General features: G+C 43.5%; 2 protein-coding genes across 4 annotated transcripts; both read right to left on the reverse strand.

Moving 5' to 3' along the window:
• Nucleotides 1–315: 315 nt before the first annotated feature.
• On the reverse strand, nucleotides 316–38,426 carry slc4a4a (solute carrier family 4 member 4a). 3 transcript variants are annotated; one of them, XM_067228373.1, is made up of 27 exons: nucleotides 38,393–38,426; nucleotides 38,097–38,189; nucleotides 34,257–34,330; nucleotides 31,491–31,664; nucleotides 26,505–26,640; nucleotides 24,856–25,016; nucleotides 22,752–22,904; nucleotides 19,805–19,881; nucleotides 15,108–15,265; nucleotides 14,707–14,794; nucleotides 13,051–13,205; nucleotides 11,998–12,114; nucleotides 11,285–11,459; nucleotides 10,628–10,761; nucleotides 9,964–10,238; nucleotides 8,352–8,422; nucleotides 7,645–7,830; nucleotides 7,198–7,311; nucleotides 6,125–6,286; nucleotides 5,499–5,677; nucleotides 4,616–4,688; nucleotides 4,294–4,362; nucleotides 3,389–3,562; nucleotides 2,624–2,788; nucleotides 2,319–2,412; nucleotides 1,707–1,783; nucleotides 316–1,033 (listed from the first exon to the last, which is right to left on the reverse strand). In XM_067228373.1, the coding sequence occupies exons 2-26, from the start codon at nucleotides 38,111–38,113 to the stop codon at nucleotides 1,743–1,745; spliced, it is 3,222 nt and encodes a 1,073-aa protein (XP_067084474.1). In that variant the 5' UTR covers nucleotides 38,114–38,189; nucleotides 38,393–38,426; the 3' UTR covers nucleotides 316–1,033; nucleotides 1,707–1,742. The 3 variants fall into 3 exon arrangements, with proteins under 3 accessions (XP_067084474.1, XP_067084473.1, XP_067084475.1); XM_067228372.1 differs by having other exon boundaries at nucleotides 22,725–22,904; XM_067228374.1 differs by lacking the exon at nucleotides 2,319–2,412 and having other exon boundaries at nucleotides 22,725–22,904.
• Nucleotides 38,427–42,058: 3,632 nt separating this feature from the next.
• On the reverse strand, nucleotides 42,059–46,618 carry grsf1 (G-rich RNA sequence binding factor 1). The gene is made up of 9 exons (XM_067227800.1): nucleotides 46,255–46,618; nucleotides 45,457–45,604; nucleotides 45,161–45,316; nucleotides 44,571–44,705; nucleotides 44,309–44,447; nucleotides 43,981–44,114; nucleotides 43,567–43,646; nucleotides 43,066–43,201; nucleotides 42,059–42,910 (listed from the first exon to the last, which is right to left on the reverse strand). Exons 1-9 carry the CDS (start codon nucleotides 46,480–46,482, stop codon nucleotides 42,855–42,857), a joined length of 1,212 nt encoding a protein of 403 aa, XP_067083901.1. The 5' UTR covers nucleotides 46,483–46,618; the 3' UTR covers nucleotides 42,059–42,854.
• Between the last annotated feature and the right edge of the window lie 25,471 nt (nucleotides 46,619–72,089).

Here is a 72,089-nt window from a genome sequence, read left to right on the forward strand (position 1 = left end):
ATGTTGTACATGCTTAAAGACACAAAGCTGAACACGACAAGAGCAGGAAGTAAGAAAAATCAGGAAGTAAGGAAAGGGGAGAAAAATACAACAGTGGAATTATTTTCCCAGATTACATGTACTGTGTCAAGTTAGTTGAACACATAATAAAAGAGAATGTGTTGATGTGAACACATTTTAAACAAACATGAGAAAATTAACCATGAGTTACAATCACTGCAATGAAAAATACAAAATAATCAAAGACCAAATATTGTTTAAACATGAATTAAATTACAATAATTTGTTACTTCTATTTTTAATCAAGTACAGTAATATATATTTCCCCTAAATGAACACAATGGAGAGATCAACAAATATTAAAATGTCATGCTGCATCCAAAATCAACTCATGGCATTTGTTTTATATAATGCCTTGAACTTAAAACAAGAGGTAGAGCTACAAAGAAAAGTGAAATAAAAATATTCTCTCCTGCTACAATTTGAAATTGATTACAGTCATTCCTTTTACATTGTACTTTTTACATATAAAAAGTCAAAGAGCAATACAAAACAGATCAGGAGGGGACTCCCTGTGTGGTCATAAAAAGCTGCAGCATATCTATCAATCAAGATGGTATAAGGATTGCATAGAACAGTAGTAAGGAAATCACCTCTCAGACACATTAATGCTCAAGTATGCAAGACACACCCCACCAATAGACAACAAAAAAGTCTATAGAAAATTAAGTTATTTGATCTCTTTGATGGGTTCATTCCGTTTACGCCTGCATCCCATTCGTTGAACTTTAAACTTGACGGTTTGGTTAGGTTTTGTGTAAAAGTGAGATACGTAATTAAGAGGAAAGAGAACTTAAGTGTGAGTATTCTAGGTCTTCTCAGCATGTGTGAGAGGACGAGCAAGGCTAGTGGGAGGCAGTGTGATGTCTAAAGGGACGTCTCTGACCCGTGGCTCTTCCAGTAGTATCCGTTGTCATCTGGGTCGATGTCTATTCTAATCTGAGGCACAGATTTAAGTGGACTCATTTCAGGGCTGTAAAACAGACACACAGAAAATATAATTTACAATAGTGACATTTATATTGTGGGAGCATTCCTATTAAACTGGATTAATCCTAATTCATTCACATTTATACAAAAACTATATGTACTGAATCACTGCAATCACTTTGATCTTCTGTAATTGTCCTGCATTTCCCTTACAAGTCAGAAAGACTGTGGGTGAACTACTAATGTAAGCCTGACAGCCATGCCTTCTATCTGCTATTAAGTGAATCTATGTTTGTGTGATTTACAGTAAGATGCCATCTTGCTCTGAAATTGGCTCTGCACGCGTCAGCCAAATTGACCTTATCCACAGCCTGTGGCCACTGCAGATGGATGATTATAACCCCAATGCTGGTGTTTTTCTTTTAGGGTAATGTACGTTATGCTCGTCCGAGATTAAACTGTAAATCTGATCTAAAGATTACAATGATCAATTCATGCCAAGGAAATAATGAGCCAATGTTTTGAAGTAATGTCTGATTTACATGACACAGGTACTGACAGATCCCTGCCCCCCCCAGCAGGACTTCACGTTGAAAGATGCCAGATGAGAAAGTAAGACCTCCCTCTCCCCCCTCCCCTCCCCTTTCCCACAGACTATTGTGGCCTTTCCTGACTCTTGCATGTTGCTAGCTTCATGGCTGGGAACGAGATGTCACCTTGACAAGCAGTTGTCCTGGTAGTAGCGAAGCTGCTCAGCACGAAGAGTGGTGTTGGCATGATGGGGACTTGTCTCCTGTGGAGAGAAAGGTTCCCCCGGACTATTAGCTCACACGTGGTTAAGATGCATTTCCTGTACAGTATCTAGACATCATGCTTACGGTGATCTTTTTTTAATTTATTTTTTTATCCTAACATAATTTCCCCCCCTCACAGTAAATTAGAAGTTAGCATCGGAGCAGGAACTGAAATGAATCAATCTTTTTTTTTTATCCTGTGTGAAAGCGTCGCCTCAGACTGTAGGTTAAGACAGAGATTATAACTCATGGAGCCGTTTAAGTGGCGAAAGAAAATGGAGTGGCATGAAAGACAGGGAGCAAAGGAGCAGATTAGAGAAAAGAACGAGGACAACAATTAATGGAATGCACTTAAGCTGTGAGAAAGACTGGCAGTGACGGACGCGTCCTCCGATAGAGAACCAACAAACGAAAGGCCCTGAGGCAAGAGGAAGCTGGAAAGCAAGAGCAGTGGTGAGGGTGGAAAAGGGAAGTTCCCTTTAATTCCTCCGTTCTGAGAAAGCGCATCGGTCAGGACAGATCAGGTGTACTCACTGTCGGAGGCCTTATCGCCTAAGAAGGGCTCTTGCTCCATTATGTCCATGGGGATTTTAATGCTGGGTACATTCTCATTGTAAGGGTAGTCAGACTGTGGGGGGAGACAGCAATGGAAGAAGATTTCCTGAACCTGAATTCTACAACCGTTATGGGAAGGCCATGCTAGGGTCTGTATATACAAGGACCCTCGCACACACATCTACGCACACCTTTAAATTAAATTGTTCATCATAATTCCATAAAGAAAACCGCCAATTAATTTGCTTTCTTCGTCAACCATTTAAAAGAGAGAGAATTCTCACATCGTCGACGTCACTGTCGACACTCCCCCTCTTCTTCTTCTTCTTCCTTTTCTCATCCTCCTTCTTCTTCTTGTCCTTCTCTGGGATGATGTCATCCAGGAAGCTGAGCTCGTGCTGGGAGAACATGTAGTCCATGAACTTCCTCACAGCTACCAGCGCAAGGATCTAAAAAGTTGCAAAAAGCAACATTTCAAAAGTCATTCATGAATACAGTCCACAGTGTAACAGCCAGAAGATATACATACACTATATCAGATTTATAATACAGAATTCCTGTATTGGTAAGATCCCCATCCACAGCTGTTTCAATCTACCCTTTAGAGCTGTTAAGTCAGCATCTTGACTAACGTAAACAACACAGAACCAATAGATTAAATGTTTAACAAGGGTGTAGGTTTCATTAAACACAAAATACTTACAGTATTTACTAAGATATTTTGTTACAACCTGTTTTTTCTTCTACAACACAGGTTGTAACAAAATATCTTAGTAAATACTGTAAGTATTTTGTCTAAAGGGTAGATTGAAAAAGCTGTGGATGGGGATTTTACCAATACAGGAATTCTGTATTATAAATCTGATATTGTGTATGTATATATCAATAGCAGTATATCATTTTTAGATTAATCTATGAAATACTTTTTACCAGACCCCTTTGGATTTCTTTACACAACTCAAAACCATGTAAAAAAATAAAAAAACTACTTTGTATCTTGGTCTTTATCTTTGCTAGAGGAAGGCTCAACATGAAGGCTCGGACCTTACCATGACTGGGAAGACGATGGCAGCCACTGTGGACTTGAGGATCCAGAGCAGAGCCAGACAGAGCACCTGGATGAAGGTGAAGAGGTGGACCTTCCTCAGGGGCACGTGGCGCAGGTACACCAGGTCAGGCTGGTGCTTCGCTGGCATCAGGAGCAGCTGAAGACGATCCATGAACTGCCGAGGAGGTTATGAAGGGTTCGTGGGACAGGTCATAAACGTGCGGAAGAAGGCACTGGATGTTTACATTTGAGTCATTTAGCAGACGCTCTTATCCAGAGCGACTTATAGTAAGTACAAGGACATTCCCCCCCGAGGCAAGTAGGATGAAGTGCCTTGCCCAAGGACACAACGTCATTTGGCACGGCCGGGAATCAAATCAAACCCAATTCCCTAACCGGCCATGGAGTCCCACTTAACGCCCAACCTTCACCATACCAAGTTTGTTAAATTTGTCTGTATGTTAAATAACCTTCCCCGCCAAACTGTAATGAATTCCATAGTAACTTTATACTTTTTATACTGTTCGTATCCGAATGAGCCATTAACAACCAAGCCGACACATGGATTAGTACTGTTGGTGAAATGGCTGCACTAACTTTTGATGATCCAACAGTAAAACTAATTTCTTTCATGACTTGGACTTAAATAGCCCTTAATTAAAGCTGACAGTCTGCACTGCAACCTTAAAACTGCTATCGGAAGGAAAATAACTAGAAGTGTCACTGTCCAAGGATTTTTTTACACTTGGTGTGAATGGGTTTCAAAGTTACTACCCCAAGCCATTCCTGAAGGAGTATTTAAGATGGTCTTTTAAAAAATGACTGTATCCTTTCTTGAATAATGACTCATAACTAAAGAAGTCACCTGCCACAGAAAGCCTTCTAACGGGAGAGGGCAGAAATTACCTGCACACTGTTGAGGGAAGCCACACCCATGTAGAGGAAGACTCCATACAACACGGGCATGGGTATGAACTGATGGAACAAACAGCAAGGTGAGCACAGTTTACTGGATGGTCTACGGTCACTGAACTGTCAAGTTATAAAAAGAACTGTCAAAAAAGAAGCATTGTGGACAAATAGTACTACAGTGTTCTGGGTTTTGAGCGTTAGTTTGAGAGTGTGAGGTTGCGTCATTTCTGTGTGAACGATTCACATTATAGACACAATCCCCAGAAATCAGATTCCTAAACAAATGCACAGCCAAATGAGACACAAACATCCTCACCTTGAGTATAGGAGACATGAGGACAGACAGTCCAGTCAGAATGAAAACGCACACACCAGTTACTCGTTGCTCTCTATTGAAGAAAAAAAAAACAATGACATTTGTCATACAGAATAAAGTCTATAAGTAATAGATAGACCTGGTACACCTTTGAATGCGTTTACAGTAACAAACCACACGTCACGTCAATAAATCTACTGTGATTAATAGATAATACCGGATAATTACATTTAGCAAATATGCATAAGGTGCCATTGTGAAACGTGCCCAAATGCAAATTCTCAGTCTTGGAAAAACTCTTTGAACTCGGTTGAAAATGTCTTCGAAGCAAGATACTCTCAACACTCAGATTCCTATAATAAAAGCTTGTGGCTAACACTAAAAGATTTTTGAAGTTCAAGTGACTTTGTTAAAACTCTCCCAAAGTGAGAAAACAACTGAAAACTGAACGTTCCTAGGGGACAGATAGCTCAACACGTTTGTTTGCTCAGCTTACAGCTGTAACCAGCACCCTCCTAGGGCTAAGACTAACAAGCTAAACATTTGGCACAGACTCTCCACTGTGAAAAACGTCTTTGTGGTATTGTAAATATATCGCAGGCCTTTATTGATGGCTCTTAACATTTGATTTACTAGCAAGAGCTAGCATGTGCTAATCATGAAATAATTCACCTTGATAATCATTTGAATGACCAGAGAAATAATGTTATTTTGTGTTCAAGTGCTAATTACTAGCATCAATCATAATTATAGTTGTCATTGGTGTATGAAATGTAAATATGCTGCTTAGCATGAGAGTAGTACGATGTGTTTATAAACTTGGTGTGCTGCACACACATTTGCTCACCAGACGGTGTTTATGCTTGAAATGTGGCGTGCCTACCTCACGCCCAGGAACTTGGGCTGCTCTCCCGGGGCGGACGTCTCCGTCTCCATCTTCAAACTGTCGATGTGTGCGATGGAGATGACGGTAGCAGCCACGTACCATGGCAACCCCATGAAGGAGCAGACCACCATGAGGACCGCCACCCAGAAGAGATCCAGGTGATAACCTGCACCTTTCTGTTACCCCCCCCCCGGAAAGACAAAGCTATTGAGGAGATGTACATAAAGGAAGATGTACAATAAACACATTCAAATAGTTCACAAGTGTCTCAAATGACGAAGAGTTCATCGAAATCAACTTGCTTCTAAGCCCAGTATTGTCTTAGAGATTCATGAGATTCAAATGTATCAGTTGAACAGTGTCATACAGATAATGACTGTACCATCTATGGTCATATGTATTTCCCCTCAATCTGCTCGATCTGTCCGCAGGGACAACTGGGGGGGAAAAAAACACTTCTAGTCCGTCATTGCTTGGGGAAAAAAAAACTGCATTTAGCATGTGTCCAACTGGAACCTCCCCTGAGCCCAGCACGTATTTTCCTGTACCCACGGGTATCTAATGGACCATGGTAATGCTTTCCGGAGTCAAATGGGCCCGCCAACGTCAGCGGTCTTACCCACCTTCAGCTTGTGCTCCTTCCTGTTGACGATGACGGCGGTGATCTGCTGATCCATAAAAAGCAGGATGGTAACCAGCAAGGCAGGCAGCGCAGACGCGAGGTACACCCACCAGGGGTTACCTCCAAAGGGAGGCACGAACCAGCCCCTCTTGGAGCTCGTTGGCTGCAAATTGGGGGGGGGGAGGAATTGGAAGAGCAGGTTGGTTGGTCATCTCAGATGAAGCATCACAGAATTGACGTCAAGACATACCCAACACACATCCAGGATCAGATTAAGCCATTTGTCAGGGACACTTAGTACTCACAAATCATTTCACTGGCATCTTAATGAACATATGTTAGTGGGGGTGGGGAAGTGGGACGTACTCTGAGGAACTCATCGTCATTAACGACTCATGATCATTTCTGTAAATATTGAAACAGCTTTTCGTGTCATTTTGATATCCTTTGGTTTCTTATTTTACAAGTCACATTTTATGAATGTCGTTAGTGTCAGGTTGTTTGTGTTTTACACGTTTTTTACAAGCCAAACGTGTGCATATGTCTGTCTTTCAAAGGCGTCACATTTGATCTGTAATCGGCGACTGTACATTTGTACATCTTAGACCTCCACTTTCTACTACTGTCAGAAGTACAGCATGTTACTGTATACAAGGACAAGCTACAAGTGACTTAAAAAATGTAATATTACTTTTGCTCTGGTGCACCTGGGCTCAAGTTTAATTTCACTGCCTTTTATAATTGTATGCATGTTTGGGTATCTGTTTCATCGATATTATGTATTGATTATTTGTATTCAATACATCTATACATATCTCACACTCTGGTAAGAATACACTGAGCTAGTTGGATTGACACAGCTATGAACTGAACATATTCTTATTCTTTTGTACTATGAAAGAGTATCCAACCCATGTCATACACATTTATAGACTGCAACTATACTGTATTATTCAATTGATTATTGGGTTTATGCAATTTAAAGGGGGCTACAGTAATTGTATTTAAAGTTATGTTCTTAAAACTATTGAGTGGTCACTGAAAGATACTGTATATATTTGAAAGACACAATACCTTGAATTCAGTTGGCACGATGAGTTTGGGGGTGTCCACTCCTACTAGTGCATCTACGCCACAGAAAATCAAGATGGCCAAGATAATGGCAAAGTCACTGATGAGTTTTCTCACCTTTGAAAACAGACAAGTAGACACTCAAAAAGATACACCGCACAGGATCATACCAATGCTATTTGTTACATGGTCATAGAACTGACCAGACATTTTTCAAAATAAAAGCCTGGCTCCTTTCTGTAGTCTTAACAGGCAAATGTACAGGTAATTGATGGTAGAAGATGTTTTACCAAACAGGCAATCTATCCCTGGGTATGCTTTAACCAACTAGTCTACCCGACAAGGAGCTATGAGGAGATTCCTTTTGTATAACGTCATCAGTTCCATCTTGCACAGAGAGCTAAATCAAATGCACTGTAAAAAGCTTAAGGGAAGGCTAAAGCAACTTACAGTGGTTGGGAAAAACGGGCTGAACTTGAACTTTTTGAGACACATGGAGCATGTGTAGGTACCAAAGAACAAGATGAAGGACATGAGGGCGATATCAGGGACAAAGTCGCAGGCCTTGCCCACCAGTTCCCCTCCATACTTCAGACACTCCTTCTTGGACAGGGATGACCATGTGGCATTCAAAGGCTGTAAAGCAAATATGATGGAACTCAGTAATGTTTCAGCCCGTTTTTGGCAGAGCACAAACACAAAGAGAATACCCAAAAGATATTTGTAGTAGGAATACAATAACAATTCTGTTGGAAAAAAGCTGCACTTTCACCATCCTTTCTTCCCAAAGGATGGAGAGAATAGGCTACTGATGGCTTACTCACTAGGTCTGTGTTGTTAGGCTACTGATGGCTTACTCACTAGGTCTGTGTTGTTAGGCTACTGATGGCGTACTCACTAGGTCTGTGTTGTTAGGCTGCTGATGGCGTACTCACTAGGTCTGTGTTGTTAGGCTACTGATGGCTTACTCACTAGGTCTGTGTTGTTAGGCTACTGATGGCTTACTCACTAGGTCTGTGTTGTTAGGCTACTGATGGCGTACTCACTAGGTCTGTGTTGTTAGGCTACTGATGGCGTACTCACTAGGTCTGTGTTGTTAGGCTACTGATGGCGTACTCACTAGGTCTGTGTTGTTAGGCTACTGATGGCTTACTCACTAGGTCTGTGTTGTTAAAGTACCAGATAGATGTGCCATCCAGAGGATCATCCAGAACTTCAGTGCTGTTTTCTGTGAAAAACAACAGCATGCCTCACGATCAAATGTCACAACTAATATTATCATTAGTATATTTACAAAATATACTTTGCGAGCATGACAAATAACCCTGAAATGTAAATCATTGGATTAGAATTGTAAAAGAAAAAGAAAAAGACCATTAACTAAACAATTGTCTTTCAAAATATGTTTACATTTACATTGTTCACATAATAAGTTGATCAAACGCACAAGACTCTCCATCAATATGTACCAAAACTAAACTCCACTGGGTTTATGACGACAATCACATTTTACAGAGAGACTGCTTGTGTGTGTGTGCGTGCATGTGCAAGTGCGTATTTATGTTAGTGTGTGTTTGTGTACGTGTGTGCATGTTTGTGTGTGTTTTTGTGTGAGTATAAAATGCATATGGTCATATACAGAAGATACAGCCATTGTGTGAGTAAGAATTATGCATTCATTGTGTAAAAGGGAAGTTAATAAATATATGTTAACGTCACTTGTCAAAAGAGAAAGATCTAAATGACAAAGAATTGTCATTCAGATGCAACACACAAATTGATCTACATATTCTTTTGAACCCAAAAGGACAATCTTCATATTTCAATTTTAAACAACAGGATGTTTCACCTCCTCAACATATCAAGTAACAAAATATTTTACAATGGACTCCTTACCCAATTAATACATACTCATTCTCATGGAAGAATTGTAACTTTAGGTCTTTTTCTAATAAAGCTTTGGAAGACTAAAAGGTCAGACTTTTGGTCAAACATCTGGAAAGTGTTAGAAGTCCATTGAACTTGTCGAGTCAGAAGGCCCAGCTGGTCTAAATACAGTTCAGAAATTGCATTCAAATACATTTGGAAACTTGAGGACGTTGCCTGTTCCACTGTTTTCACTCACTAAACAGCCTGTTTGAGGCGACACCTGCGTCAAACCAAATACAGCTGGCATATTCAGTAGGAGTAGAGGAACACAGTCTACACCCATTGAGGCAATGATCTAGGTTCTGGTGGTCTGGCTACAAAGGATCATTTTTTAGCCAAAAGCTAACTTATGGACTAACTTTGGACCCTAGTTAGGAATTTTCTAGATATTGTGTGCTAGTAATAGCAACCACAAAAATCGCTGAATGCCAACATGTCAGTTTGCTTGAGCGAGCATTCAACATGCATCAGTGCAAAAAAAAAAAGTGCTGCTTGTTTAAAATGTTCTGTTGCCTCTGCGTTTTCCTTTTGACTGGTGTAGCATGTTGTGTTCATGCAGGTTTTTTGGTCAGCCATGCATAATACTCAAATGAGACAAACACTGGTTGCCGAATGCTCAAAATATAATTTCTGACATTCTGCCCCTAAAATGTAATTCGGTTCAACTCTGCAATTGTTGCAAAAAGTGACTTGAATGTCTTGCTTCACAGAGGCACAAACGGAAAACACATCATGTAGAAAGGACACCCAGCATAGCCCACAAAAACCCCATACTAGCCTAAACACGCAACCACCAAAAGCCCAAATGACCAATCAAAAACCGACGGACAAGAACCTTACCCAGGATCGTCGGAGCCATGCAGAGGCAGTCGTATTGGGTGACGTAGTCGATCGTATAGTCTGGGTTGATGGGGTAGTAATTGCACAGCTTCAGCATCTTTTTGAAAGCATCATAGATGAAGATGAAGCTGATGAGGCAAGAGAAGCCTTCCTCGGTGAAGCGGGTGAAATACTGCACTAAGTAGCTGGCGTCGGTCGCCACCAGGACCAGACAGAAGAAGGCTGACCACAGGCCAATCCACAAGCGGAACTCCAGATAGTCAAATTCATTTTCCCTGGAGAAAAACAACAGCAGATGATTCGATGCATTCAATCCTGTAGTGGAACATGGTGTTTGAAAATGAATAGGTTCTAGCCTTTGTTCAGTTTATGTAAAGACCATTATCATTGATTTGTGTTTACAAAAGTTTCCACGACTTGAGTTGGAGAATTGTAAAACTGTACTGCTTTCTTTATAAATGTTCAAGTCTGGAAATATAGATGTTATACTTATTCCTTTCGTGTACTGTGCCAACTATGACCATGCAATTGGAGAAAGCTGGTGTACAGTCTATGGGTTTCCTCTGTATGAGTTTCATATGCTACGAACAAAAACATTTGAAATATATGTGGAAAAAGATCTATAAATATGCACACAAACAGAGAAGCAAGTAGGTAAGGATACCTGCTGAAATTGAAAAGCAGCCGTTCAAAGACCAGTACAGGCCCAGTACTGCTGAGGATGGTGAGCGGCTGGCCGGCCAGCAGGCAGAAGACACCACCGGAGACAGCAGTGCCAAGGAAGCTCTCCAACACACCCTGAACACACAGACCACTCAGCCTCTGCAGTTCAGGTGACTAAGGCCTGCCTCTACAGTTCAGAGGACTGAGGACTGCAGAGGCAGTTCAGGGGACTGAGGACTGCCTCTGCAGTTCAGGTGACTGAGGACTGCCTCTGCAGTTCAGGTGACTAAGACCTGCCTCTACAGTTCAGAGGACTGAGGACTGCAGAGGCAGTTCAGAGGACTGAGGACTGCCTCTGCAGTTCAGGTGACTGAGGACTGCCTCTGCAGTTCTACACTGCAGTTTTAAGGATCCTAAACATCATCATCAAGTACATATGGGAATGGATGAGGAAAGTCAACATGAGGTTTCCTGCCAAACAGTAAAACCACCACAGCCAAGCCATATGGTCATTTGACGCCCCATCCACTTCCCTCTCTATATGGATCCTTGCATTGCTGCTTTAATTCATTTTAATTCAGAATGAACCACATTGTTTACTAATCACATTGTTTCCTCACAGACCCATAAATAGGGTTTCAGAATCAAGATGACTTACCTGCATGTTGTCTGTAGCATCCCCGAGCAAACCACCAAACGTGATGGCATTTGTCACAGTTCCCAGGTAAATAAACAAAATGGCTGACAGGGCCTGGATGTGAAAAACATCGTAAAAATCACTTGCAAAAAACGGTGCTTTCCTCTTAATATCCAGCATGAGGCCTCCAAACAACCTGTAAAAAGAAGGGGCACATCTGGTTTCTCTTCTTATTGACATATTTTTTTGTGAGAAACGGATTTTGGCTCAGCCCAATCAAACATGTCTACAGCCAATCAACAAATCTGGATATATTTGAAACGTTCGGTCATAAACTGAAATCCTAATCATACACTGTGATATAAAATATTTGTGGAATTTCTATGGCTTTATTTAGAGTTTAGTATTTTGGAAAATATATGTTATGTTCTCATGTCATGTTGTTCAGCAAAGAGTAAATTCTGATTCAAAGAGAAAATAATGAAGGAATGTGTGTTTTCAGTATTCGGTATCTACAGTGAAGTATGTTGGTACAACACAATACTTTTTCATTTATTGTCGAGTTTAAAGAAAAATAAATGTCACGCTTGAGGGAGGCATGAGATTATACTGTCATTTGTTTTATATTTGTGACCAAAAAGAGATATTTACAAAAAAGTTGTTTGATAAGACTACTTACCAGGGTTAATTTCATTATGGTAAGCAGTCATGTATAATTTGCAGTTATAGTTTACCTGCCCGTCTTTTTCAGTTCATCACCAACAGCATGCCCTCCTCCCCCTCCAGGGCCTCCATCATAAGGCGTGTCCCCGTTCATCTGGGAATTGTCGCCTCCAGCATACATGTTCTTTCTAGGTGAGACAACATAACATTCTGTTCAATATTTTGAGCGCTGACAATGGATGTGATGTAGATATAATGGTTGGAAACAAATGTAAAAACTTAAACTGTTGGATTGCTCAATTGTTGCGGTGATATGATATAAGAGAGGCCTTGTGTTGCGTTCGTCCTAAAAAGGACCCCTTTCTGATATTGAGTAGCAGAATTTCCTTTTAGTAGAATTTGTCAACTAAGACCGTCATAGGCCTTTTGAAAATGTCTGCCCTGCTGTTGGGTCACTCGGGATGTATCGTGACAACATCAACTCTGCCCTTGAACGTTGGAGCCACAGGAAGTGCTGCTGGGGTACTTAACCACCCGCTCCCAGATTGAGTGGCAGGAAGGAGTCCTAGTCGCCTGTCACTTCACCTGAAGCCACTAAGACCTGACAAGCTTCTTCTGGTTCAAAGCGAGCAAGCACCCATGAAGATTCACAGCACCCATAAGGTCATCTTGACTTGACCAAAAAGCCTTGCGCAAACATTATTATCCAACCTCTGCAAATGCTATTGTGGCTGAATGGGAACAAATTCCGCATCGACTTTCCAGCATCTGCTGACAAACCTTCCACAGGAAAGGGGGCAGCAAAGTGGAGACCAACTCCTTTTATTGCTCATGATTTTGGACTGAGATGGACAAAAGTTTCTGTACACTGAGCAGATGTCCACATGCTTATGGCCATACAGTGAATACATGGTAACTTTTTGTATCTTTAATATCAGGAATCACTCAAAATGATGACTGATGAAACCCACTGTATGCCTTCGTTTCAAGGGTTGGCTAACGAAACCACACAACATGAATCTCTCTGACCTAACAGCATGAATGCAATGTTGTTTCAAATATGACAGTTCTAATGGAACATGACGGAATATGAGGAGCCATAATGTGGCCATGTGGCGGGTAACCTTTTCTCAGAGGATGGGAGAGACTTTGGGGGCTCGATCCTGATGGCAGGGTCCCACTCTCCAGGAGGCAGGACGATGACCTCATCGAGAAACTCATCGATGCCCGCCAGAAGATCTTGTCTGTCCTTGGACTTGTATGCAATATCGTGGAAGACCTTCACAGACAAAGGAAAGTAAGAACCATAGCCATCAGTACGGGGCACTCCTGTTAAATGGTGGTGACAATGGTGGCTCATAGTGATCCAAAAGCAAACTATCAAAACGGGTGGACAACCCGGGAGGAGAAGGATCGAGTGGGGTGGTCGGCTTTGTACTGCTCGTGTTCATAGGCAAGCAGGCGAAAGGTAATCCCAGAAATATTTTTGTAAGAATATAAAGTCTGGGGGGAATCCTTGTGGTGGAAAAAATAAAACTGTAACTGGATCCAGCTAATGTTGTGAATTCATCCGTTAGTTGCAGTGTTGCAGGGGTAATGAGACTGGGAGCAATGCCATCTCTCCTGTTTGTTTTTTTTACCAAGCTGATGGGTAACATTTAGAGCACCCTGATTAACATTTCTGTAACTCAAAGAATAAACTGATCGACGTTTGTTATTTTCCATTCCTCCTCATGTACGTCTTGTGTAGCCTCAACAAAAGTTGGCCACCGAATAGGTTGAGAAGGTTTTGTTTACATTGCAGATGTAATCCTATCATGCAGACAAGTAATTTACATACTTTATGCCGAACATGTAGACAATGAGTTTGAATATTGAATAACTAACATGTACATAATTAGTATACATACTGTATACCCAGCATGTACACATTCTTAATTGTTGTCTGCTATGACGTTTTAATGATTAATGCTAAAATATTTTTGTATTCAGTATCAAGTCAATACAGGTAATTAATTCAAGTAAAACAACCAATTAAGTTTAAATTCCTTTGTAAAATGATGGCAATCATTGCGACACAGAAAATGCAGTAAAAAGGAACCATACAGTTAAATAAACCAGACATAATGGCAGCAGGGCCAAATACATGGAAAACGATAATCTCCCAAAAGTCAAAATCCACACATGGGGAAAAACCCCCACAAAAAAGAACCACAACACAACAGATTTCTATGAAAAAGTGCATTCATGTCCGGCTACGATTCAACACCATTGCTATAGAGGAACATAAGATGATACAGTCTTGTTGACCATCATAATTATGTACATAAAAGACCATGGCAAGACTCAAGCATGAGTTTGTCCTGTAGGTCATTCCAGTTCTGTGCAACCAAAAATAAAAGGTACAATATACTGTATGGTTGAATGTATAAATGCTGAGACGTCACAATGCGAAGGTTTGGATTGCAAACCAATGGGAAACGCTGCTGAATGCATGGAACTCATCAACAAAAACCTGACTCGCGTTAGGTTTGAAAAATTACCTCGCACACTGGTAGCATGTTGATGAATCATTGATGTGATTTTCTTTCACCAATGGAAGATATTGAACCCCTAAAATAGAATTTTTCCAGCATATATTTTTCATCTGCATTGAACACCATAACAGATTATCCTTGATTATCTGTTGTAATTACTATATGTACTGCTTGTACATTGCTTTGTTTATATGTATTTACATATCTCAAATTACTATTTTATTGTTTTCAGTTTGTTCTTACCTCATCTGACATGAGTGTGGCAATGGCTCTCCCGATCTCATGATATGACTTTGCTTTCCCTTTGGGTCCAAGAAGGATGAACAAAAACCTGCGGAGAAAAGAGTTTGTTTGCTATTTAAATGAAAATATGTATTTGTAATATCTGAAATAATCATATTACATTCATTCAGCATCAAAATTTCAAATAGTTGTCTTCCTTATCACAATAACGGTATTTATTGCAAGTTCTGACATCGCTGTTTGCAATAGATAACACTGTTGAGGGGATTATTATGATATACTCAAAGTCAAATTAAAAAACCTTATTGAAAAAGATTTGGGGGTTTGTGCAAATGTAAAACCGGTACATAATAGATAGAACCAGGTATGGAATCCTGGATTCCTCGACAGTGAGCCACTACCTGGTGGGAACAGGGACCTCCGTCAGGGCGCCCAGCATCACAGCCTGCTGCAGACGCACAAACGCCACGAACGGGGCATCCAGGAAGTCCACCTCCCCCACTAACACGTTTGAGGCCTCCGCGTCTCTGGGCAACTTCTTCATGAACTTGTTCCTCAACTGAAAACACAAAAGAGGATAGCCTGAACCAACTTTCACACCAGCATGGGCCCCTGTTAGAATTAGACAAGCAACATAAAGTAGGATGGAATTGTATTAAATGTCAACTGGTCGTCTTCAATTCTCTTACCAAAGAAAGACTGAGAAAAGCAGGTAAGTGATTTGGTGACTAGATAGTAAAAGCTGTATATGTTGCAATAACCGGCATAGTCCGACATATGACAACACATTGTTCAGTGAGACCAACAACTGGTTTAATCAGCAGGACATTCGAATCCTGGGACAATCTCTCAAAGGAGCTTGTGGTAGACTTTTCCAATTAAACTTTACATCCTGTGGCAGGTTGACAATCTACTTCAGACAGATGAGCATTTCCACCTATATCAAGGACTTACCAAGAACATGCTGTATGAGTTAATGTATTAATTTAGCAAACACTTTTATCCAAAGCGACATACGGGGGGCACGGGGGAGGTGTGTGTGCGTGTATGTGGGAGGGGGGTGAAGGGTTACCTGTGACCTCTAGATTAAAAAAACACTGAGCTATACCCAACAAATGGAAGAAGCAGGAGAGAATTAAACAAATCCAAAACATTTTTTGGATTTGCTACCTTAATTGACAAAATCCAAATAGAAATGTAATTAAAGTATGTCTCACTACCATGGCAATGGTACCATGGCTTTACACGATTTTGAATGTATGACAAACATCATACATGTTAAAAGGTCCACCACTGTGTAACTTATTAACAGCACCTGCGTCTAGTGTAACTGGAAAACATTTACCCAGAAGCATGGAGTCATGGATATCCTTAGAAAAGACAAAGAGCTCCATACCGTACTGTTCTCCAATAGATGCAGAAACAGAACAATACAACATTCTACGTTTGTACACTAAATTCTGAAATTGTTTTTAAGCAAAAACAATTAAAGTCACTCATCAATTTATGTTTCCCAAGAAACTGTTTCTACTACGAGTACATTATATAATTTGCACTGTTCCGGTAAAATATACAATCCATGTCGAAAGTTGAATTACTGATGACATTTTAAGATACCCCCCCAAGAGTCATAGGTCATACCCCCTACCCTACTGCCTGTGTGAACACAAGATTAGGAGGAAAACTGGCATTCTTGCTCATTTGGGGATGTCGTACATTTTGGAATCTGACTTTTAGCCACAGTTTACCAGTTTAGCCACATTAAAATTGGGATCCTCCTTGTCAAACCAGAAAGTGCTGCTCTGCCCACAACCTTTATGCATCTCATTCCTGTCTCCATGATGTACATTTTGTACAGATGTACAGTTTTTTTTACAACTTAGTGTAAAGCTGTATAAGTAAATACTTAGTTTATACTTAAATTTAGTTTAATTAGTTTATACTTATATTTACTTTAAGTAAATACTTAAAGTTTGGCATCAGTCCCCGGCATATGTCATTTATTTATAATTCAATTAAAGAACATATTCAATTAAATGTGCTGCTCAGAATGCCATACCAATTCCGGTAAATTTCAAATGGTGCGTAATTGCAGATTAAATACCAGGGGCGTCGTTAGACCCTTTTTACTGGGGCACGTGCCCCAGTATAAATCTGCAGTGCCCCAGTAAAATCTAAAGTTTGAGTTTTAACAATGTACTTTATCAGTCAGTGCATTAATTTAGATTGATAATCCCGGAAAAAATTAACGCAGTATCCCAATCAACACTTCAAAGCAGTTTAACCGAAAAGACAAACCGATGCACGCAGAATTCCATGTTAGCGCACTCTTCTGAGCTTGCCAAATAGCCACTGCAGTCCAGTGGTCGGACTCGGCACACAAATCAGAATTGAGGTAGGCTAAGAAAATATTACAAAACTAAAGAAAGTTTATAAATAATATGCCTACCGATCATCTTATTTTGGCTAAAACATAAAAACAATATTACATGAAGCTCAAATGAATGCAAAAAAATGTGTGCGCTCGCATTAACGATTGATGTCCCTGCCAAAGCTGATATCAACTTGCGTCCCTGAACTGTTGTATAGTGGGTTAAGCAAGGGGAGTTTCTATAGCCGAGTAGTGCGTTGTGCGCAGCAAGCTTGGAAAAAAAAGGGATATGAATAGGGGCCTGTGCCCCAGTAGAGTTTTATGTCTAACAACACCCCTGATAAATACCAGGATACCAAGAATCACTGTCTGATTAATTCTGCCTTGTCCATTTAAAAAAAAAAAAACGTTTACAACTGTTCTGGTGAGCTATGCAAGTACAAGGTCAGACTGACAGGCCTGCCCAAATAGTTTTTTACATTTCTTTCTTTGCTCAACATGATTTCTTAAGATGGCCATAATACCCAATAAAGTGTCATTGAGCTCTAATGCCAATATGATGTAATGGGGGTCTGAAGGGCATCTCAATGACCAAGATGAAAACAATGTTGGTTAAAAGGAATGTATTGGGAAGTTATTGCATAGTAAAATAATACATCTGACTTCGGAATCAGGCTCTGTTGTTATACTTGAGGATTACAGGATGTTCATCAGCTCTTCTTAGGGATCCCTGTGATTCGATTTTAAAATCCAACTAGAGCCAGTCTTGAAAACAACCGTGAGAGAGCCATGAAAGTTAATTAATTGATTGAGAGCCAAGTTGTATAATTGACACTCCATGTTGTACGAAGCTAACCCACAGAAGCCGACCTGCCCTACAGATGACCTGGCATGGATTGTGATACATACTACCCAAGTTCAATGTTTCAACTAAACAAAAAAGTATTCTTGAGAGTGAGAGGAGACACAGTCAATTTGAATGGTGCCAAAAATGTTCCTTAGAAAAGTGGAGAAGGGTGAGAAATCAAACCTATTAAAACAACATCATATTCATCTCAGTGGGGAAAAAAAATATATTTTCTGTATTCCAACCCAAATTGAGATCAATTTTTAAATAATCTTTGAACAAATTAAGGACCCTAGTGCCTGTGCTGTTGATGCAGCCTGTAAAGATGTCACTCAGTTGATTCGGTGACACAGACACACACACACAGACACACACACACACAGACAGACTCCTGGAATTATAGATTCCAGGAGTGCAGTGCCCATGATGCAGCCGCTGACGTCGGTTAGATGATTTACTGTCAGCTTAATCGGTTTGTGCACGTTTGCGTGACGCAGGCAGCGGTTTTGCATCAGTAAACACATGAATTCCCTAACATAACAAAATTCACTTAACTGTAAGGAAAAAGTATCAACCTTATATTGTCTTGCTGTTAGCTAGCCATCGTTACAACCTCAAAGAAACCCTGTTGAAAGAAGCTGATCAAAAAATGCTGCCAGCAGTCTGCTCATCTGGCTGGATCTGTGTAATAGTGATACCAAAATTAGCTTCCAATTGAGGTATTCCCAACAAACTGCCTATAAAGTCTCCTTGTCTTTCATGAGTTTGTCTTAGAAAGCTGTACACTTTATAGACCTATTACATGCTCATCCGAGCATTCCACCTTACAGTGTTGCGGGTGAAAGTTTGGATGAACATACAGTGCACGGTTCTCAAGATAATCTTGCCACAAAAAACTTGAACACACAGACAGTGATTCCTGGCATTATAGTGTGCTGATACAGAAGAGTGACCATGGACCAGCAAATCCAACCATACCTGGTCATGGATTATAGAGGCCCTCTGTGAGAGCACCCTTGCCGAGAAAGATAGACTAGCAACAACTGTTAACTGTGACTGTGTGGTGTTACTGAATCACTACTGAAGCAGAATAATAGACAAACTATCTTTCCGGTGTGTCCCATTGAGGCCAAAAGTCCTGCTTCCTTTAAAGTCTGCTAATTGACTAACAATACCACAGTTGGGACAGTCTTGTAGGCTAATTCACAGCACTTCCACACAACTCTCAAGGACACTTTCCCTCTATACAATGAAAACCCTTGTTTTGAGTGAGTAAAGTCCATAGAAGTGTCCCTTGGAAAATAAAACCTGGCTCTCCTTTATCTGATCCTTTATCTGATCTCCTGAAAAGATAAACGACACAGGGCAAGTGAACCATCAGGTGGACTGGAAAGTGACTTGGCCTTGATGGTACAGTAAGTATAATGATTAAACTGAGCTAGGTTGGACTGGACTAATCTAGGAGGGATTGGCATGTGGTGTACTTTAGTCATGGTTCTAAAATGTACAAGTAGGTTAAGTCAGAGTGATTTCAGAGGCTGAACATAGGATCACAATTGACATTGCATGGTGAAAAGTTTGTCGATGTATACAGAGTTTACAATAAATATACATTCTTCGTACAGGGCCATTTTTACAGTTCACTGCATGTTAACTCTTATTTGAAACCAGGTCCAATTTATTTTTTAGGTTTGAGGCTTTTTTGGGGGAAGTGGGGGTTGTGAAATTGTACACTGTTTGAAAACAATTATTCGGAAATGGTGTACCATTTTCAAAAAACACAGTAAACAGGAAATTGCGATGAAATAGGATTGACCTCACAAATTACTCTTCATTCAAACATCTGTTGTTTGTGAGACCAACAGGGAACAAACACTCACCTGATCCTTCTCAGGCTTGTCAGAGATGTCATTCAAGCTGCTGGAGGTCATGTTCCGATGGGAGGGCGTAGGACTACCTGGTAAAAGACAGTCTTGAGTGGTTAATTTGACAGTTAATTTCTCCAATATGAAAAGAGGCCTGAATGGAAAGAAAGATGGCCGATTCTACAGAAAAGACAGTAGCCCAGTTTATCACTCATGCATGCAGAAAATATAGAACAGACAGAGAATGGAGTTACGTAGGGTGAAAAGAACAAGGCTCTCAAAGTTAATTGGACCAAGCTAAAGGATATAACAACCCTGGTAAAACCTGACTTTAAATAGAGGTCTTCATAAGCATTCATAACACCTTTAAATGCATATAATTATACTTCATAACTACAATCATGGCACATTTATCCAGCATAATTTGATTTAAAAATAAAAGGGATTTTATGATATTGATTTGTATATACACACATGAAACTTTTGATTTTGAAATCTGAAGCAATCCGAAAGTGTCATGTATTATTCCACATCTATGACAGCACCAAAATGGATATAACATGTAAAGGTGTCATGCATGCAGTAACAACATTATGAAGATTCTATGAATAATCTACAACATGTTGTATATTTCCTGTGTTACCCTTGTGGGTAGGTAAAGAGATAATATTTCTAGTAACTGAATATCCATCCAGTAAGAGAACCTTTTGTAAATTTATAACAAAGGCTGAACTGTTCAAATTAAATGAGCTGAATTGTGACAATTACTCCTCAGACTACAGAATGTTTTCTAATCAAAATAAGCACTTTTAATATGCAGTAATGTGCTGAGAGCAATTCATTGTATAGTATTGTTATAAACTTTGTTGGGTCCATGTGTTAGTAAAACGCACATTTTCTTTCACTCCAATTTACACCCAAAAGGTTTACCTAAAGCACATTTAAAACACTAAGCCTTTACAGCCAAAGAGATTAACACTTTTCTGAGTAGGATGTCAAGATACATGGTCACAGACACTTGTAACAGGGCCAAACACAAGAACATGCAGTTAGTAGATGACTGAGTATAATTTTGAGGAAAAGGGACTGTTAGAAAATATTGGACCGGTAATCCTGGTGCCACTGTAGCAACTGAAATGACGTAGGAGTAATGACTTGAGTGTCAGTTTGATGCAGCCAGTAGAAAAGTGCCATGCCTAAACATTGGAAAGACAATGGATAAAAAAATACTCCCCCCCCCATTAACGAAGTGTGTATCTATAGTGTGCAGCATAGACAATTTGTATACACGCTTAATGTTCAGCCAGCAGGCCAAGTCTAAATCTGTATGGCTTTCTTCTATGACAGACTTTGATTCTGAGACCATTTCTTCAAGGCCAAAGAAAATGCTCAACTATTTTTACAAAAAGAAAGACCTCAATTCTAGACTCACTGCACATAGAAACCTAGACACTGAAATACAACTTGTATATTAAAAATACAAATACAACTGGCTCCTAAGTGGAGTGATGCCCATCGACAATAGTGTGCTAGCTATACCGTACCGGTACTGAAACTATTTACAGCACAATTTATATATTTGTCTCATGCAGTTTTGTAAAGTTATCAAGAAGACGACAAGCTTTAAGTAACAGAAGCAGTGGTTTAGACCCTTCCAGAAGCAGGAGGTGAGTTAGGAACAGAGAAAAGGAGGGAAGAAAGGCCAGTGGATAGAATCTAGTTTAGAGAACTTGTTAACCACAGCAAGACATTGGAAAAACATGATTTTCTATTTTTTGTTTTGAGAAGGAAGAGACGGATCTACCGAACAAGCCAATCTACAAGATGATTTTATTTATAGAAAATGGGATGCATGTGTTCTACTGAATAGGTAATCTGAGGTAACTGTAATAATTAGCTTTGAAGAGTGGAAATATCATGAATCACTATCATAAAATATGATTCAATAAAATTTTAGAACCCTTTGAACACCACTGCAGTATGATCAGAGATACAAATAGCTAGCTTTATGTGGTCATTAATGTCACTGGTAATAAATAACCAATCATCTTTTAGTGATCCAAGTCATCACTAAAACCAAGTGATGAACAATCAGTAAAAGAGTAATAAAATGACATTTCATTTGCACATTTTCTGAATATGAATCAAGGCCTGGATTTCCAATAAAAATATATGAATTTGTAACTTCATATCAAACAAATGATAATCATTACTGTTACTTGCTTAAGGGGTCATTTAAGAAATAAGAATGCAAATCTAAAAACCACTGCCTGGTTGAACAGTGGTGGAGTCTCAATCTAAAATGATGGAAGAAAGTGAAATCTTTGGCTACTGCCCATTCGGCTGCATTCGTGGAAATGTAAAGCTAGGTGTTAGGATGGATTAATACTTTTGGAAGACCTAATTTCTGTTACTGGGAATGATGTGATTGTCTGTCATGGTTTTATTGTTAGAGCGTTCATTAGTGTTCGTGTTAGTGCACAATTGAATTCTCTATCAATAGAAATGAATCAGGATAGAAAATTAGATAACGTGAGGGAGAGGAATGTGTTAGCATAGCTTTTACCCTTTCTAATTGAGGCCCTATGTCTTGTCTACAACCTTCTTATGACATAGCACTAATTTTCCGTTCTAAAATAACCACTCACAGACAAATGACTCTCAGTTAATCGCTGGATATGTGTAGGGCAACCAGCAACAACCAGGTTTTCCCTCCAAACGTCTTCAGTACCATTGCGATGTGGTATGTTCAGAGGGGGGCAGTAGTGCTAACCCAATAGCATTGGCGTCTTCCAATTCTCTATGTTTATCACTCTTTACCCACAGAACAATGTAAAGAAAACATTACCCAAAAAACCCAAAACATTATAAATAGCTGTGTAGCCTATTAAAAAAGTTGGTCAAAAAGACTGCACCGAACTGGCACCGGTATTACCATTATCCATGTTGGAAAACAGCCTACTTGCACTGGACACCGTCTTTCCGATGTCAGCCAGCGAGCGTAGATTTGACTTCTTGGTCTGGTGGCGGTGCTTGCGGAGCAACGTGTAAACCACCTTGTCCTTCAGGTCTGCATTCAGTAGCCCGCTCTCAATCTGACTGTTGGTGATCATCTCTATACGCGGAGAAGAGAGGAAAGGAGAGAGATCAGGGGAAATAGTGAATGAGGTCGAATGTAGGATCCTGTAAAAAGGGGAATGATAGGACTTACAGTTAATGACAGTCTACTCACAGTACATGGGTTTCTTAAAATACCCTTTGGGCAATTTTGTTCTAAGGTGAGATTTTTGGAGAAGGTTTGATGCATCTAAACTGTACCAATTACCGCCAGCAGGTAGGCTACAGTGTACTCACCTTATTAGGCAGGGTAGCCAAATGAGTATCTACGTATATTCACATGGTTTGTTTTTGTGCATTTTAGTTGTCTTTATGCTTTTCTTTCTTACACCATGTCATGCTTTTCAATGATTTGTGCGTGCGCCTATGCATAATTGCCGAATATTCCCGTCAAAGGGCCATTATCTAACTTGAATCTATATTCTTCAGTAATCACGCCGACGAAGTTCGACGACACAAAACCAGAAATCATTATGTCACCCACATTGAGGCTGAGGTTCTGGCGCAGCGTGCGAGCCTGTGGGCCACACCGTAAGAGAGGGCTCAAACAAAGACTCTATTTTTCAAAAGAGGGTCAGCGGCCTGTGCGCAAGATTAGGGGTCCCCGGGGGCTCTGTGTGAATGGTACGGCCACTAATGGGCCATCATTCAAGTCACTTGGCCTCCGAGCATGGACCGACTCAACTCAACCGAGCACCAGCGATTACGTCGCATTAGTCATCTCAAAGTGATATGTCTTCCTCCTCTGGTCCTGTGTGCGGGCCAGTGGTGGAGTTGTTTCCAAATGGGGGGGAAGGACAGGGAGTCAGTTCGACATGGTGTCACGTCGATTTTCTCACAGCTAAACGCTTCCTAGCCTTGACAGTCCACTTTAACCTTGCTTGCGAGATAACCTACAGTGGTGGAGTGCAAAGTCTATTTATGGTCAAATTCAACGTGCTTATGAATCATTATTGATTATCTTTCATTCAATGTATGTTTGTATTTGAACTTTTCTTCTTTTTTTTTGATGGTACATGGGGTCCAAAGTCACCATGCTGGGAGGCGCCTTTGAAACAGCTGAAACAACCACTGCTTTAAAAAATTATTCTGGTGAGGAATCCCAGCTCACAAAACGAACAGCAGCTCCTAGCTCCTTACCTTAGGCTTTTAAGCACTCTCATTGATAAAGTAACTGAATATGCCTGGTATTAGAGGAGAGCCTGGCCCCAAATTGAACTACAGAGATATGTGTCAGAGTGGGATGCATCTCTAGTCGAAAACAAAGGCAAAGACACTGACAGCTCGTGGTTCATGCAGCCTTTAGCTATGGCTTCAAGCATGCATTGGGAGTCTATACACAGAATCTTTTAAAAATAAATGTAAGGGGAGTAGGTCGTTTTGTTTGGATGTCGTGGGTGTTTATCACCCCAACAAGAGGCCTGCAGCGAATTGCAAATTGCAATCAATCAAGCCTTCTGATCATTCCCCCCAGTGCTTGATTATCATTAACTGGGTGAGGGAAGGCGGGCACCTTTGTTCTGCCCAGTAAAAACCTGTTGATCAGCCAGGGCCACACCCTGCCATGGATGAGCTCTCTTCAAAAACATTTGATAACAATTGTGTCGCCTTATCTTTCAATAACAGCCACTTGATAAGCTGACACATGCATGCCATATAACATCTACTACAAGTTTTTGCTCGATATTTATAAGGGATATGCGCATGTGAAGATCGCAGTTTGAATCAAACCCTATTAGAAAATGTTCTTTTATATTCAGATGACTGGTGATGGTAAATGGTGCAGAGCAGAGCAGAGCATGTCCCCTGCGCAACACGATCAGGGAACACTCTGGACCTTCAGGAGATCACTGAGGGGGTCATGGTCCAGTCATTAGGGCCATGTGAAAGGAAAGCACACTGCTTGGCATTTCTGACGTGTGATAACAGACTCCGGGCTGTTTACTTACCTACAACCTGAGGTAGAGTGGAAGCTTCTAGATCCAGCATTATGGTGCCTTTCTCTATACAAGTCCTCAGCTCAAACAAGCTGTGTAAGGACAACGTGGCCACATGTGGTTTACTCCAGCGCTCGCCGCCCTTCTCCACTTTCTCTTCAAATTTGATCCACCTAGAAAAAGAAAATAATAAATAATGACATTAATATGAATTGACAGGACACTTGAGAATAGTTTCTCACCACTTTTAGGTGAACATCAGGATAGCATGCATGGATGCATAGGAAATGTATACAATTCTATGATACATATAATGACATAGCTTTTATTCAAATATATGTTTACAATTAATCACAAAAATGAATGTTTACAATGAATCCCCCCCCCCCCATTTGTTTTTGTAGTAGACGATGTTTGTGAGGTAAATTTGCAAGAATTCTTTGGGACCAACCTGTAGGTTTAAACCTTTAGAGTGAGCTCATTGCATTGTTTGTTGTGATACATTTATGATCCCTCACTCATTTGGAGCCAAAAGATCAAAAGTGTCAAGTTAATACAGTAACAAAAATCCTTGTTTAAATGGCTAAATGGGAACCACAGTCACTGGTTCTGGGAAGAGTTAATTAACCTCCCTCCCCTGAAACTGACAGCATTTCTGTATCTATGACAACGAGCTGACAGGCCTAAACATTATGCTTATCTACCAAAAGGAACTTGTGCAATATGAAGATCATTAATCGATTCATATAAAACATGAGGCCATAATGTTATCCCTTCTCTGGATTTTGTTTAAAAAACTGAAATGACAGGTTTCAAAGGAAGATACTAAACTAAATCTTCTTTAAAAGTGTGAAATAATCATTTTCACGGTCAATACAATTATTATTTAGAAAATCCCATGACATTTCAAAACAGGAAATCCATTAGTTTGTAAAAGCAAAGGTTAAGACATCAGGATTTGCCCTTGAGTACGGCTAACATCACAGCCTGTTTTGACATTTTGGATTCCAAGTCCCTTTGGCCAAGGGCCAAGTATTAGGGAGTATTTTTCATTCAGAACATGTCCAGGGCTCCTGCAAGTTCATTGTATTTTTCTGCCGAGTAAATCTATCTTGGCCTTCCGGAATGCAGTAAATGGTTAATGATTCAGAAAAGTGGACTAAGAGAGGTGGTTTACTTAGCAAAATATTAAAAAGAATCAAACCTTGGAGAGGTTCTCCTTGTTACTGAGGATACAGAGTACTCCTGAATAAGCTCTGCCTGTCACCAACCAGTGAACAGGCTATTACCATATGAACTTATGAACCTCTTTCATGAAAGGACACTCACCAAAAAGCATTTATCTAGAAATTGCAAACAGTCAAACATGCTATTGAACGCCATTGTAGCAAACAAGTTCTGACATGTCAATATTTTTTTCTTCCAGAAATGTACATCATGCTTTTCAACCTTTTTCGGATCAATCAATGAATGCATGTTTACTGTATGCACCTCCCCACCAGTAAATTCCTTGTTGTGTAAAGTGCTTTTTGCGATTCAAACGTATTCTGATTCTGAAGACAGGTGAGTCAATGCATCTTTCTTTGAGTGTCCATCAGGTCACATTGCAGTTCCGCTATATTTCAATCCAATTCATATTAAAAGCCTCTCAAGCCTCTTACCTGGCAGTTTCCTTCCACTCCATCTCCTGCCCGTCCACAGACAGCAGCTCGTCCAGCTCCGTGAACAGCTGTGGAGACGCCGGGCCGTCGTCATCTTCCCCCAGCATGAACCGGATCCTCTCGGCCGCCGGCGAGACTGGAGAGAGAGGGAAAATGCTGCGGTTCACGGACGTGGACTGCTGAGAGTCGGGCCTGAGTTTGGGCTTTCCGTCCTCCCCCCCAAAGCCGTTCATCTTTTCCTCAGGAGCCGGCGGAGGCGGCTGGATTTGGACCAGAAGCTCCTCGTGCCTCTCCTCTGAGCCGTGTTCCTTCTCCTCTTGGTTGTTGTTGTTAGACATCTCGAGATCTTTGTGACAGCCCCTACCATAACACTCTCAAGCGAAAGTAGAAGAAAACAAGTCCCAATCAGGTGAAGGAAGGGCGGTTGCGTAGATTGGTGGGTGGGAAGCTCCACAAGCCCACCTGAGCAAACCAAAAAACACTGCTAGAAGTTGAAAATGATGTCTGTCCTTGGCCCCCAACTTGAACAGAATGAGCCCCAGGTAGTGGGGGCTGAGGGGGTCCCCCAATGACAGTGTACCCAGAGCCGCTTCCATGGCCAAAACAGCACTCTTTGCCATTGGTCCTTTGGCTTGGCACCCAGCCCTATGGTGCCCCCCTCATTAACAGTTAGGAAATGGTTCACAAACTGCCCAACTCTTTACAAGAAAGCTTTTGCTTTCATTCTCCTTGTCTTTCAATTTGAATATTTAGTCAAGCCCCAGTGCTCTTGTAAAAAATCGACCATAATGAGTTCCAAAAGATTGATATTGAATACATCCTATATGAAAACACCTCCTACAAATGATTGTGGACTCCAAAGACAAGAGGGTGACTCGAGTAACACTGATTATAAAGAGATTTGCCTGATTCATATAATTATCATTGGAAAAGCACTGTTCCGCATTAGACTAGGAGGCCAACATGGCGATGATTGTGTTGGTATGAACTTTCTATAACAAGTTAAAATGAGAAAATAATGATTTTGATTGAAACGCGTCACTTTCTTTGACACCTTTCTTAGTTTTTTCTAAAACAAATTTGGTTCTGTCGACATGAACCTACAGTTCAAAGAAGATTCAACACAAAACAGTACCATACTGGAAAGGCACAAAGACACTATTGTGCTAGACAATCCCAACAGATTTTCACTTCTACCACAGTTATTTGTGCATATCAATTAAACAGGTTCATGACACAACTGTCCAACTGTCCTAGACCAATGAATCAGATTCCTGCACGCCACTGTCCTATTTTCAGCTTATCACCCATGACAACGCTTATGTCATTGGAACTTGCGGTGTCATATCAATCAAAAGATATGCGTGGTACTGGGGCACCAGATAAGTGCACTGGATCAAGTAGCATGCAAACCATGGCTGCATTCTTTAGTTTGATCCATTTACTGTGCAGTTTTCACGTACGTTTACTCAAATGTAACATTTCAAATCATAGAAAATGTTACATATTTGAAAGCATGGACTGGCATTTTATCAACAATTTTATTTAACTGTCAGTAAGTGAGCACTACTGAATATATTGTCATAAGACAGGATGGGCCAGGTAAAAAATAAGACCTCTTCCATTCAGCATGTACTGTAAGATGGAAGAAGGAGGATCCACAGCCCACTCAAACCAACTTCCATCTGGGGACAAGCAGAGCTATGCTTAGGAAACCATATCGTCTTCTGGTTGCTAAGAGAGGATCGAGAGAGGGGGATGGGGGGAGGCAAGGGGGTGGTGGGGCGGTGAGGAAGGGTGAAGCTCAGAGAAAGTGAAGAAAGAGAGAGAGAGAGAGAGAGAGAGCAAGCACGAAAAAAAAGGAGGGAAATGGAAATGAAAATCCATCGTTCAAGCGCGTTTTCAAAGCTCTGTGTGCCGTAGCCAAGAGCCAACAGCAGTTACAATGGGGACTTTGTCCCAGCAGTGGAGGCTCATGGGAAAGGAGAAAAAGGAAAGAATGCCTGCTGTCCCGGAGAGCGCATAGTGGACTGCCACTCCAGGACCGGTTTAGTCCCGTACTTCACATGCATCCCACACAAAAATACCTCGATATCCATGCTTGCTTTGAAATGTCTGAGACAACTTGAGACTTTGCTCACCGCAAATTCACTGTACACGACTGTGCGTGGCAATATGAGGGAGCAGCAGCAGCATCTGATGAGAGGACTAGGACAGAGGATTTGTTCAGAACCCTACTCAAACATCACAATGGTTGACTTTTAGTATTCATAGCAGTGAGCCACACTATTGGACACAAATGGTAGGGTTGAAAGCAGAAGAATGGGCAAGGACCATTCTTCAAGTGCACAATATTCATGCCAGTGCAGTGAGTCTTTCTATTCAGTTATGATCATTTTTCGTGATGAAAAAAAGACTTCTCAGGAATTATTAGCAGTGTCCAATCAAGATCATTAAAAGAAAATCTTTACACATGCAATTCATTTAGTATACAACTTCATAAAATCTCAACTGAGTGAATTCCAACAGAGTAGTGATACTTTCTGCTATTTCTGCTATTATCTGAGCAGTCCCCATCTTGAATAACCAACATGCTTGTGCCAAGTAGTGGGAGTCAGGTGGCTGAGCAGTTAGGGAATCGGGCTAGTAATGAAGGTTGCCGGTTCGATTCCCCGCAGTGATGTCCCTGTACTTACTGTAAGTCGCTCTGGATAAGAGCGTCTGCTAAATGACTAAATGTAAAAGAGGCAAATGCATACGCAGATCCAAGCGTGCGTCAACTTGAACAAAGATCACCTTTGCAGATGACATCACAGTGGGTGTGAAACTAGTTTGGTCCTGGCAATTATAACACAAACGACCGAAATGTTGATGTTGCAGACAAGTGTTAACATCAACCCAGGATCATTTCTAGATTAGAGGCCAACCTTCATGGCTCAGGGCTGGCTGGCGTTCTGCGGAAGGCCTTGCAGAAGCCGCACTATCACACCTACGGTGGCAGGAAGCCTGCTGAGGCAGTGAATTGCATAATCAAGACGGTGCATTAGGTTCACCACAACTCCAAAGGCAACTTGAAACAGATAGGATAAATCGACGCAACCACATCACTAAAGCCAATTGAACCATGTTACTTGATCATTTAATTCCCATTTGTATATGCTTTCAAACACTGTAATACATGTGTATACATGTTAAAATATTTCAATCAGTTCGGACTGAGGGGTTATTTATGGGAAGTTTATTGGAGGGATATTGCACTTTGTATTGCACTTTTTATGTCAAACTAAGCAGTGTTTGAATGCTCTAAACAGAATTTAATTGTTTTCTATGAAAATGACAAATAAATATATTGAATTGAATTGACTGTTTGAGTGTGGTCCATACTGTAGACAAGTATTGTGAATGTAGATGCTTTCATCACTTCATTGCTCTCTTACCCCACTTATTTTCTCTGTAATGTCGACTAATCACAGGAGGCTGGTGGAGCAGAGAAGGAGGTTAGATGGACTAATTATAGCTTTGTGGGGGAGTAAAGTGAGTTGGTGGGGTGGGGGAAACTATCAGCCTTAGACAGGATTAGTGGTTCCCCGCACGACCGGAAGGATAGGCATCGCTTCAGGGGCCAGAGGATTGCCTTTGATACCGTTTTACACAGGCGATAGAATGGGTGTGCGGAGGGGGGTAATCTGGTATAAATCCAGGACAAGATCTTGATCCCATGCTTTTCATTATTTAGTTTTTGTTATATTGTAAGAATTACTGAAGTTCATTTGCCGAATTGGGATACTAAAAATCGATTGAAATCAAATCGCACTAGTCATTTCAAATGGGAACATATTGTACGGTAAAGTGGTACAATATAAGGGGTGAATAATTTAGCTCCTGGATGAAATGTTATTTCATGTGGCATATTTTCTCGAATCCTTGATGAATTCCTACAATTATTGTGAACGTATTAGCCAATTTCTTTTAAAGTATCAGCCTTAAAGCGAATTATTTAGCCTAAATGATTCAACTTCTCTCTTTCTTTTGTCACTTCTACCAGCACAACGAGGAAAGAAACCCTGTCGCATCCAAACAGAAGGATAATCTTCACAATCTTCTTTTGGGGAATATAGAGCAAATTAATTAATTAATTTGGGGTCATGACTATTGGTCATTCAAATGAAGTGGGATCGAACAGCGTTACAATCGAGGCACATTAGTGGGCAGGAGGCCCGTCCATGTAGTCTGACAGTGTCCATCTGAGCAAACAGGAGGATTCCAACGGATCAGTCAGTCCCCCCGGTGAAGCCATATTTCCACCCATATGGAGGGAGGGGGGGGGAGGGATGGAGGGCGTGAGGGACAGATGAGTTAAAGGGCAGCATCACGTGTCTTTCTACGGTCTCACATCGCAGCTGGACTCCTGTCTTCTGACACCACTAATCACAGCTTGCTGGTCTTTCCTCTTTATTGTTTGAGGGACTTTTCTTTCTTCGATGTCTGTGATTTTATTGTTCCGCAGGCGTTATCAACAATATCATGTCAGATAGGGGACCTCCCAAACTGTCTACAAAAGAACGTCCATGAAAAACAGCCCCTTGTTGCTTTTACAGTACATCTGTATTGCCTGTAAAGAAAGTGCCGCAGCAACATGTCTCTTCCTTTGAACATGACACAGCTGAATCTACCTTTATTCTCTGGTTCCTCTTGTGAGGGAAACAATGAGAAACCAAGCAGCCTCAAATGATTCAATGTTGTTGCAGTGATTTATCAAAATGGAAATGAACATTACTTCAACCACTACCGTTCAATCCCAACACACTTGTTCTCTTTACTGCAGCATGCAGGCACCGCCATTCAGTCGAAATAGAGTCAGAGAAGTGGTCAAAGCCAGGGGAGGGGGGGGATTTTGCCCGTGAAAGACCAACCCGGCCTCGCGAATAACAAGAGGACAGCCAGGGCTGGTAATCTGGCCTGACATGGATTCATGTCACAACTTACTGAGTGGTTTGAGGATGCTGTTGCTGGCCTCATCATTGTTTTCCGTGTCGGACTTGTCAGAGGCGTTCTCCGTCAACCTCTCCTTCCTGTCCCTGTGGGTCGCTCTCCGCCTGTGGCGTCTCCGGCGCCGGTAGCTCTTTGGCACATGTACACCAATATACACGGTGTGGTGTCCTGAAAGGAGAAAGAGTGACAATCCTTTTATCACTACTTGCCATTGTACATCCATTTTGAACAAAGGGTCCATTTTTAACAGACATGACCACATTTGAAGTGAGTCTGCAGTAGTTATGTCGGATATTTATGAAATATATATCCCAGTAGAGAGTATTTATATACCGTGCAAATTCCCTCACAAGTAGATCCGGCCAAGTTTCATCCATAGTTCTTGATGACTCTTACTATCCCACCACACATCATGCGCCCAGATTCATTAAAGGGTTCTCAAACTAGGTAATAATGATATGCTTGTATTATTACTCTGGGAAAGCGGAGAGGAAATTTGGATACAGGAGTTCTCTGGTTGTAAGAATGTCCTGAACCCATCCATCTTTATCTATAAACATCTATAATTGTGGGGGTCAGATGGCTAAGCGGTTAGGGAGTCAGGCTATTAATCAGAAGGTTGTAGGTTCGATTCCCGGCTACAAATGTCAGGTGTCTCACATGTTTGCTGACATGAGTTTTGTGTGTTTTGTATGAAAGACAGTACATACATATATACTTAAAATAAAACGTGAAACCCAGCATGTGCTTTGTAACGGGATTTGAAAAAAAGATCTAAATACATACAGACTACACTATATGGCTATGGTATGCTACTAATACTGATGATAATAATACCAAGCCCATGAGCTCTTCCTGGTCACCCCCAGCGTTCCTCAACAAAGGCTCAGTTAGATCGCTTTCAAACAGCGTTCATTGAGCATACTGACTGAAGCTGTGGCCACACACAGCACATGACAACATGAGGAAGCCACAGAACACAACAAACGCTTATCTTCATCCTCCGAAAACAACGACACTCATTCTTCCGGCACATTCACAATGGGTCGTGTTGTGAGTTGTTTATTCCGACGCCAACTAGTCCTGTATCCTAGAGACAGAGGCTGGAACGTTGTAAGAAAGAGCTTAGACCCTCTGCATAAGATCCCCTGCATCATCTCCCTTAGACCCTCTGCATCCTCTCCCTATCCTAATCTCATAACCTCATATGTCAAGGTCACACTGGATGACCTAAAGTGAAGTGGCATTCCTCAGAAGGCATACACTTCTTTACTCAGCAATAACTGTGATGGAGCCCTATGCAACGTTGGCATTGAGAGGCATGGGGCAGCTAAGTAGCAGGGGACCGGTGAAAGAGAGAGTTAGAATCAAAACAAAGCACTACATGGTAGGTGAGAGAGAGAGAGAGAGAGAGAGAGAGAGAGAGAGAGAGAGAGAGAGAGAGAGAGAGAGAGAGAGAGAGAGAGAGAGAGAGAGAGAGAGAGAGAGAGAGAGAGAGAGAGAGAGAGAGAGAGAGAGAGAGAGAGAGAGAGAGAGAGAGAGAGAGAGAGAGAGAGAGAGAGAGAGAGAGAGAGAGAGAGAGAGAGAGAAATGAGAGAGCTTGAGGAATAGAAAGAGAACAGTGAGAGGAGAATGATAGAGGAAGTAAAGCTTGAAAGCGAGTCAGAGAGAGGGATAAAGAAAGTGAGTTACCGAGTAAAAGGAAATGATAGATGAGGCAAGAGCAGATGAGGCAAGAGCAGGAAGGAAGAGAGAGAGAAAGAGAGAGCACGCTGAAAAGAAGACCTGCACACTGCCAGTGCATCTTTGTAGCCTTTTCTACTGGTAGAATTTATGTAATTTCTGGATTTTTTCCTAAAAGAACACTCAAAGCTGAATTTTTGGCACCACCAGTAACCAAGCAAAAGCTGCAGGGTGTGTCAAGTGCCAGTGCTCCATGACTTACCAACAACAAGCTCATACAAACTCACAGCTGAAAAAAAGTGTGATCTTAGATTCAAGATTGGAACAGAGTAAATATATCCATTTGAAATTAATTGTCAATATTTGTATTGGGCTTTTGGTTTTCCGTCTCCAATTTTATTACCATGAAACTTGATGTTTATTATATTCATTTATAATAATATATCATTTATATATTCCCTGTCATAGCTCCGCATCAAAGTATCATGTGTGCTTTTTGAACACAAGTAGATTACATTCCGACAGAAGGTTTGGCATTTGGCAGTCATAGATGCACAAATGCAATGAGGGACTGTGACGTCAATATTCAATACTGAGTAGAGTGGTCTTCCCAAAGGACTGGTAACCATACTACAGTATTATAGACTACGATTGTTATATCTGTGTTGTCCAACAGCCCTAAGAGAAGATTAGACAGGTAAACAAAAGGTCACATGATCCGTCCTGCATCTACAACTATTTAGGTGAGCATTTAAGTGATGAAAAAACACTCCTTAGTAGTATCCTTAGTAGTTATCCTTCTAGAAACTGCTGAACTGCTCAACTGACAGGTATGTAGACTATGTAGCAAATGTTTCACTTCTACAGAATGATTCTTCAAACTAAATAATAATTACCTCCCAACTCCTTTCAGGGGGAAGTTTACTTCCATTAAAGTAAGTTGTATTGTCCCTTATGTCTTGTCAGACAGTTCTTAGTAGTTTTTATATAATTTTTCGATACAAACGACTGCCATTTGATGTAAACAATTGTAAGTGGTGTGACTTTCTGAGCGATATAGAACCAAACTGGTCTTACCTTCCACTTCCTCATCGTCGCAGACATGTTTGACGAAAGACGCCCCCCGGTCCAACACCGCCTCGTCCTCCATCCTGTAGTAGTAGAAGAAGAAGAAAGACTGCTCACACTTTTCCTCCAGCGACAGCGTGGAGCCGTAGAACTTGGGCTCGTTCACTTGGAGCGTGTTAGGACTGGGAGTGAGCCTGGTGCTGCTGGAAGCGTCCATTTCGCTGCCTGTCCAAGACTCATGCACAGAATTTCCTTCTCCCTGCACCCCAAACTAGAAAAAGTGATGTCTTCTGGTGCTGGTGGCTGTGTGCTCTTGGGCAGCCCAAGATCTGCGGAAGGCTTCCGTCCTTGAAAAGGGCAGTGTAGCGGGATAGGCAGGTACACACTAATGTAGGTAATCCATCCAAAGAGGGGGCAGGGAAGGCTAGATTGGCCAGCTTCGAGTCTAATTCAGGGTGACTACCATGGAAGTGACAGCTTGTGGTCATGCACAGGATCTTATTTTGGGTCAGTGAGCAACGGTGCACACAGTGTTTGGGTACAGTAGTCACCGTCTGATTCGGTGTCAGTTGAACTTCTGTTCTGATAATTGCTCACAGACATACACACAGACGTAATGAATCTCATCCTCATTCCTCACCCCTCCCCCGTCGCCCAAACCCTTCCTTCCGAACCAAGCAGGACATCAAGTCTGTCTTGCACTCATCCGCCCTTAAAGGATTATCCCAGCTTTACTTTAATGACATCATACTAGCACATAATAGCCCTTGGTGTGTAAGACTCAACCATGGCCCTGGATGTCTCTAAAGCGTAGTGGAGACAAATGTGGAAAACTAGCTAAAAACCCTGCTTAGCAAACATTCATTTGAAGACCATGTTAAGTTTTTGCTATACATTTGATAGTTATCCCAGTGGAAGGTATTTTTCATCATACAAAACTGCAAAAAAAAGGCTTTTTTATTCAAACTTGCTGCATTGGACTCAAACAGCAGGTTTTCTGGAGTTATAACACTTCACCATCTGCCAGATGGACAAATCTGGGCCTGATGATTGCCATGAGGACATTACATGCCCGATTGCATAGTACCAACCATGTCATGTAATGTACAGTTTAGTGAAGGAGTATTGACATTGGGCTAGGCCACGTCTTTCCGGTGCATAACATCTGAATGCTCAAACGACATTCTAAACTAGACTTCAGCTCTTGAAACTTTGTGGCAAACCCTGACCCCGTACAAACATGGTTTGTTGAGATGAAAGTGGAAGAACGTGACTGGCTTCAGAGGGCCCTGACCTCCACCTCATCAAACACCTTTGGTGGGAATTCTAAACAGGAGCCAACCTCACTCATGCTCTTGTGATTGAAGGGAAGCCAAGCCCTGCATCAAGGCTCCAACATCTTCTGGAAAGCTTTCCTGGAAGAGTGGAGGCAGCTGTAGAGGCTATGTGGGGACCCACACCATGTGAATATCCATTATTTTGTAAAGAGCTATTCAACAAACAGACAACAAGAGTCTGCAAACTGAACACGTGTCCACATACTGTCAGCTCAGGTATTGTATTTAGGATCCACTTATGTGACGTCAATGTGCCTGCTAGTTCAAGAAATGAGAGTCAACACGAGGGTAGAAATAATGATGCATCGTGTGTCATTGAACAGCTCGTCACGATCACTTCCTCCTTCGCTTGACCAATCCGGGGTTCGATCTTGGCTCCTCCGAGTCATGCACGCAACTGACCACCTGGCATGAAAGCTAGCAGTTCATTGGTGCAGGTGGGCTGTGATTACACTGAGGAGTGAGTTTAACCAACATAGCTCCTCCCCATAAACTCACACTTACACACTACACCACCTCAACTACATTTACATTTAGTCATTTACAGTAAAGGGGCAAGTAGGGTGAACGTCATTTGGCACGGGCGGAAATTGAACCGGAAACCTACTGATTAATAGCCCGATTCCCTAACCGCTCAGCCATCTGACTCTCCTAGTCAAGCTAGTCAAGCTGTGTGCCCAACTGTGTATACTATCTATGCCACCAAAAAGCTTGCAGTATGATGTAACTCGCCAGTGGACGGTATTTATATCAATCAATACAACTCAGTTCCACCTGTATTGTTAAATAACCATGTTCTGCTATATCAGGTTTTAGTTGAGAGCTGAGTTGACTTGTCAACCATTTAACAATATTATGGATATCCAGACAGGAATAAAGTTAAATCGGTGATGTTGTCTCATTAAAAAAATATAAGTTTTTAAAAGATAGGCCTCCATGTGAGAGAGACAGACCCTTTTTGATGGGTGTTCCATGAAGGTCATGGGTGTTCCATGAAGGTCATGGGACGTTTCAGTGTTCTCTATAGCAGAGGCCACAGAGAAAAAGAAACTGACCAAGTTTCATTCTGCTGGATGAAAGGACAGGCGCTGGTGTTGGCACACACACTGAATAAGTGATTTGAGAACGGGTTTATTTTTGGTTTACGTCAATTACATTTCCAGACACATTGATTCACATGTCAGAAACCAGATGAATTACTTTGAAACTGACATCACATATAATCTGTATACCACCACAGACCAATAAAAAGCATTCAGTGATAACTATTGAAGAATCTTCAATAAAACTAACCAGCACATTACACAAGATGTGAGGTATTTTTTGTTATTGTATATTTGGTGCACTATTCTGCTGTGATAACATTAGACAGCAAAGAAAATTACATATTGGATGGGGGGGCATTCTTTTCATAAGCAAATGTGAAAGGTATCAAACTTTTCTCTATTAACAGGTTTGTCAAATATGGATACAGCTTGATTTAAACGTTGAATGGAAGGGTTAGACTACCTGTTCTCTGGATTTACTGATGCCTCCCTTCAAGTCCCCTAGTGCTTGTCAACTGTCTAATCATTAAACCGAAGGCTTCTTACTCTTTTGCCACCTATGGAACAAACATTGAAATAACAAGCTGACACATTTAAATGCCCTATTTTGCAAATAAGCCTACACCTTTTCAAGTCTATTCCTTGACATGTTGCAGATTACTCCAGAAAAATTACCTGAATCCTAACGCTTTACTTTTTTTCTTGTTTGAAATTAGTTGAGATGTTTTCAAAGCAGATTTATCTGAATTTGTTCGGCAGAACTTGACACCATTACGTTTGTCCAACGTTTACTCAAAGTCAACATATGATAAAGTATTACAGTTACAGATTAGATAACATTGATTGTCGGTGAAGGATGGCGAAGACGCATTCTTCAAATTGTAGACAGTAACGTAACTGACAGTGGGGGAAAGTAAGGGGAACCTTTTATGCTTTACCATTATTGGACAGCCAGTGGTATCTACAATGTTAAATCCTTTCATTTAATGTATGTATCCGTTTTAGTCCTAGTTAATTTTTTAGAATGTAGCCTAATTAAGGAATGTAGTAAGTCCTGACAACTAATAATTACTCGGTTATAGTATGGAAGCTGGTGTCTTGAACAGGCATAGACATAGAGCAACTGGATCTAACATTGCCGATGAGAGCATCCTTCAATCCTGTAGTGAAGACTATAGCTGATGGATGTGCCTAGTAAGGAATCGCACATTCTATTCATGCAACATCCATATAATTAGCAGCGTGATACAAATTAATGACACGTTCAAAATGTATTGTATCCTTGCACACTGTTGACTATCGAAAATAAAGATAATTTATCCGATGCTGTGTATGACAATTAATGACGCCAATGATGAATGGGAATCCAAATGGGGCTGAATTGTCTTTCCTAATAATCCACTTTGGAGCACAACTATGAATTACACAAAAGACAGCTGTATAGCATGATAATATTAAAGTCTTACTTTTTGGCGGCACTCATCTCAAATTGTCTTTGATAAGATATCCACACAATCCGGAGTTCAAGAAGTTACAGCTGGCGCGCGTTGAAGCGTCTCCTGAATGAGATACATTTTAGAACGCAGCGTTAAACTGGTTGAAAACATTTCCAAGTTGGTTAGAGCCACACAATAATCATTCAAACTTTGGGGCTGCCACAACTTCTCTGAATAGACTACAGGTTTCTCCTATGCATTCTACTGGAAGTCGGACTAGATTCAATCTCAGCGCATAGGACGGACTAAATAGTGACGCTACATACCTGAAATGAGTTCTTTGGCTACTGTCTCTCACCCTGTCGACAGCATGTATACCTGGTCAATAAACTGAAAGCTGCAACTTGACCCTTAAGAGTCGCACTTATCTGGCGAAGAACCATCCCACTGTCAACGTCACACCTCAAGTGGGAGGTCAAAGTGTTGAGACCATTTTTACCAAACGCAGGCATCCATCCAAGCCTAACAAAATCGAATTTCGAACATCATGTGGTTAGGGAATCTTTCATGAGTATTTTTTTATTGGGCTATAATTCAGTGTCGTATCCATTTGTGTCAAGGATAGACAAAACAGGTAGACTAGTGGAGGAAATTACCTAAAATTCCATTTGGACATGTAGCCTACAGTACTATCAGTCTATACTGCTACTTATTTAAAAGTAGGCTATGACAATATGTTACATCAAAGTACAGTCGTGATATGGTTTGATTATATAGCGACATCTAACGGAATAAGACATATACGACATACATTTGATACTTGAAGACCTTCTTCAAGGGCATGTTGTTGCATCTAACATAACGTCAAATTGAAAGCGACAAAAAGGGACAGTGTTATCAAAGCTTGTACCTGATTGGGTGAAACTCACCAATAATCTAGAACTCAAACCAGTGATCCACCATCATTGTAAAAAAAAAAACGTATCTTTTTAAATGTAAGTAAATACTACAGATTAGAGAACAGTTGTTTAGTTATCAGCCCTTAAGCAAGGGTTTGATCAAGCGTCTAACACCCCATCACACACTGCAGGTGGATTTATACAGTATTTAGCATGAGTCTGATACCCTGTCAGACCGCAGCCAGGCATGCATTTGTGTTTGTGTTCTCTATGAAAATCTTACAGGCTGTGTCAATGAGGTACACTTTAAGACCGACTCCTCAGTACGAGGACACCTGCTCAGTGAACAACTCATTCCAAAATCATGGACATTAATATGGAGCTACTTCAGCCTCCAGTCTTCTATGGATGTCAGGTGTGTAGCAGAGCAAGTGGACCCAAGCACATGAGAGGCAGTAACTAAACACAGTGAATTGAACTCTCAAAGACACAAAACTTAGCATCTAAGGTACATAGAAACCAAAACAGCTAAAATAGGCAAACATGTAGAGGCAGGATAACTTAGGAAATAACTTACACAAGCAGGGCACAGCCAACAGGCCTGGCAGGGTGACAATAGCCTACAGCTGGGTGAGTACTAACGAGGCAGGTGTAGGGAGCTTGGACGCAGGGGAGAGAGGAAGAGATCCGTTCCACTTGTGTTTCATGAAAAAAGAAGTCATCTCCTAGACTCCATGTCATACTTTACTCATAATCCTTGCTCTCATGGTTACGATGAGTTTTGACCTTTGTTTGTGGCACAACATTTAGCCATAAAGGAGTATGAGGTAAATGTCGGATGGCTAGCTTGCTAACTTTCAAACCCTCTACAGTACAGTACGAGATTTGAAGTTGGAATCCAACAGTTTTTGTCCTCAAAAAAATTGTCCCCACCCCCCCAAAGTGTGACTCACCATTTCACCCTCGACACTGAGAATGAAAAGGAAATACCCGGGAGGCAGGGACCACACTAGACAAACACTGGGGCACGGCTGTAGCAAGGGAAGCTTTCCTCCAGATTTTGCTATGAGATTTCCATCCATTTAACCACAACAGCATTAGTGAGTTGTGGTTACTAATATTGAGATATAAGGCCTGGCTTGCAGCCTGCGTCCCAATTCATCCCACATATGTTTAATAAGGTTGAGGTCACAGCTCTGTGGAGGTCAAGTTTTTCAAATCTCTACAAATGATTTGTTAGTGGACCTTGCTTTGGGCATGTGGGCATTGTCATGACGATACAGGAAAGTGCCTTCCCTAAAATGTGGCTACGAATATGAAAGCCAAGAAAAATGTAGGCTCTCATTGTGTTTTGTAAAGTTTAGACTTCCCTTAAGCGGAACTATGGGGCCTAGCCTGAATGATGAAGATCAGGCCCAGATTTTTATTTCTTCTTCATTGAACTTTACAATGAGCATTCTCAGTGAAGTGTTATCCTGAAGTGTTGAAGTGTTCTCCTGGCATACATCAAACCTGGATTCTTCACCATCTCTCAGATGATGAAGCGTGATTATCACTCCAGAGTTTCCACCAGAGTCCAATAAAATATAGCTGGACATCATTCCAGCAGAGACTTGGCATTGCATATCCATCCATGTGATTTTAGGCTTGCTGCTCGGCCATGGAAATTCATTTCACAAATCACAAAGAGTTATTGTAATTTCATGGCTTCCAGGGGCAGTTTAGAGAGACTAGATAGCTTGGTAGTCTTGCAATCCGAGGACAGACGCTGTCATGGTTTTGCGCCACACGCTTCAACACTGAGCAGCTGTGCTCTGTGAGTTGGTGGAGCTTACAAGTTCACAGCTGAGCCACTGTTGCTCCCAGACATTTCAGTTTCAAGCCCAGAACTAGGTATAATGTGAAGCCCCTTCAAACACCTCTGCTATCAACACCGTTTGAGAGGGGAAAACAACAGTCACACGCCATGATAATTCATATTTAGAACTGCAGGGAAAACATTTCATAATTATTTTTTTTATTTTTTAAATACTGTGGTACCAAGGAGACTCCATGCTCTTCTTAATATGTTATGTTTGCTATGTACTGTACAGAGTTACAGTTTGAAATGTTCCATGTGGCACAGTTAGTGAGGGCTTTCAGAAGCATTAAGATGGCATGTCATTGTTTTGAAGTTTGAAATGAGTTCTGGATACAAAGGTCTGATGATGTGCTTCAGATCCTCCCTGATCTGCTACTCGGCTTTAGGTTGAAGCCACCTCATGCGTTTGAAGTCAAATTGCCTCAAGAGGAATGCTCTCTATCCCTACTACTTTTTAAAGTCTTCATATATCTCTAAAGCAGTAAGGAATTCATGGAATGTGTTTGGTAATAGCAGGTGAGGCTCCCTGTTCATAGTAAACTGTCAACAAGAAGCAAATGTCTTGCGGTACAAGGATGTGGAAGCAGAATTAGGCAGGTCAACCAAATGCTTGGGTGTAGTGGTTTTGTTAGTAAAGTATGTGGACAATTAACACCATCTTCAGGTCAAAAGATGAACTGCCCCTTTTATGAATTTTCTTCTTTTTTTTTTTGTACAGTTCATTAGTCAACTCAATTGATCCAATATTATTTCAACTTGAATTGAATTATGGCATGTGGAATATGGCATTGAATTTTATGATTTATGATCTGGAAGTTAAACAATGGATACTGCTATTGCTTGAGATGTGGTCCAAAAATACTAGGTGGGCTTTCAAATCATAGAAAAGAACAAGCAAAGGACATATAAACTACCCAAAACACATGCCAAAAATCAATTGAAACTCACACTGAAAAACCTTGTGTGTTTTTATGCAGTTAAAGTTGTGCACTGTTTAATATATAATAGTAGCCATCTATGATGGAGATATTCGGCTGATTTTTACTACACCATCTGTCACTAAAGCTGTGGTTAATTTGATTAGAAGCTGCAGTCACTCACTTCACCAGCCAACAGATGTCGACCAACTGGCAACATCACAGCTAAATTAAATGGGACTGACCTGACATCATAAGTACTCACCACCAGAAAGTAGTTTGTTATACTTCCCCAATAATAAAATGAAGCATAGGTTAGATTTTTTATTTTTATTTATTCAGCCAAGACATGGTGTGTTACAGCCTTGTAGTACAACTTTGGACAGAATGAATTTGGAAGACGCATTACTGGAATTCAGAAATTGTCAGTTTCCCATTCGATCGCCGTAATCCTTAGGATGTGATCCGCCAAACAAGCTGTCTATCATCCTTCTGGGTTGAATATTGGCTGCAGGTGCTGTCATCTACACCGGCCAGATGTGACTTTGGGTTCATGAAATCGAGCCAGCTAGATATTCAATGACTTAAGCATTATATTACATAACACATATAACACATTCCACAGGATCCCATTGATGTTCTACCAACAACAATTTCTGTTTTTCCAGTACCATTCGTCACAGTCGATTGCACGATTGCAACTGCTTTGTCAAGATGGTCCTTAATGTCATAAGGTCAGCCTAAAAAGCACAATCCAATCCTTTGTGTTTTTGATGTAAATCAGATTCTAAGATTTACATCAGGTTTCACTTGTTTTCACGGTTTTCCTACAGTACACCAGCAAAGTTTGAACATTTTCACTTGGTCCTCTTAAATTAGCTATGCTTGCAAACTTCGCAAATTCATTATTAATAACCTAATGATGGCTTCTAATGATGTCATGTGTTCGACCCCATTCTTTGGATGTATTTCTTTGGACCAAGTATCCTGGTGGTTCTGTTTGGGAGGCACACTGAGCTCCCTCACAGAGCACCACTAGAAGACAAGTGAAAGGGGCCAAGGAGACACGAGATAAGGAGCCAGCATCTCCAACCTTCTCCCCACCACACTGTTACACCTGATCTTCCACTGGTGCCGAATTCAGGAACAACTCGATGTATCGCTCATCTGGACAAAGGGGGGAAAAAAAATATATAAAAAAATATATAAAATATAAAAAGTGTTCCTCAGGTATACCCAATATGCAATGACGACACACATTTCAAACATGGGTGATTTTCTATGATTTTGTAAGTGAGAATCCATTTTCAACCCATACTTACCAATACGGGCCTTGTCTCTCGACATGGCAGAGACAGCATCTTTGTGACACGTGAAGAAAACTTCCGCCTCTCCGCTGGGCCGGCCGTCAGGGCCGCACTCGAGGAGGACTCTGGACAGCGCTAAAGGAGAGAAGAACTGGGGAAAGCACCGGCCAATCACACCGTCTGAATTCATTTTCAGATCACTCGACACGGTCACATATTCTTCCAAATAATTGTGCATCTGCTCCCTCTAACTAGATCCAAGTCATCATTGTGACTTTCATTTTGGAACTCAGTATCAGACCACAGTAGTCATTTCTATAAATAAAGATAAACATGAATATAAACATAAAGGATGAATATAATGTGCAAGATGGCACCGTTATCGACGGCATTGAATATCATGCAACAAACCAACAAATCCACCTCTGATATTTACAGTTACAGGCCATTTAAAACATGAGCAACGCGTTTCACTCCATCTTCCCTTCACATCCGTGCATAACGCGTGCGTCATACCTCAACAATGTCTTCTCCCGTGGCATGGAAGGGCAGTCCTCTCATATGGACGTAGTGTAGGGCCGGAGCAGGCGCGTGTCCTGACAGAAGACCACACAAACACACAGCCTGCTAGAGTCTAGTCCACTTCGCTTCACAGCCAACACAACTCGAGTCTCCCCAGACCTCGCTTCACCCGCGAGTGGCCATCCAGTTGGGACTCATCAATGTGTGTATGCGCACGTGTAGCCTCTGAAGGCTACTGGTTCAACCAAATCTTATTTAGAGGGGCTCACGTCAAACGGTGGTGGGTGAATCTTTATGCAGTCCAGACTTTTCATGTCGGTAAATTATTTTGAAATACTGAATATTATTGAAAAGATGATTGTCTTTGATAGTGACAATGAACTGTGTTCTGGTGAAGGAGTTACTGACCGGCTCTTGGGTTTGGATGTGCGTCCTTGTCGTGTCTCCTGGGGAGAGAGGAAGGACTGGTTCGGCTCGATGTGGGCTCCGCCCTGCGCCTGTTGAGAATTTCCCCTTTCTGACTAGGAAACACCTCAATATATCTGTAAAACACAAACTCACATTCAGACATGCAAAACATCCCATACGTTTTTCCAGCAAAAAATACATCCCCACCATCATGTATATCAAGCAGCGTCCCTCCAACAAAGCGAAACAGAATCCTAAGGAATGTGGAGGTTAGCTGTTGTCATAAGGCAGCACTTTATGGGCATCCACATGTTAACAATGAGCCTACCTGTTCCCAATGAGCTCCCGGTCTCTCTGAAGGGCTTCTTGAACCATCTCGTGGGAGGAGAACTGCACGAACGCCTCCCCCTTAAGTCTCCCTTTGCTATCTGTGACAAAAGTAACTCCGTTTTTGACGACATCCAAACCTAGGGATGATAGAAAGTTTGTTTTTTTTTCAGACCAAAAAAGAATCGTTTTGAACTTTTGTTTGATTCTGCCACGTTGAAAGACATTTTCAAGAACTTAAAGCCATGAGGCTGGAAGCTTACCCGAGAAAAAAAAGAGAATGTCTGCTTCAGTGCAACTGTAGGGAAGGCCTCGGAGGCGCACTACACCATCCTCGGCCGGGAGCTGAACGGACTTTTTCAGGATGGCCTCAGCATCACCATCAGTCACTTCATACACTAGACGAGACACAGACATCACAGCACATTACTACAGAGCTACCGTATTCTAGTGTTTCAATACTACACCTCAGAGACAATACATGCCACTGTAAAGCATGAAACAATGTTATTCTGCAATAAAAAAGACTTAACCCTTGTGCTGCCTTCGGGTCACATGACCCAAAGGTTCATAACGAACCATCGTTGTGTTTACCCAATTTTACCCAATACAAAAACAAATAAAAATAATTTTCTTTTAACCTTTGCAATGTGGGGGGTCTGAGACAGCCCAACGGTTAAAAGAAAATGCTTCACTTTGTTTTTGTATGCGGTAAAGTTGTCGCAATACCACGGTGGGTCACAATGACTGATGGGTCAGAACGACCCGAAGATAACACAAGGGTTAACCTAAAACTCGAATTAAACGGGCTACTTTTGGTATAAAAATAAGGACAAATTATAAATGCCCTTGCCTTCTACATAGCGGGGCCCAAGGTACTGTCTGTGTTTCTCCAAGGCTTTGCTGACATCCTCTTCGTGCTCCACCTCAATGAAGGCCTGTCCGCTCGGTTTCCCATCTCGGTTCACCGTCAGATGGATTCCCTTCACCCCATCACGGACTCGGCACTCTGAAAGAATTCCAAAACAAACAGGAACGATAAAAGGTTTTGTGGTGCCTGTAGGGGCGACGCACGCACGAAAAAAGGCAACCGTTCGTGCAGAATGTTGGATTCTTGCACCATTGTGCAAGTCAAGCTCAAGTCTTTACCGGAGAAGAAGTGCAGGAGATCGACAGCCGTGCATGTCCATGGAAGTCCTTTGGCTAGGATGATGTAGACTTCCTTTTTTGGAGGCTCAGGATCTGTTCTGTATTCTGGAAGAGGCGGGTACTCGTCCGATTCAAATGGTGTTTCTGCCTGAAAAAAATGGAACCACGGAGATATGAAGTCTGTCATAACTGTGTCGTAAAAATAAAGCGCCTGATTTATTGTTTATATTTTTAGGATTTTCAGCAGAAAGCCCATTTATTTTGGATTCATTATTTTCACAAATTAAGTTTTTATTAATAAACAAATCTGAAAAGCCATTGTGTTACAATGAAATTATTTTGGGATGAATAGTAAATATGAAGGGTAAATAAATAATTGGAGTTTGTCAGCGACACCTGTCAGCGACCCCCCTCTCCTACAACTAGCCTAACTTATGCTCCATGTGTTCAGATCCCTGAACTTACTTCATCACACTCCAACAATGTTTAAACAACTGTATAACAAAACATCACACCAGGCTATCCTATGAATTGAACCAAGAATATCTAGCAATTCTAATAAGAATACATGGAAGAACCGATGTCTCTTGGCGGCATGTGTACCCGGCTTTACTAGATGAAAAGGTCAAGAGCAGCCAACGGGAGCCATACGATAAACACACGTTAGTTGTTTTGTTTACTTAGTATCAGGGGGAAAACAAGTGCATTGGACGTTTTGCATAAAGGCTGTTAGAAACGCAGTATCCGTTTGTGAGTTTAGGTTATCTAAACAATTAGCACACTTGACATGACACAAACCTTATATGATAGTCCACGTTGGTTGATTTGCCAATTCAACTGACTCGGAAGTTTGGGGGTGTAGGTTGTCAGTGCAGCTTGGAAATGGTACAGATTAATTGCGCCACATCTAGATGATTTATCAATTTCGTTGTTCCATAGAGACTTGCTCTGTGACAGTATTTTCCTCTCCACACGCCTTGCTGTAAAACAGCGATGGAATGCAAATAATATTGACTTTCCCGACATAATAAAATTAGACGCTGTCGTGCGGTACAAGATAGGTTACAAATGGTTTAAGACACACAATTACGGAACTGGAAACTCCAATCATTAACTACCGAGTTGTACAGTGCGTAGTCAGTTCAACTCATGTTCGATTTCTCATCAAGGACGACGGACAGTTCGAGGTCAAAGTGTAAATTAAGTGTAAGATTCGCAACACAATTTGTGCGTGTCGCCATCTAGAGGTTTGGAAGTCATTTGAAGCCCTTCTTCTTTGAATTTGTTTGACGGATCGCATCCAACTTAAAGGGGCATAGACCGCCACCTACTGTGCAGGAATGTGTGGCCAGTCACGGCATAGGCACACCTATTTTTTATACTGCTAGCTGTCAAACTGCCAAAATTAGAATACAATGATACAATTTTGGGGGTTATGATTCCTGATCAAATTTACAAGTTGAATTATGTGGCTGAGCGGTTAGGGAGTCAGGCTATTAATCAGAATGATGCTGGTTCGATTCCTGGCCGTGAAAAAATGACATTGTGTCCTTGGGCAAGGCACTTCACCCTACTTGCCTCTGGGAAAATGTACCGTAAGTCGCTCTGGATAAGAGCGTCTGTTAAATGACTAAATGCAAATACAAAACAATTAATCCACAGATGTAGATCTGCTAAAACCAGACTATTGTTCTTAGTTTTCATGAATGAGTTAATACGTTTTAAGAAGACAGAACAAAACAAGCCTTGGAAGATATATGAATCCACACATATTTTACATACAAAGGACAGAAGGAAGAGCTAACTTTTTTTTAAGATACATTTTTGGTGGCATTTATGCCTTTATGTATTTATGACAGAGATGGTGTGTTTTTGGAGGGAAATGTGGGGAGAGGGAGAGAGGGGATGAGAGGCAGTAAGGCCTCAGACAACATGATACACTCACTACTCTGGTGAACTACCGGGGCACCCAAGTTTCTGCAGCACGTACATTACAAAACAAAACAATTACATCATCCTTTGGTTGTAGTTGGCAGACAGTTCCCCCCAGTTTAAAACATCTTCTCACAGGCTTGCTGGCTAGCTCTATTTCTGTACGCCACTACAGCAAAATCTATAACTGGACTGCTATCACATTGAATGATTATATTGGGTAGAACAATTTACCAATGCAGCAGCTAGTTTAGAAGGTAATCACGTTAGAAGTTAATGTTTTACTTTGTATTTTATTTCACAATTTTATATGACACTCTAAAATGTTATGTAATTTTCTAACCATGCTAGGATAATCTGATGAATGGATTTCTAACGATTGTACACACTAAACTTGTACGTTTATTTCTTAGGTGTTTAACCCCCACCCAAATAAATGTAGGCTACATAAAGTAAATTGCATGTTTATTGCAATGTGTGTGTGTGAGTGTGTGAGTGTGTGTGTGCGTGTATGTGTGTGTGCGTGAGTGTGTGTGTGTGTGTGTGTGCGTGTGTGTGTGCACACGCCTGTGCTGCTGGCCAGTGAGAACACAATACACAGGGAAACAGGCCTGTGTTGCAGGGGGAGCGATTGATTGGCCATTTCCATGCTAATGAGTTAAGATGCCGCAGAAGAGACAGAATAACTGTCTTTCATAGGGCGCAACATTTATAAATACGGCTGATGCAAAGAAAAATGGAAATTAAACCTTTTAGTTTAATAAATGTGTGGCGTCGGCGGCAAAGCGAGCAATTTGCATTTCCATTTGCCCAATAATGAAACAACAGGGTCATGATGAGGTTGCAAGGGCTTCTGGGTAAATGTCTAGTGCATAAACAGGCAGCCTTAGAGGCAGACAGACAGGTGGACTTAGAGAGAAACAGACACACAGGAGCAGATATAAAAACAAGTTGGCATGATTGGTTTCTGTATGGACCCTTCCCAACACTCCACACACACACACACACACACATCCCTTATTGGGTTACAGGGGAATAGATGGTGAGCGGGTCATCCTGCTGTTGTCGTTGTTCTCAGATTGATGCAAAGCTACAGGAACTGATTGAAACCATCTTTCATTGGTTCCATCTCATACTGCCTCAGTGAAACCCTGCTGTTTACCCAGAGGACAGCTAGACAGACAGCACTCTGATTGGTAGTTCAATCAGTGCGTCCGTGTGTATTTGTGTGTATTAGAGAGAGAGAGAGAGAGAGAGGGGAGGAGGAGGAGGAGGAGAGAGAGAGAGGGAGGAGGAGGAGAGAGAGAGAGAAAGCGAGTGATTTGGTCAAAGGGAGTGTAGAAGAAAACATCAAAGGAGAGTTCCTTCTCTCCTCCAGCCTCGTCCTTTTGCTTCTCCTCCTCTTTATCTTCCACTCCTTTCCTTGATTGACACGTGTTTTCTCTGATGTATACATTCCTAATCCTCTTGGGATGAACAAGTGAAAGGCCCAGGTGTGCACCTGCACAAGCATGTTTTAAACCAGTGTCCACATCTCTTGGGGGATTCATTGTCTCTCGTCCTCTCATTCAGCTAATCAAGCATTACAGAACTCTCTGTAACTCTCTCTCTCTCTGTAACTCTCTCTCTCTCTCTGTTTCTGCGAATAAGGTGTAAAGGAACTCTGTCTTGACCAATGAGGCGATGACAAGAGACACTTAAGTCCATAAAATTCTACGGGAAGGGAGGGCAGGGGCAACTCGAGCGAGAGAGAGGAGGATGGGGAATGAGAGAGGGATGAGATGGAGGCAGTGTTCTGCTACTTATGCAGACTGATCCTCCACTACTTTAATGGGTTTCATCTCATTTGGTGCCTTATGTCCGTCACAACGAGATCTATGAGGTTTTGAGTGAAAACCCATCCCTTGTTGCCTGGGACCATGTCTTACATGCAAACACTGCAAGGAACACTGCCAGCAGAGGGATAACTTTGCGCGTGTGTGTGTTTGTAAGCATCAGGTCTGATTCTTCACCTGAAGTTCATTTGATATCAACAATGAAAACAATGATAACATGACACCCTCCCTCCCTCCATCGTAGGGCATCATCACAGTTACTTATTGTACTCTCCTTTCCTCCTCTCCTCCTCTCCTCCCCTATCTCTCCTCCCCTCTCTTTTACTCCTCCCCTCTCTTCTTCTCCTCTCCTCTCCCCTCTCCTTTCCTCCTCTCCGTGTCTTTTTTCCATCTTCTCCTCTCCTCCCCTCTCTCTCGGCCTCTCCTCCTTTCTCCTTCCCTCCTCTCCTCCCTTCTCGTTCCCTCCTTTCCTCCCCCATCCTCTCCTCCGCTCCCCTTTGCTCCCCTCAGTTTTCTTCATGCTGCGCTGCCCAGGGCCATGAATAATGCATGCAACTTGGCAGTGTCTGATTTAGCCAGCATCTCATCCCTCTGAACAAAGATGTTGAATATGAGGCTGCACTCTCTATTCACTGGCTGGTGTATTCATTGGAGAGTCTGGCGCATGATAGAGAAGGACAGGGCTTTCTCTATCTGTTAGTCCCATTCCTCCTTGTGTTTTGAAGATTAACTAGCTGTCTCTCTCTCTACCTCTATCCCCTCCCCTCCTCACCGTGGGCCAGATGAATCTCACTAATGATGAAGATCTGTCTGCTGTGAAATGAATAACTGAGAAATGGAGATGTAGCACAAATAAAACGGAATACGACCCCAATATTCACTCAATAGATACACACATACAATCACACACGCTCGCACACACATTCCAACCAGCAGGCTATTATCCCCAGTCTGGCCTGATGTAATTGACTATTGCTTTTTGCAAACGTGACTACTTCTGACCAGAATATCTAGCCCCATCTCATCAGACTGTGTGTGTGCGCGCGTGTGTGTGTGTATCAGGTGTGTGTGCGCATGCGTTAAAGTGTTCCTGTGAGTCTGTGTGAGAGTGAAAGAGAGAAAGACTGAAAGAGAGAATAATCTTTTGGGGGTCACTGAGGTGGCCATTGGTCTCATGTCTTCTTCTCCCATACTCACTTAAGCATGCTAATAGGGCTAGTGGATGCTACGACTCAGTGCCTGACCGCCCCCCAGTAGAGCCAGGCTAGTTAGCCATTATCTTGCTAATAGCACCAGGCCCATTCCTCTGCTGGGGGGCTGATGAGGAAATATGATCCTCCTCTGGCTGTCTCTCTCCAGCCTGTGCAGAGCTCAAGGTCAGGCTAGGTGAATATATCAAGGTTGGGACACATTATCGTCACGACGATGTGGAATTTCACGGGAGTTGGACCTGCGGTTTTCCATCAAACTCCATTTCACTCAACTGCTGCACAAGACACTTTCCTTCCATACTTCCATCTGCTCACCTATACTGACTGCTAGGTTGTTCTCAGTTGTTATCCTTAGCTTAAATTATCCTGTTTTGAGGTGAATTAATCAATTTTTCAAATTCTCACTTGAAATATGTTAATTGTCAAATCTTGTTGAGAAATAGAACAACTCATACAGGTTAGGACTTATTTGTTAGGTTTATAGTATATTATTTATTGGAGGTTTCTATAGGCTGCTAGTGAATGTCAAGAGGATCAGAACCCAAGAGTTCCAATGTAGCGACAGAACCATAAACTAGCTGGAAGCTTCCAGAAGCTAACGGTCGCTCCTTCAGTCCAACGAAATGTGTGAACAAAGTTAGCACACAATTCGTTCTGGAAATGTAACCCTTTAATCTAAAGTAATTACACATGATAAAATCAACGACACAATGACGACCAACTATGTTGATGTAAATCCTCTCAGAGGCAACATTTTGCTGATCATGCGGTCCACCGTCATGCATAAAATTAGCCAAAGACCGACCACATGTAGGTGTCCATAAGCAATGCACTTTTGCTCTTGGGTAATCAGTAGATGTGTCTCATATATTGATCCTAACCTGGACACCGCTTGACTGGTTCTTACGCAATAGGGGCTCTAGAACATTCACATCACCATGGGTATACGGAATAGAATAACCTATGATGGAGAATTTGATTGAAGCAGCAACAATTCAAGTAGGATCTGTGTCCCTGTGGGTGTGTAAGATAGAGAGATTCTATTTAATAATGTACCAGAGGCCTGGTCGGGGTGTGTAAACAGACTCTGACTCCCATCATGCATTGCAGTGCCCTGCTATTTGTAACTGAGCTACATCAACAAGAAGGATTCTGGGAAGTGTAGTATGCATCAGCTCCTCAGGAGAGCTGAACTGGACCCAGATCTATGGCGACTGTGAGGCGACCCAGAGGGAGTTCTGGGTCCAGACCCGGGTGAACATCATTCCAGATGTAATTGCGTTGGTTTAAACTCGTACCGTGGGAAACTGCAGTGTGCCATCAGCCTCTCCTTAACCCTCAATTAGTCTGTTCTCTCTCTAGTCTCTCTCTCCCCCCTCTCTCTCCCTCCCTCTCTCTCTGTCATATCTGGGTCAGTGGTCCTATCCTCACGGCTGCTGCTCTCGTAAGTCTCCCCCAGCTGACCCTTCAGAACCCTCTCAGCTCGGCACAGTAGACCTGCACAGATGTCACACTCACACACACACACACACACACCCCATGCAAACACACTCACACACCCCCGACATGACACACACACACAGGAGATGAGATGTGCTGGTGGGCTTGTGCATAAGGGGGAACTGGGAGGCCGTGTGGTGTGACGGTCAGATGGTGGTGGTGGGGGGTGGGGGGGCTTCAGAAATACAAGTATTTGGTTCCTCTAACCTGCCTTCCTCCCATCAGCTACACCCACCTGGCTGTACAGGTCAAGGGCTCTCTGCTTAGATTGGAGTGCTGTAGTGTGTCAGGGCGGAGGGGGGGGGGGGACCTGCTTCTCTCTAGTGTAGTGTAGCAATCCTCTCTAGCTCCAGTCAATACTGCATCTATTTGCTTGGGAACACACGTTGCACACGCACACGTCAACGCTCTCTTTTTCTCTCTGTCTCTGTGTCTGTCTCTCTCCCCCCTCTCTCTCCCCTCTCCGTCTCTCTGTCTCTCTCCCCCTCTCTCTGTTTTTCTCCCATCTCCCACCCTCTCCCTTTACCCCCCCCTGTGTCTGCCTCTCTCCCCCTCTCTCTCCTCTTTCCCTCCCTCATCGCTCTGTCTTTGTGTCTCTCTCTCTCCCTCTCTCTCTCTCTCTCTCTCTCTCTCTCCCTCCCTCTGTCTGTCTCTCTCTCAAGTCCGTCCTATGCTGTTGTGTGGATGTATTTATGTGGACAAATGTGCGTTTAGATGTGTAGTGTGCATGTTTAGATGTGTGTATGTTCCAATGGTGCCTGGTCTGTTTGCTGTCTTTGATAACATTCTGACATTTGCCCCGCCTCCCCCACCACCCCCACCCCCCCCATTCTCTGAGGAGATGCCAGACGAGACCATCCAATGAGAAGACTTCACTCACAATTAGTGGCGAGGAGCAGGGAGGCGAGAGGGGGAGATTGAACTGTCAGAGAGAGAGGAGAGGAGGGGGAGAAGAGGGGGCGAGGCGAGGAGAGGAGAAAGGGTGACCCCTATCCTGCCAAATGGAGCCCATCATAATTAGTTCATTTGGTGTCTATCAGACTCTCCCTCTCAGTCTCTCCCCTCTCGTCCCTCTCTCTTTCATCTCTCCCCTCTCCTCTCTCTCCTTTTCCCAGTCTCTCCCCTCCTCTCTCTTTCCTTTTGCTCCTCTCTCTCTCTCTCTTTCCAGTCTCCCCCCTCTCTTTCCTCTCTCCCCTCTCTTTCTCTCCCCTCTGTCTCCTCTCATCTCTCTCATGACTCGCTCTCTTCCATCTTCCCTCTCCGTCCACTTCCCTCTCTACTTCTCTACTTCCCTTCCTGTCCTCTTGCTCACCCCTCTGTCTCTCCTCTCTCCACCCTTACTCCTTCACCTTCTCTTCCCTCGTCCTCTCCTCCTTTTAACCTGTCTTTGAGAGTGTGTGTATGTGTTTGAGTGTGTGTTTAGGAAATAAAGAGGAACTCACTCCCCCCCTCCCCCTGCCTCCCCGAGCGGTTGCTATGGAGTGTCAGATGAATGGTAATGCTGATGTTAACTAGTGGAGTGGCTTTTAGCAGACCTATATTGAAATGTCAAACACAGATGCGCTCTAATGAGATTATGCCGCTCACATGAATTAGACACACAGATTGGCACCCAACACGCACCCAACGCAAATGCAGGCACACACGCTAGCGTGTGCACAAACACGGACACGCGTGAGTTTCGTTTTTTTTGTTCTTTTTCTCTTTCGCTCTCCATTGCTCTCCCTTCACTTCCTGAGAGGTAGGTCTTCTTCTGTCAGACTTACCTTCTGTCAGAGTCCTGTGTGTGTGTCCCCGTGTGTCTCTCGCTGACAGAGAGGATGCAGTTGTTGTTATTGAGCTTTATAGGTGACCTGCTGGTGTCATCCATCACCCAGCCTCTCCTCTCCACCCAGCCTCTCCACCTAGCCTCTCCTCTCCACCCAGCCTCTCCACCCAGCCTCTCCTCTCCACCCAGCCTCTCCACCTAGCCTCTCCTCTCCACCCAGCCTCTCCACCTAGCCTCTCCTCTCCACCCAGCCTCTCCACCTAGCCTCTCCTCTCCACCCAGCCTCTCCACCTAGCCTCTCCTCTCCACCCAGCCTCTCCACCAACTTAATGGAGACCCTGCATTACAGCCCAGGCCAGATAGTAGGTCAACATTAAAACAAACAGCGTCAACAAATGGAAAAAATGATGAGATATTCTAATATGTCCTAATCTGAAAGATTTAGATTATCTCTCACACTCTCACTCTCACTCTCTCACACACACATACACACACACACACACACACTGACTGAATCTAAATTATACTGAGAACAAATGGCAGATGATGATATTCATAGGCAATGCTGCATTGATACATGCACAAGCTAACATTCTCTCGTGCAAGTTTAGAATGTGAGTGTGATGAATTCTACAGAAACTTCCAGTACCTTATGATGATGCCATGAGAGAAAAGAGAAAAAGTGCAAGTGAAATGTTTATTACTGCAGGAGTCAATACCTTCCTAGCAGTTTTTAGGTGTATACGTTTATTTGCAGACTTAATGAAATGAAAATAAGGTCATCTTGGTTTGAACAAAAATCCACTTCTGCACTTCGCGCTACCAATCCCAGACGTGGAGACATGGTACAGCTGTCTCCTGGCAAGACAACAAGCATATATGCGATGTCCATTGCTTCTTTCTAAAACCTTGAATCCTTTATTGTGTTTCTATGTCGTTTTGTTTCTGTCAGTTAGTTTTTTGTCTGTGTATCTGGACTCTGAGTCTGTCAATAAAGTTTGAATTGAACAGAATTATTTATCACGGTACGTCACTCTGTCCATCTCTCTCCTTCCATTGACCTGTCTGTCTGTAGCTGGCACATGTTAGTGCCTAACAAATAGAAAGCCTCTTTGAGTTCTCCATCTGTCTTTATTATGCATACACGGAGAGAGAAAACAGACAGAAGAACGCCTTTGTGTTCCTGTCTACATGTCCATGGACTCTCGCACTCCTCCCTAATGCGTTCTCTCTCTCTCTCCTCTCTTCCCTCCACCCTCCTCTCTCTCTATTTTGCGGAAGAACTTCCTGTCCGTCTCCACCGGAGCAGTGTGACTTTACGTTCAGGTTTTGGGTTCATAAGTAGGTGACTGTGGGGGATGACGAACAACGCAATGATCCCCAACTGAGTAGGGTGCAAAGAGGAGGGGTTTCTTGAACTCAACAACTGAAGGTAAAACAATCAACAGAAGAGCAGATAAACCAAGGGGAAATCAAGACTCCTCTGCAAAAACACCCATTATCTATCCCTTAAGGGTCAGGGGATTGGGTTCCCCCCCCCCCCCCCCCCAACAGAAACAAAGAACACAAGACCCACAAGAAAGGGTACATTGACGGTGTCCGAAATTAAATCCACGTTCTAGGGGTGTCATTTGCGGGTTAGGAGGTATAGAATTCGACTGATTGGAGAGAGAATAACATTGAAAAGGATAACGACTGGATCACAGGCAGTAGTATGAAAAGTCTCGACGTCTCTGTCTGAGGTGCAAAGCTCAGACGACAGAATTTCGAGTGAAATGGAGAAAACAAACAGGCAGCCAACGGGTGGTGCACAATCAGGCAGACCCGTGTCTGTCATTGGTACACAATCCACCATGGGTCACAGCTTAACATGTCCTGGATATTGTCGAAAGGAGACAGAACAAACGCGAACAAACGCGAACAAACGAAGCAGGCAATGGCTGATCCACTGATTGTGATGAACATAAGCGCACAGGGAACGCCTCGATCGTTCCCACATCTTTCTTCCTTCTCTCCTTCCTCTCTTCCTTCTCCCTCCCCTCTTCTCCTCTCTCTCTCTCTCTCCCTCCTCCTCTCTCTCCCTCCTCCTCTCTTTCTCTCCCTCCTCCTCTCTCTCCCTCCTCCTCTCTCTCTCCCTCCTCCTCTCTCTCCCTCCTCCTTCTCTCTCTCCCTCCCCTCCCCACTTCTCTCCCCCATGTTCTCTCCTCACTCTTCTCCCCCCCCCCCTTCTCTCCCCCTCTCCCCCTCTGTTACATCATTGATTAGAAGCAGCTGATCACATTCTAACACCAGGCTGAATGAGCCTCTGATTTACTGAAGAAAAACAATTACATTACTCGTCTGGCCCAGTAATTGTTTATTATTTTCCTATTAGACAAACAGTGTTGATCAATGTCATGGAAAGAGAGCCCATGAATAGTATCAACATAAATAGATTTGCCTCTGACATTAGGGTTAGATTACTTTTAATGACCTGTGCAATGTCACACCAATGCCACAGACAAGGGGAGAAATTGGAGTTAGCCAGATTTGATGGATTCATGTGTGTGTGTGTGTGGTGCCTCTAAATAATCACTGTTACTGTGCGCTGTAATTGTTCCAGGCCCGTTCAGAAAGCAGCAGCATATCGACGGCTCTGGGATCAATACCATGATCAGGCAAGGGTTAGGGTTGGAAGAGCAGAGTCAGGCTGTGTAGGATTCTACTGCTCATTCTTATCAATCATCCGGCCATCTCCAGGCCTGTTGTCTGTCCAGGGGTAGTCCCCTCCCTCCCTCCTTCCCTCTCTCCCTCTCTCCCTTCTTCCTTCCCTCCCTCCCCCTGATCTCTCCATCCCTCATCCCTCCATCCCCCTCATCCCTCCATTCGTCACCCTTCCATCCCTCATCCATCCATCCATCCCTCCTTCCCTACTCCTTCCCTCCCTCATCCCCCATCCAATTCCCCACCTTCTCCTTAACCACTGTCTTGGTTTGTTTCTCTCTCTCTCTCTCTCTCTCTCTCTCTCTCTCTCTCTCTCTCTCTCTCTCTCTCTCTCTCTCTCTCTCTCTCTCTCTCTCTCTCTCTCTTTCTCTCTCTCTCTCTCTCTCTCTCTCTCTCTCTCTATCTCTCTCTCTCCCTCTCATTCTCTCTCTCATTCTCTCATTCTCTCTCTCTCTCTCTCTCTCTCTCTCTCTCTCTCTCTCTCTCTCCCTCTCTCCCTCTCATTCACTCTTCAAACTTCAACGTCCCTCTTTTTCCATTTGTGTTCCGTCCTTCCTTCCTTCCCTCTCCCTCCCTTCATCCCTCTGTTTCTCCCTCCATCTCCGTGCTTGTTGATAGGCAGTCTGAGTGTTTGTGGCAGCTGTGTGCTGAGTGTAATAGAGCAGAGAGCAAGTCTGAATAAAGCCAAGGGAGATTTTGTTTATGTGAGTTGTGTGCAGCCAGTGTGAGGTCCCTGGACGGCCCCAAATCTCTCTGCCTGTCAGTCTGCATTCTGGCCTGACAAACTATCTGAGACGACGTGCACCCCACCCAGGCCCCTCCACCCAACCCCACCCAGGTCCCCCCACCCCACCCCACCCAGACCCCTCCACCCAAGTCTCTACACCCCACCCAGACGGTTCATCCGTCTTTGTTTTACTGTACACCGGTTCGTTCTCCTGCTCTCTCCTCCTCCCCTCCCCTCCCCTCTCCTCCAACCCATAGTCCGACTTATCTCGCTGCGGCCTCCATAATATAAGAAGCCGTTTACGTAATTACCAGATATGTCCCCCCCCCCCGGCCCCGCCATGGAGACAATGCTCCTGCTTGTCCCCCCCTGTGCTAAGTGGTCGCCCGGAGGTGAATGAATCTTGATTCTCTGTCCTGCTGAGTGCTGTTAATGAGTCTACAGTGGCGAGGATAACCAGCCAAATCAGCGCACTTGACTTGGCCCCGCCGTTCCCTGCTTGTTCAACGCCAATTCGACGCAACATAATGAATGTTGTGTTTTGAAAGCATGGCGTAGTTAGTTGATTTTTAAGTCACCGAGAGAGAGAGCGAGTGTGTGTGTGTGTGTGTGTGCGCGCACGCGTTTTTGGTAATGACAGGGCTTTCTCGGTAACTGTAATGCGTGTGTTCGTTGGTCGCTCTCTCTTGAAAGCTTTAAGCAGTGCATCTCCATTCACAGGGCTATAACAACAGGAGCTGGCTTTGTGTCTAATTGGCTGCTATACGGGGTAAACAGGCTTTTAACACACATACACACACAAACACTTGTCTAACTATAGTAATGAGTTTGGGCTTTTAGTGGATCCTCTCTCCTGTATGGCAGTAGCAGGAAGCCCCTATGTGGTGCTTAGACAGCTTTCACTGCTGGAACTCCTGAGAACACGCAACCAAGCCCTAACCCTAACCCTTCCTCTAACACTGATCCTAACCCTAACCCTTCCTCTAACACTGATCCTAACCCGAACCCTTCCTCTAACACTGATCCTAACCCGAACCTTTCCTCTAACACTGATCCTAACCCTAACCCTTCCTCTAACACTGATCCTAACCCAAACCTTTCCTCTAACACTGATCCTAACCCTAACCCTTCCTCTAACACTGATCCTAACCCGAACCTTTCCTCTAACACTGATCCTAACCCTAACCCTTCCTCTAACACTGATCCTAACCCGAACCCTTCCTCTAACACTGATCCTAACCCGAACTTTTCCTCTAACACTGATCCTAACCCTAACCCTTCCTCTAACACTGATCCTAACCCTAACCTTTCCTCTAACACTGATCCTAACCCTAACCCTTCCTCTAACACTGATCCTAACCCGAACCCTTCCTCTAACACTGATCCTAACCCGAACCTTTCCTCTAACACTGATCCTAACCCTAACCCGTCCTCTAACACTGATCCTAACCCTAACCTTTCCTCTAACACTGATCCTAACCCTAGCCCTAACTACCCCTGGCCCTAACCCACAACACCACCCCTCATCACCTCTTTCCTCCAACCTCTTTCTTACCACCCTCCTCCACCCCCACCCCCCCCCCCCCCCGCTTTCATTTGTCAATTTTGTTTTAACCTTTACATGTTCATCCTCGACTCTACTCTGGAGAGAGGGGGGGGGAATCATGGTTTCAGATTATTGAAATTATTACATTGCACAAGGTAATATTTTCCTTGATTTACTGTTACGGTAATGTCAAGGGGGTGCCTCGTTAAATGGAATGCTTTGTTAACATTCTACATTATTAATGAATTACCACCCTACCCCTAATCCAAACCCTACCTCACCCTGACCGACCCTCTCCCCAGGTGCAGAACTGGATCCCAGTGTTGCATTTCAGTCTCTCCATGGGAGACCTTCTGTGGATCTGAAGTCACACATGAAAACACATCGACACTAACCTTGGCTACTGGAGAAGCAAGGACACTAAGGGTGTGTGTGTGGGAGGGTGTGTGTGTGGGGGGGTGTATGTGTGTGTGTGGGGGGGGGGGTGAGGGGGAGGGGTTGGGTGTGTATGTGTGTGTGTGTATGTGCAAATCAATGGCAGTGAATGAGAGGAGCCCTCATCTTTCATCCTGAATAAGCGATAGTGTAAACAACGTCTGCTCATCAATCTCAACTGGGTTCCCATGGAGACGGCAGCCCTATTTCCCTCTCTCTCTGCTCAGAACCCCTGACATTTACAAAATAGCCCTGTGTGTGTGCGTTTGTGTATGTAGTGCATTTGTGTGTGTGTGTGTGTGTGTGTGTGTGTGTCTGTATGCAGTGTGTGAATGATCTAGAGACACATTCCATAAGTCTGTTTCTGAGGTATTTTGAATTGGGTCAGCTATGTGGAACCCTGCAGTACCCTAACAGACCAGAGGGGGGCAGAACTGCTTTCTGGATCTACTTTATACTTTGACCAGCCTTTCTGGTAACTATTACTGTAAACTTAGTCTGATCGGACCATTCCAGAGGCTTATGGGGCATTCACACCATCAGCGGCGCGACGATTCAAGGTCTGCAAGGTTGGAGGGGAGAGGAGGGGAGAGGAGGGGAGAGGAGAGGAGAGGAGGGGAGAGGATGGGAGAGGAGGGGAGAGGATAGGAGGGGAGAGGATGGGAGAGGAGGGGAGAGGAGGGGAGAGGAGGGGAGAGGAGGGGATGGAAGAGGTTGGGCTCTTTCTGTTGAGATGACATGATGTACAGCTGTTTGTCATCTGGATTTCTGGTGAGTGGTGATGTAGGCCGATGTCTGAGACTGAACTCTGGGCGGACCTGGCCCAAGAGCTTAGGGTTAACCCTAAAGTTCAGGGTTAGGGTTCAGGTTAACCCTAGAGTTCAGGGTTAGGATTCAGCCTAACCCTAGAGTTCAGGGTTAGGGTTCAGGTTAACCCTAGAGTTCAGGGTTAGGGTTCAGGTTAACCCTAGAGTTCAGGGTTAGGGTTCAGGTTAACCCTAGAGTTCTGGGTTAGGGTTCAGGTTAACCCTAGAGTTCTGGGTTAGGGTTCAGGTTAACCCTAGAGTTCAGGGTTAGGGTTCAGGTTAACCCTAGAGTTCAGGGTTAGGATTCAGCCTAACCCTAGAGTTGAGGGTTAGGGTTCAGGTTAACCCTAGAGTTCAAGGTTAGGGTTCAGGTTAACCCTAGAGTTCTGGCCTGGTATTAATAACAGTGTAAATAATAAGTGCAGTATATACATCAATTAACATGAAGAAGAGACTAGAAACAAATCTTATTCAGACTTAGTGTGTGTGTGTGTGCGTGTGTATGTGTGTGTGTGTGTGAATCAACTAAACCTCTCTGCACCTATGTAAGTGGCTTAATTTCTCTTGGCTACAAAGTATTTTTCATATTTAATTGAAAATACATTAGGCTTAAATGCTTTGGTGTTTTATTGAAATAGGCTGTGTTCAATGAAGTGTTTTCCTGCCAACTGTTCCCAAAATGACACTAAACAAAGTTACCATGAAAAATGATGTCACTGCAATTGTATATTAACGATTAAATATCATTACATTTGATATTTTTCCTCAAACCAATAATTCAAAATGAATTCTGCACCAAAACAGAGAGGGAACATCATGAATAAGCTGTCTTAATGACCTCATGATTGACAGTGGGGTTGAAAAAGAGGCAAATGTGTGTGCTTGTGCATGTGGGTATGATATGTGTGTGTGTGTGTGCATGTGTGTGTATGATATGTGTCTGTGTATTATTCGTGTGTGAGTGTGCATGTGTGTGTGATATGTGTCTGTGTATTATTCGTGCGTGAGTGTGCATGTGTGTGTGTGTGTATGATATGTGTCTGTGTATTATTCGTGTGTGAGTGTGTTTGATAACCTCCTGTCTTGCGCTGTCTGTTGATGGTGATTAGGCGTAGTCCCTGGGGAGGAGGGCGGGGCTAATTGCAGAACACGAGAGCCTAGTCGGGGTTCTAGTTAGCGTGACAGGTCCTGATGTCCTGACTGCTGTGCGCGTCGGTGTGTGTTTGTGTCCGCGCGTGTGTGGGTCCTCTGGTTAGAACTTGAATGGGACCATGTGACTCTGGGTCACACCCCGAGTGCTGTTGCTGGGATATGGGCCCCGAGAATGCAGAAAGGGGCAGGAATAGGCCACTCCATCACCCCCTCCCTCCTGTCCCTGGTGGGGGGCATGAATGGGCTGGGTAACAGGAGGATGGCTGTCTGCTGGTCCCTAAACGCTTCTTTATAGACCTGTATAATTGACTGTCTCTCCCTCTCTCTCCCTCCTCCTCTCTCGCTCTCTCTGTCTCAATATCTCTCTGTCTCAAGAGCAGACCACACCAGTCCAGACCACACCACACCACACACCAGGTCAGGACAGACAAAGGCCAGACCAAACCAAACCAGACACATAAGACCAGACCATGCCTGGCCAGTCAAAGGCCAGATCAAACTAGAGTAAACCTACCAGACCAGATCACGCCAGGCTAGGCCACACCACACCAGACCAGACCAAACCAGGCCAGACCAGACAAAGGCTTGACCATGCCAGGCAAGGCCATTATTAAAGTCCTCTGCATGTTCTGTAGTGGACTATGAAGAGGTGTAGTGGACTAATGAGGGATCTTTGATGTGGGCCTGGTGCTGGGTCTGTCTGGAGTGGCTGGCTAGACTGGAGATAGGCAGGTTGATGAGACGACCCTTTGATCACAGAAATACTGTAGTGTTTACAGATCAAACACAGAACTGTAGTACTGAGGAAACAAATAAGGGGATTTAGGGACGGACACACACACACACACACACACACACACACACACACACACCCCAGTCCAAACACGCACACACACACAGATGTAAACACACACACAGTCCAAACCAGGTCCATAAACAATATACGTTGGCATCCTGTTTATTAAATACATCATGACTACCTTTTTTCACCGAGAGCAGTGTGCGGGTGTGTGTGTGTGTGTGTGTGTGTGGGGGGGGTTGTTAAGAGTGAAGATGTTCACCCTGGTCATTCATCACCGTGGTGACACGCTCTCCGGTGCGCAGAGGCAATGTTTTATAAAAGAATAAGACGTCAGCGTTCGCTTACAATCCATCCATTACCTCAGAGCAGTGTGTGTGTGTGTATTAATGTGTGTGTGTTGCGAATGTGTGTGTACGCGTGCATAAATGTGTGCACGTGCGAGCGTTTGCAAATGTGTACGTGGGGATGACTGCGTGCACGGGTGTGTGTTTATAAATGTGTGTGTGTGTCCATAAATGTGGGCGTGTTTATGAATGTGGGAGCGCTTCCAGGTTTGAACGTTGTTGCGTGTTAAACGAATGTGGGTGTATTAATGGTGTGCATGTCTGTGTGTTTGTAAATGTGGGTGTGTTTCTACGTGTGTGTGTGTGTGTTTCTAAATGTGTGTGTGTTTCTACATGTCTGTGTGTTTCTACATGTGCGTGTGTTTCTAAATGTGTGTGTGTTCATGTGTATGTGTCAGGCCCTCCTACCACCCTTCTCTCAACCTGCGCAGAGGGCAACATGCTCCTTGTTTACAGTATTATTTCGTTCTCTCTCTCTTCTCTGTGTCTTAAAGAGTGGGTTCGGTGGAGAGATCGGCGGAGAGATCTCCTGACTGAGTTGGTGTGATGGAGTTCCAGAGATCTAGAAGGTCTAGAGTTGGTATGAGTTCTACAGGTTTAACGTAGTTGGAAGGTTTGAGTTATGTCACTCCTGGCGGCATTTACGAGGACAATTACTACACAGTTAGTTTCTGTTTTATGTGCATTTTCTCTGGGCTGGACTTGAACCATCAATTTAATGCTTTCATAAAGAAGAGTTAGAGAGTGCTGAAGTACACCAATAATATCCTCTGCTTCAGAGCTAAAGTCACAGCAGAGAGGAGACGACAGGAGAGGAGAGGAGAGGGGAAAGGAGGAGGGGAGAGGAGAGGAGAGGGGAGAGGAGGGGAGGGGAGGGGAGAGGAGGAGGGGAGAGGAAAGGAGGAGGGGAGAGGAGCGGAGAGGGAGGGAGGGAGAGTCTCTGCCGTCAGACAATAAAACATATTATTCATTTGAGGACAAATAAGATACAGAAATCAATATGGTGTGAGATGAAATCTAGTGTTTATGGTTAGGGTTATGGACACGGAACAGTTTTCCAGGTAGTCATTCTATCTGGCTTTCAATCAAATTCCATTTCGTCTCATTTACAGGTGATAGATGTGTGTTTGTGTTGGAGGAGTGTGTGTGCATGTCTCTCTCTCTGTGTGTGTACGCATGTGTGTCTCTGAGCATGTGCGTGTGGGTATATGTCGGTGTACGTGTGTAGGTCTGTGAGGCGCGTGTGTGTGTGCAGTGCTGTGAGGGAAGCTGCAACACATGATCGGCTTGTTAGTGTAGATGTCAAACAGAGGGTGGGAGAGGGAGAGGGAGAGAGAGAGAGAGAGAGAGAGAGAGAGAGAGAGAGAGAGAGAGAGAGAGAGAGAGAGAGAGAGAGAGAGCGTTGGTCAGGGGGGATGAAGCATGTCCCAACCAAGGAAGCAGCTCCTGTCTGCCCTGACAGAGAGGACACTTACCCAGCCCTCTCTCTCTCTCTCTCTCTCTCTCTCTGACACACACACAGATCGGCCGTGTTGTGGTTCCATGCGGTGACAGGCGTGGGGGAGAGCAGGCTGCAGGTCTTTGTGTCTGCGATGAGCGTGTCATTAACACAGAGCACAGGCACGGGGGAGAGGCGGAGGGGAGGCGGAGGGGAGACAGGGGGCCACATTGCTATTCAAATAGCCTGACACCTCCCCCCCCCTCCCCCCTCTCCCCTCGTCTCCCGCTCACCCGTGCAGTGTCCTGATGGGTGCTCCCATCGCTCTGCCCCGGCTGGCGATTCTATGCAATTATATTCCCTGTTCCAATTCTCCTTTGTTTTTCTATGATCTCTCTCTATCTCTCTCGCTGTCTCTATCCATCCATCTCTCTCACTTGCTCTTGATCGCCGGTCTTTGTCGGAGACCGCGTCCTTTGTCGTCTCTTCTCGGCGTGTGGAGACACAGCTGCTCGTCGTCTCGTCCTCTCACCTGGACACACCTCGCATCCTCTCACCTGGAACAGACCTCTCATCCTCTCACCTGGAACACACCTCTCGTCCTCTCACTTGGAACACACCTCTCATCCTCTCACCTGGAACTCACCTCGCATCCTCTCACCTGAACACACCTCTCATCCCCTCACCTGAACACACCTCTCATCCCCTCACCTGAACACACCTCTCATCCTCTCACCTGGACACACCTCTCATCCTCTCACCTGAACACACCTCTCATCCTCTCACCTGGACACACCTCTTATACTCTCACCTGAACACACCTCTCATCCCCTCACCTGAACACACCTCGCATCCTCTCACCTGAACACACCTCTCATCCTCTCACCTGAACACACCTCTCATCCCCTCACCTGAACACACCTCTCATCCTCTCACCTGGACACACCTCTCATCCCCTCACCTGAACACACCTCTCATCCTCTCACCTGAACACACCTCTCATCCCCTCACCTGAACACACCTCTCATCCTCTCACCTGAACACACCTCTCATCCTCTCACCTGAACACACCTCTCATCCTCTCACCTGAACACACCTCTTGTTCTGGTCTGAAATAAACGGGTTGCTTCTCATCTGACGTGTAAACGCCTCAGTGTGAACCGCGGCGTCTCTCGTGTCTTCATGTCACTGCCTGCTTGTGTGTGTGTGTGTGTGTGTGTGCATGGGAGTGTGCGCGTGTGTCTGTGTCAAGTGGCTCTCAAGTAGCTTGGAGCCACAAACTCCTAATCTAAATCCACGTGCAGCTCTGACAACAGCGGGCTGCTCAGTCAAAGGAAGAGGCAGGCTGAAAGCGAGGCAGAAGCAGGCCTTCCTAATGATGTTTGGGATTTGAATGAGAAAGCATTATCATAAAAGGCGGAGCGGAGGGAGAGCCGGGGAGAGGCGGAAAAAGGTAAAAGGTTTTCGTTTTAACAAGAGTGGATGTGGCACTAAAACAACTTTGAGGCTGCGGAGAGGCTGGAGGGGAGGGTTGGAGGGGAGACACTTGTGAAAGGAGGCCACAAAGCCCTCGGTAAGTGTCTGCTTACGGGAGTGTGGCCGTTTGTCCCTGTTTGATTGTGTGTGTGTGTGTTTAATTTAGAGTGCAGGGCAGGTAAATTGACACAGGTCTTTCAGGATGGGTTTAACCTCTGGTCTAATGAGAATGTTCCCCCTGCCCCCCCCCCCCCCCTTGCCCCCATTCACCCCCTCTCTTCCTCATCTCTGTCCCATCCACCCCTTGCCCCCTCCCTCTCCACCCCCCCCCTCTCTCCCCCCTCCTTCTACCCCTGCCTTTTTGCCCCCTTCCGACCAACCCCCCCCAGCCTCCCCCTGCCTCCCTCTCTCCAGCTCCTCACCCCCCCCCCCCTGCCCCCCACACCCCTCCACATCATCTCCATGTCCAGCCTCTCCTTGCACGGAGACTCACGCTGGGGCCTGTTTGAATAACTCCTGCTGCCCTCTCGACGTCGAACCCCCTACCTGGCTTCCAGCTTTTTTCCCTGCTTTCCCACCCCCCCCCCCGCCTCCATACTCGCCTCCTAAAGGAATAATTTATTGGTTGTTGACGAGAGGGAGGGGGAGCAGCCGGGGTCTGGATCACCTTGTTGTGTTGTTCCCTATGAGAGGCTCTGCTCTCTGCACCTCCACCCCTGATGACATGGAACTGCCTCCATCCTAGCTCCTGCTCCTAGCTGCTGCTAGCTGCAAGCTGCAAGCTCCTATCTCCTTGCTCCTTGCTCCTTGCTCCTTACTCCTTGCTCCTTACTCCTAGTTTCTGCTCCTATCTAAATGTATAAATAAATGCAAATCTCCTTGCTCCTTCCAGCATGACAACATAGCAACACAATGAACATGTCTTAATACTTTTGCCCTCTATGATGTGTGGAGCTTTGGGGATGTTCCAACAAAAAGCTTTGGTCTAAATCTGTTTCCTGTCTGTGTCAGTGGGAGGGGCATTTCCCCTCTTTTTAGCACGTTTAGAATCTGCGACGATGCAAAGATGCCTGCCGCACCGCAGATGGCATATTGCATGCGAGACCTCAATCAATTAAGGCCGGGGTAAGTAGCCCAGCTCGTGCTTGGCCTACCCCACTGTGACCGAAGAGCCTCAGGAGGTGTCGGCACGACAAGTTATTTAAAATCTCCATCGCTTTTGTTCCGGGGTACAAGGGACATTAACACCCTCTCGTCCTTTGCCCTCCGCTTGTCATCCAAACGTCTAATTCTCCCACCATCCCTCTAATCCCCGTGGAGGTTTGGCGGACTGGGGCCGGGAGGGGCGGAGGGGAGGAGGGGGACAAGGGTGAGGAGGAATCGACGGGTGCTTTTGGAATTGACGTTTCAAAACTTTCCTTTGTTTGCAAGAGGTCCCCCGGGGCGGCCATTCAATAGGACTAACTATAAGTGACAGGCTGTTAATTGAGGCTATTTAGTCGCCATCAGAAACGTGTCTGATCCCGCTCCATTGAGACCGAGGCAGAGAGAAGAAATAGTTGCATGGTATTTTATTTATTTACTGTAGCCTAGGGACAATTAGGGCTCTCACTTTTATTGCTGTGGTTTTACATTGGGTTGTAAAACACATTGAAACTGGCTGAGGTTTCAAGATTAATTTGAGGTGGTCAGGATTTTTTTACGATCTGCTTTATCAATCGCCCATCACGCCATGACTATTTAGGCAGATGCAGACAGTAATTTCATAAACTGCACCGCAACGCTTCATTCAGTTCTAAAACAAGGCGTTGACACCATGACGTGTGATTAATGCCTTCGCAAGGGCAAAACAATCATTGACCACAAATAGTATTCAATTATTCCAACCCCCCGTTCAGTAAAATCCCTCCACATTGTATGCTATACGTTTCCCTCGCACACCTCATGCCTCAAGCAATTTGCCATCTGCGCATCTCTCCATCTTCCCGTTAACCGAGAAGGAAACAGTCGTCACCGTTTAGGTTTTAGAGGCTAAATTATGGCACTAATGATCGGCTTTCGTGCGGTTGATTTATGGAAGGGTTTAAATGCGAGCCGTTATGAGCTTGGCTTTTAGCGTGTGTGCCTGGGTGTAGGTGTGTGTGTGTGTTTGCTGATGTGTCAGAGAGAGAGAGAGAGAGAGAGAGAGAGAGAGAGAGAGAGAGAGAGAGAGACCGCTAAATAGTCCCATTATTTATCGCATCAGAGCGGGCTCTCTGAGTGGAACAACCTCTCTAAATTGAAATATAGGTGAGTTTACTCTTCTGATTACGGTTTACTCCCGCAGCCCACGGTCATCATTAAACAGCCGCCACCAACACCATGGCCACTCAACCTTGTGTGCAATGACATCTCATTGTGCACCGGGATTAATGTGCGCGCAAACGGATGTATTTTTGGTGGAAGGATTCGGATGCATTAGCTTGTCCTGTAAAAACAGATTTTCGAACCCTTTAAAATTGTAGATCGGGAGTTGTGGTGTGTTTTCCCGAATGTTCGATAATAGAGAAACGTATTTAGAGCTTCCATGATATTGACGTGTTGACAAGATGATTAGAAATATGGTAGGCCTAAATGATTTGGAGCAAATATAGCGAGCAAACGGCTTATTGTTCAGTTTAGTTTGCATGTTGTATCACAGACCTGCAACATTCTCATTGACAGGGTCTGCCAAGTCTTTTACATCTGTGAGAGGAAGAAATAGGAATGCATACAGAATGAACACAGAGCTATCATGATGAAGCTATACATTGGTCGTGCTAGGTGTTTTCTTGGCCTAATGGAAAGGTTACAGGTAAGGCTAGTTGTGTGACCCAGAGTTTGATACCCAGCCCATACTGAGGCTATGGCAGGAATATTCTATATTTAGAAGACCACTCTGTCTATATCTCCCCGTATATATATATTCAATATATATATATAAGTATATTTACATACAGTACATACAGTATCCGTCTCCAACTTTCTCTACATCCAAATCGATCTCTTTATTCTATCTCTCTCTTGGTTTTCTCTGGCTATCTCTCTCTTTCCCTCAGTCTCGGTCTGACGTCCGTGTAAAGAAGGTATGTTTGTGGCTGTGGTAGCTGTCTGTCCTAACGCATTTACCTCGTGCCATCAGCCCTCATTAAACACCTGCTGACGCCCTGAAACCCAGCGCCAGACGAGCGCGCGCTCTGCTCCTCCCCAACACATCAGCCAATCCCCTGATGCTGCCGGGCTGGGCTTCCTGCCGGGAATCCTAAAGCATATTTTTCTAATTTATGGAAGGATAATAAATCAACATTAAGGTTTGGACAACGACTTATACATCAGTGAGAGGTGCCTGCAAACCTGGGGCCTGACACACATCTGGGATCCTTAGCTCATCGAATGTGTGTGTATGTGTGTAGAGAGGAGAGAGTGTGGTGTGTGTGTGTGTGTGTGTGTTAGAGTATGTGCGTGCATGTGTGTGTGTGTGTGTGTGACAGTGATAGCTGTAGTTTTATTTCAACTTCAAGTTGGTTGAGACAGTAACGTTTCTTAATGTCACTGCGTGGAGGTGGTAAGTCTGAATATTATGGATATGGAATAAGACCATTAGGATTTACTACTGGGGGATGGTACTTTATGGTATTTTAAATGCTTCATAAAGTTTAATGCAGTAAAATATGCACGCGTTTGCATTTTAATATTCATTAACTGGCCTTTCCTGTTCTGGTAGGTCACCTGTCCTACAGCCCACAGCCTTACACTCCAGAGAGACCAGAAGCATAATTCTGTGTGGGTGTGTATGTGTGGGTGTATGTGTGTGTGTGTGTGTGTGTGTGGGGGGGGGGGGTACTCGCACTCTGGCAGTTATTGTTTATGCCATTCCATAGTTCTCTTTCATTGTTGCTACAGAGTTTTACACTGCTGAAATGAGAGAGAGAGAGATTAAAACAGAGAGATACTTCTCCTGCCAAGATCAGGAACATGGATGTTTGGATTAAAGGGTTCAAGGTTACACCATCTCTATCCTCAATGTTTGCCAACACTAGAAAAAACATTTCAGCACCTCAGACAGCTCCCAAAACCTTGACACAACCACCGACAACTTTCTTTCCGGAATCCTGTCCTGTAACACAGTGTGTACCTTTCTGCATCTCTTCACAGTTGTGTAGCTCAAACATGGTTTGTGTGTGTGTTTGTATGTGTGTGTGTGTGTGGGGGGGGTGTATGTTACTATGTCATGTTACTATGTCTGTGTGTGAATGTGGTGAGGGGGGGGGGGGGGGGGTGAGAGAGAAAGAGAGTCAAGCTGTCGTTCCTCAGGGTCAGGACTATCAGAGGTAAACCAGGCATGGACTCCTGCCTCATTATAAACTGCAGGGACCTTTCAAACCTCGAGACTCCAACCACCCCCCCCCTCCCCCCACCCCGCCCTCCTCCATATGCACACAATAATTACACTAGTGAGGAGGAGGAGGTGTGTGTGTGTTGCCGTGTGCGGTGTGTGCATTTGAGCCAGAGTGTCTGTGTGTGTATGATTCTTTTTCATTCCGTGGTTTGCCTCAGTTCTGCCTCTACAACTAAGGATCTAATCAATCTGCCGCCTATTAAGTTTGTTAATTGATAATGCATACTAATTAGACCTGGCTCTGTTACCAGGGCGATGAGGAGATTGTAGGCACAGGTCCAAATGGACTTTTAAAGCAGAGAGCGTGAGGTGGAGGCCATCAGGACGCTGCACTGCGCACGTGTGTGGGGGTGGTGTGTGTGTGTGTGTGTGTGGGGGGGGGGGGGTTGGGGGGGGCTATTGAGATGGTATGTGTGTGGATGGTGAGTTGGTGTGCGTATGTGTGAGCTGGTGTGTGTGGTGTGTTGGTGTGGGTGTGTGTCCTTGTTCAGATGTGTGTCCATATGACCTGATCACAGCTATCCGGCCTGTACTATTAGACAGATAGATGTCATTTCCAACACCTGAGTTACAGAGAAAATAAACAAGCCTCCTTAGATGACAATTCTGATCTATACTATTGATAATAAAGGAACAATTTGAACATAAATGTTGCTCCATCTTCACTGGTCAAGTTATAGAAACAGGGGTCCAACGATACAATATCTAATGACAACTGGCTGGTCTGAGACAAGCGTCTGTGTGCATATTAGATAGATTTTGTATGTGTGTGTATGTTTTCAAATACTTCTATACATGTTCCTGTAAATGTTCATGGATTGGATTTCCCATATTTCACTTCCGTGTCTCACTGTGTGTGTGTACGCGCGTATATACGTGCGCATGCGTTTGTACTGTATATGTGTGTGGGTACATTTGCATGTGGGTGTGTGCGTGTATATACTCACACACACCCATGAAGAACGTGTGTGTGTACTGCGAGTGTGTGTTGGCCCGCGCGTGAGCGTGTGTGAGGGCAGAGCTGCCAGCTGGGTTGTGGCGGTAATAAAGAAGGAGAATCAATAGGCCATGCAGCAGAGCCAGGGAGCAGCCATTCATCAGCCTGCTTCCTGACTCCCATCATTCATCAAGACCAATGAGGCAGCAAATAGGAAAATGACTATTTGTATCAAACACATCTGCACTCATCCACTGAGGTATTTTATTCCCATTAACTCACGCGGCGCAATACGCCGTTTTCAGCTGTGCTGTCCTGTGTGTGTGTCCCTCTGTGTGTCCCTCTGTGTGTGTGTGTCTGTGTGTGTGTGTGTGTGTTGTAGGTGTAAATCCATAGAGAACACATTTTGGCCTCTTGTCTTCTCCCTGAGAAAACAGGGTTTATATGAGCCTGCGTCCTGAGCTTCAGACTCTCTCTCTCTCTCTTTCTCTTTCCCTCTCTCTTTCCCTCTCTCGCTATCTCTCTCTATCTCTCTCTTCCTCTCTCTTCCTCTCTTTCCCTCGCTCTCTCTCTTGTTCTCTTTCTCTCCCTCTCTCTCTTGTTCTCTTTCTCTTTCTCTCTCTCTCTCTAGATGGTGCGTTTCTCTCTCTGTAGACGGTGTGTGGTGTACCCTATGTCTCTCTCTCTAGATGGTGTGTTTATGTCTCTCTCTCTAGATGGTGTGTTTATGTCTCTCTCTCTAGATGGTGTGTTTATGTCTCTCTCTCTAGATGGTGTGTTTATGTCTCTCTCTCTAGATGGTGTGTTTATGTCTCTCTCTCTAGATGGTGTGTTTATGTAGCCTTTGCCCGTGCAGTCTGGACCTAGACAGAAATGACACCAGACTTTAGTCGACACCTTTTGGTGTTAGTTGGTATGTATGTGGGGAGGGGAGGACTGTGGTCATTATGATCTCATTTCCCATGAAATGGTGACATTATTAGGCTTCTTGTTTTATGGTCTGGATGGGAATATTTAAAGAGGTGATCTCTCCCATCAATTCCAGGGATGGTGTTTGTTTTCAACCTGCCCACTCCACTATTCATAAACGCACGTGCAGTGTGTGTGTATGTGTGTGTGTGTGTGTGAAAGAGAGACAGAGAGAGATTTCCATGACGTATTGAGGGTGTGCTCTTTATACACACACATAAACACACACACACACTCAGACACAGAGTCTAGTGTGACATGGGACAGCTATATTACAGTGGCTTCGTTCCTCTGACATTGGACGGTGTCTAATAGACCAAGGTCACTTAACACATCAATCAGACATTCCACTGTTCTGCTCTGGTCTCACAGCAAAATCCCAGAGTGCACACACACACATACCACTGACACTTGCTATAGACACAGCTGGATGCGTGCACGTGTGTGTGTGTGTGTGTGTGTGTGCAGGGATCCTGGGTAATACCATTACCAACTTTCATCCTCATAATCATCACTGATTGGACACATTTCTACATCCTTTATTACCAATTACATAGAACACTTAGCTTTCTCAATATCACTCAGCACCCTAGATAACACATGAGGAGACCACACAGGCCTGACTGTTGAATTAT

Source organism: Osmerus mordax, chromosome 24, assembly GCF_038355195.1.
Source record: "Osmerus mordax isolate fOsmMor3 chromosome 24, fOsmMor3.pri, whole genome shotgun sequence".
Taxonomy (NCBI): domain Eukaryota; kingdom Metazoa; phylum Chordata; class Actinopteri; order Osmeriformes; family Osmeridae; genus Osmerus; species Osmerus mordax.

Excerpts from the sequence above, each read along its gene's own strand:
- slc4a4a (XM_067228374.1), bottom strand. Across the intron at positions 31,665-34,256 it reads CGACGATGAGGAAGTGGAAG|GACACCACACCGTGTATATT; the intron begins GTAAGACCAGTT and ends TTCTCCTTTCAG. Across the intron at positions 8,423-9,963 it reads CATGGCTCCGACGATCCTGG|AAAACAGCACTGAAGTTCTG; the intron begins GTAAGGTTCTTG and ends TGTTTTTCACAG.
- grsf1 (XM_067227800.1), bottom strand. The coding sequence starts at position 46,482 with ATGTCGGGAAAGTCAATATTATTTGCATTCCATCGCTGTTTTACAGCA. Across the intron at positions 44,115-44,308 it reads CGGGAGCTCATTGGGAACAG|ATATATTGAGGTGTTTCCTA; the intron begins GTAGGCTCATTG and ends TGTGTTTTACAG. Across the intron at positions 43,647-43,980 it reads ACATCCAAACCCAAGAGCCG|GACACGCGCCTGCTCCGGCC; the intron begins GTCAGTAACTCC and ends GTCTTCTGTCAG.